Source organism: Rosa chinensis, chromosome 6 (assembly GCF_002994745.2).
Source record: "Rosa chinensis cultivar Old Blush chromosome 6, RchiOBHm-V2, whole genome shotgun sequence".
Classification (NCBI taxonomy): domain Eukaryota; kingdom Viridiplantae; phylum Streptophyta; class Magnoliopsida; order Rosales; family Rosaceae; genus Rosa; species Rosa chinensis.
In genome coordinates, this window is record NC_037093.1 from 51418272 (window position 1) to 51489364 (window position 71093).

Consider the following 71093-nt stretch of genomic DNA (forward strand, 5'->3'; position numbering starts at 1 on the left):
AGAAAAGATTTAGTTTCATTAACTATCTCAAGATTAGTTCCAAAAATAAGCATGTCATCAACATACAAGCATATAATCACATGTGAATCACCATCAGACTTGAAACATAAACATTTATCAGCATTGTTAATGACAAAACCATTTGAAAGCATAACTTTATCAAATTTATCATGCCATTGCTTAGGAGCTTGTTTCAAACCATACAAAGATCTAACAAGCTTACAAACTTTATGTTCTTTCCCTTTGACAACATAACCCTCAGGTTGATCCATGTATATTTCCTCATCCAATTCACCATTCAAAAAAGCGGTTTTAACATCCATTTGATGAATAACAAGATTATGAATAGATGCTAATGCAACCAAGACTCTAATAGAAGAAATTCTAGTCACAGGAGCAAAAGTATCAAAATAATCCACTTCCTTCTTTTGTTTGTAACCCTTAGCAACTAAGCATGCCTTATACTTATCAATTGACCCATCTGATTTGAGTTTCTTCTTAAAAACCCATTTACACCCTAAAGTTTTAGCCCCTGGAGGTAAATCTACAAGTTCCCAAACATGATTAGAGAGAATTGACGCTAATTCATTATTGATGGCTTCCTTCCAGAAAGGTGCATCAATTGACTTAATGGCTTCACTATAGGTTTGTGGGTCATTTTTAACTAAGAAGGTGTAAAAGTCATCTCCAAAGCTAGTTTCTTTTCTAACTCGTTTGCTCCTTTTTGGTTCTATTTCAAGATTCTCTCTAGGTTCTAGTGTAGAAATAGACGGACCAACAGATTTGTCTCTACCATGTTTCATAGGAAAAACATTTTCAAAGAATGTTGCATTCTTAGTTTCAACTATGGTATTGACCTCCATTAAATTATGGTCACTAATGATAACTAAGAACCTATAGGCTGCACTATGTTGAGCATATCCTATGAACATTGCATCAAAAGTTTTTGGTCCTAATTTTCTCTTTTTCGGCTCAGGTAAAAGGACTTTTGCTAAACACCCCCACACTTTAAGGTATTTTAAGCTAGGTGCATGACTTCTCCATAACTCATAAGAAGTTATTCCCGTTTTCTTGTAGGGTATTCTATTTTGTAAGTGACATGCCGATAAAATAGCTTCCCCCCCCCCCCCCCCCCCACAAATGCAGTGATGCTCCCGAACTTACTAACATGGCATTCATCATTTCTTTTAGTGTTCTATTTTTTCTTTCGGCTACTCCATTTGATTCTGGAGAATACGGCGGAGTAACCTCATGAATTATGCCATGTTCTTCACAAAAAGTGATAAAGGGATTTGAAACGTACTCCCCACCTCTATCGGTTCTCAATCGTTTTATTTTCTTGTTGAGTTGGTTTTCTACTTCAGTTTTGTATTTTAGAAACATTTCTCCAGCCTCATCTTTATTACTAAGTAGATAAACCTTAGTGTACCTAGAGTAATCATCTATAAAAGTAATGGAGTACCTTTTGCCTCCTCTAGTCATGGTTTGTTTCAAGTCCCCAAGGTCACTGTGAATTAAACTAAGTAATTCAGTTTCTCTTTCTACATAATTGCAAACCTTTTTGGTTGACTTGGATTCTACACAAACATCACATTTACCATTTGAGTTTGTAGAGAAAGAAAGCATGCCACTATCTTTCATTTTCTTAATATAAGAGGAATTCACATGACCAAGCCTACCATGCCATATATCAAAAGAATCAACCATATAAGCAGAAGAAGTAGTTGCATTCCCATTAATAGTCTCAGAGACATTCAATACAAACAAACCCTGATTGCAATACCCTTTCCCCACAAATTGACCATTTTTAGTTACAACAATCTTGTCAGATTCAAAAACTACCCTCACCCCCACTTTTCCAAGTAAAGCAACAGACACAAGATTATGGCGAATCTCTGGAACACAAAGCACATCACTAAGTGAAAGGGTTTTACCAGAGGTTAGTTTAAGGAGCACTTTTCCTTTACCCATAACTGCAGAGGGCCTTGAATCACCCATAAGGACAAAGTCTTCACCTTCTTTTATTGGAGTAAATGAAATGAACGCACTCCTATTTGCACAGATGTGCCTTGTAGCACCAGAGTCTACCACCCAATCTTTGGCGTTGGTCACCACATTGATTTTAGAAATGACCGCAGCAATGATATCATCTGTTTCTGCAAGGTTAGCACGACTAGGAAGGTTGTTTCTGTCACGCCCCTGATTTTTACACAAATAAAAATCTATATATATAACCCCATAATTATATATGCGTGAACGTTCAGTCATCAATACAAATACCTGGAACATCTTTCCCTTAAAACAAGTACATACTGATGCCATGAACCAATCCAAGTTAATATACACTCGCTCAACAGAGTTATATATTACATAAGTTTACGAATTAAATTGTCATCACAAAAAAAAACGTAAATACTCTTCAGAGTTCACTACAAAGCGGAAGTCATAACAATGGCAAAGCCAGATCAAATTTGCTTCCTACCAGTCCTGTTGCCAACTAGATACCTCAGCTTCAGCCACAATTTCCCTGACCTGCAAGATTAACCCCTACACCGTTTGAATAGTGCACCGGGTTGTCACACAACAAACCCGGTAAGCTTTTGCAAGCCCGTATGAGTAACTCAAAATAACTCACACCAAATTACGGGATAAAAGCCTGCACAACTCACGCCAACACGAGGAAAACCTTTCGGCCCGAGAATAAGGAAAACATACCATGCTTCCCAAAACAATACTCTTCCCCAAAAAAGAAATCACAAAAGCCACACCCTGACAAAATCATATAAATCGTTAACATCACAATTCAAATATGATTAATCGATCCAACCTGGATAAAACACATACGCACATCAATCATACCTATCGTTACCCAACAAATAGCATATGATTCTTAGTCCAACCTGGACAAAATACGTACCCAGGAGTCATAAGTAACCTACTTAGATCCATGAGGTACCATGGCAGACATACTAGCGCTCTAGCTTATCGTAACCACTCGCCCGGCTAACTGCGTGATTCCTTATTTCTTGCCTTGGACACTATCAGCGACCTGTCACCATCTGTGACATATGATCTTCAGACCCCATCCAATCTCGAAATCAACCATTGGTCACCATCTGCGACCTATCACCATCTGTGACATATGATCTTCAGACCCCATCTGGTCTCAGATCAACCATTAGTCACCATCTGTGACATATATAATATGATTCACAAGTCCTCCCAGGACATTTAAAAGAAAGAATCCCTGAAACTCTCTTTTAAAGAAACACGTACTCATGAGCATCAGATAGCTCCTTACTAACCCCATGATGTACCAACAACAAATCAGTACAACCTAGACACACAACACATCAACACAGATTCACCACGAAGCCACTAATACATGAATACGTATGTATATATATATATATATCCCATAATATATATATGTACACACATAGTCATTCACTTAGAAATGCCATCAATACATGAATACATATGTGTGTATATATATATCCCATAATATATATATATATATATATATATATATATATATATATATGTACACACATAATCATTCACTCAGAAATGCAACCAATACATGAATACATATGTATATATATATATATATCCCATAATATATATATATATATATATATATGTACACACATAATCATTCACTCAGAAATGCCACAATACATCTATGGTAACTAGGCTCATAACACAGATAAATCATTGGTCACCATCTGCAACCTATCACCGTCTGTGACTCTTGGTTTTCATACCCCGTCTGGTCTTAGAACCAACCGTTGGTCACCATCTGCGACCCATGCTTTTCAGACCCCATCTGGTCTCAAGTCAACGTTAAGTAAGTCACACCTGACCTAAAAACGTTACGACCATCTAGTTCCGGCTTTCCCTATCCCTGCTCACCATCTGTGACCTTTGGTACAAGGACCAATACATTTAAAATGAGTCACGCTTGACTCCAAAATGTAACCTCAAACTCAATACTTTTCAAACAATAGAAAACATCTTTTCCACAATATTGATTCTATGAAAAGTCTCATTCAACAATAATATGGACCCATCATGCATATTATTCATCACACATCAACCACAAGAATATATATATATATATATATATATATATTTCACGTAAATATATATATACGTAGTCATTCGCTCAGGAATGCCTACTAATACCAACTATAGTTTGCAGTTAAATAATTAACGCAAAAACGATAATGGTAATTCTGTTCATTGATGAACTTTATGAGATTACTCACCTCGAAACTCCCACTGCGTCTTCAATACTGAACAAGGCAGCCACATCACAAAACAACCGTCCAAGGATACCTCGTCAAGCACCTAATCACATACGGTTTGAACTTAGCAACAATCCACAACGATTTAAGTCCGAAACCCCCGTTTTGAACTAAAATCCCCAAAGTGACGCCAATCGAGGCGAAACCACATCCGAGACCACCCAATGTCTCCGGAATACTTCTACGATCGATATGCCAAAACCACAAGTCGACCGGAAGCTCGAATCCTCACGGATCGAAACATCAAACGGTCCGAAACCGTAAAAATCATAACATGCTCATACGATCTCCAAAAATTACAAACAATATATCGAAATGCTCGTATCGACGAGTAGATCGAACTCAAGAATAGAAACTATCCCTGAGGTGGCCGGAAACCGCCGGAAAACACCACCACAGTGGCGGCACCGCCGCCGGACCAAAGTCGGAATTTGACAAAACTCCCAACACCAAAGTTCTTCATCTCAACTCCAATTTAAACTTTCATAACTAACACAAAGTCTAAATCATAGCTGTTTGGCCGGAATTTACCTCGCAACATCTGAAATTTGATGAACCCTAGAATTTCAAAGCTTCGATTCGTCCTCCACAAGTGAAATCGTCCCAAGCCGCTTTGGGAGAAGCATCAACGTCTTATGGGCTTCAAAAGCCCTCAAGAAACACCGGCAAAGGTGGCCGGAATCTCCGACTCCGATCAAGGCGATTTGCAGCTCCACCGTGCGACTTCTCGGCCTTGTAGCGTCGTTCAAAGGTCTACCCACATAGTGAAACTTCACAGGGTGCTAGATGGGAGTGAGGCGAAGAGAGAGGAAGAAGAATCTCGTCGATTGGTGGCCGGAGGAGGGAGAACGAGCTCGGTGAAGATGGCTGCTCGGGAAAACTCGGGAGAGAGGAGAGAGAAAAAATCCTTCCCAAAATGGAAATCTGATTTTATGAATAATTTTCCTGAAAAATCTCATATATACTAAAATGGAAACTTTTTCTGACGGCCATAACTTCCTCATACGAACTCCGATTTCCACGTTCCACATATCCACGAACTCGTATCGACGCGCTCTACAACTTTTGTGAAGGAAGTTTTCGGAGAATCTCAACATATCAAAAGTCAACCTTGAATCCACCCTAAAGTCATACCTTTCAAATAATTAATTCGTCCGAAACACTTCCGCTCCGTCCACGAGCCACGAAACCGTCCGATATCCATAATTTAAATGCCGAAAAATCCTTGGAAAATAAATACGAATTTCTGGGGCATCACAGTTTCCCTTCCTTCTATTGCACTCATTTGCATGGTGCCCAGGTTTTCCACAAACAAAGCAACTTCCTTTCTTTTTAAAATTTGTGTTGAAAGGCTTCAGATTCTTAGCAAGCTTGTGGTGAGGTTTGTTCTACTTGGTGTGAGGTTTATGACCATAATTGAAATTTTTACCTTTGAGAGACTTACCTTCCTCGATGACATAATTAGCTTTGACTTCCATTTCCTTGGTTTGATCGGCTTCGTCTCGTAGGCGGTTTGTTTCCTCAATTCGGATATGGACAACCACATCTTCAAGACTCATTTGTTTCTTTTTGTGCTTCATGTTGTTCTTGTAGTCCTTCCATGATTCAGGCAGCTTTTCAATGAGACTTCCCGATAGAAATGCTTCAGGTAATTCAATGCCTTCAGTCTTCAAATCATTGACGACCTGGGGAAACTCATGAATTTGAAGTGAAACATTCTTGTCCTCAGTCATTTGAAATTTAAGAAAATTCCCAATTGCATATTTTTGGGTCCCAGCATCTTCAGTCACGTACTTTTTTGTGAGAATGTCCCAAATTTCAGTAGCAATCTTGTAGGCACAATATATATCAAAAAGCTCATTTGAAAGTGTGCTCAGAATAGTATGCCTACAAATTTTGTTACCTTTCAGCAGCAGTCTTGGCCTTCATGAGATAATCTGCTAGGTTCATGACATCAAGAGCAGAGAAGACTCTTTCTTGCCATCTTTTGAAGAACGAGCCATTGAAAACATCGATCTTGGAAACATCTGGGATCTTGGTGTTGGTCATAGCAGCATCCATGTGGTCTACTCTTAAGATTGTTGGAAATTATGGAGATGGATGATGCTTTGAGTAAGATTTGTAGGTTGAGGCGTGTGGTACACTGCCCTTAAGAGTAGATGTCCGCCCTTCGGAGATTATATCTCGGTGTAGCAAGTGTTGACGGCCTACCCTCCAGGGTACAACAACCTTGATCCTTATAGGTGTACACTCACAATACTTGGATCGTATCGAACAACTTGAAAACTTTCTTTTGGTGGAGTAGAATAATTAAAGGAAACACATGAGAAATTTTAGCTCGGAAAAGAAACAAAGGATTGAGTTTTCTTGTATGTTTCGATCTGGAAAGCTAGGGATTATATATATGGCAGGAATGATCAATGCAATGACAATTTAATAATAGCAATTAAGCTATGTAGCTCATGTAACCGAAAGGAATATTGGGACACTGATTAGGAAGAATCAAAACGTCTAATTAGGAATGATATTTATACTCTGTAACTTATGTAACAGAAAGGCAATATATATCTTGACATTGATGAGTAAATCAAAACGGAATAAAGCAAATAAGGAATGAACCACCATAATTGCAGATTTTGACCAAATAATGGGATATGAGTAAACTGATGAAATCTTGGTGTCAATCACAATCAAAGAGAGTTAATGACTATTACCATCTGCAATTAAAGGTCCAATGGAGATTTCAAATATAGCTGGTATTTTGAAATCTTCTAATTAAATTCCAACACATGGTGAGGTTTTGAATAAGGCAATGTTGATACTGGTGATTTTTATGCTGGAACTTTATTGGAGAAACTCTCAAGGACCCACCACATCGAAATTCAGATAAGGAAGTCCTAGGTTCTACAATGATTCCTTTGTCCCTGTTTTGTAATGGCTCATATCTTTGCGGCTTTGCACATAAAATTTTGCAGTACTTTTGTTTTGGGTTAAATACTGCTTACTCCCTATACTTATAGGGTTTCGTCGTTTCAGTCTCTGACCTTTGAATTTCACCTAAAAAATCCATGAACTCCCAATTTCCTCCCAATTGGTCCCTACCGTCAAACATCCGTCAAAAACTCCGTTATCTTCCCCTAAAAAGTCTATTATATCCTCATTTACTTAAAAAATATATATATTTCTCTTCCTCTTTTTTTTTATTTTTTTTTCTTTTTACCTCTTTTTCTTCCGGCTCTTTCGCCTCCTTCTGTTCATCTCCTTATCAAGATGGTTCCAATCCACAGACCTTCAAGATGTGAAATGAAAAAAAGAATTAAAACAGAGAAAAAATAAATAAATAAAAAAGTAAGTGAGGGCATAATAGACATTTTCGGCAACTTTAACAGAAAATTTTGACGGCATAGACCAATTGGGAGGAAATTGAGAGGTCAGAGACTTTTTAGGTGAAATTCAAAGGTCAGGGATTGAAACGATGAAACCCTATAAGTAGAGGAAGTAAACAGTATTTAATCATTTTGTTTTCAATGTATATATGTTTGCTTTAACTTTAGAAGACTAAGATTATAGCTTTATCTCAACATATCTTAAGGATCATGCTCTCATACCGTGATGTTTGTCATTAACACATTATTTGCATATCTAGAACATTACTTAGTTGCCACATTGAAATTCTTAAAATGAAATCCTAGGTTCTACATTGATTTCACTGTTCTTTTGATGGATCAATTTTTTGTCTGTAAATGATGTATTTGCAGTACTTGTATTTTTAATGTTTCTTGGCTTCTTTAATTTTAGAACTCAGTTATGGCTTTATTTGAAGGGACAATATCTGATGGATCATGCTCTGATAACTGATGTTTGGCTAGTTTTGAAGTACCCTTCCTACTGATGAAGTGATTACATGTTTGGCTAATTTTGAAGTACATATTCCAAGTAAAAGCGTAATGCTGTTTTGTTGGACACTAGAACCCACTTCTGATCTATACTTAGAGTTGTGCAAGTGCAATAGTTGTTTCTTCGCCTGTATCCGCATTGATGATCCTTATTTGACCACAAGCCCCATGTGTTCATATATACTTGCTTCTAGCTAGGACAGGTTTTGGGATCATAGAGTGACGACTGATCATTGGAATGATTGCATTTGAAGAAGCTCTTAACCAAGAATTTTTCGATTCTCATCCTTTGTCAAATCCATTTCTACCATCATGTAACACTGTCCTTGTCATTTTGCTTATCATGCATTATTTGTTGAGTTGTTGTTCCTTTTAAGGTCGAAGTTTCTTCTTCAAGCTTCATCTTGGTTCATATCTCTCAACAGTACGGGGTCATAGATATGAAGGTCCGTTCCGACGGTCTTGTTTTTTAATTATAGTGCAAACTCACAAGTTTCTATCTTTGCCATTTGATACATGCTCATGGGTTTTGCATGATTCTCTATGAGCATCAAGTCTTGCAAAGTCCATTAGAAACTAGCTCAACTCAAATTGAATCATAGTATTTCAAGAGGAAGAGAGAATTGATGTGCTTACACTTTTACCAAGTAAATGATTTAGTTTTAATGTTTTAGTGCGAAGGAAAGTTTTCAGCAGAGACGTGCACATATATCTTGTGGTGATCGAAATTGGGTTGTTAACAACTCGCAGACTCAGAGATGCTTTAAACTCTTTAATAAAGGCTCTCTATTGGAGTTCTAGAGAGATCGAAATCGATCAACTCTTTTCTTAGGGCTAAAGCAAAACGAACAGCACGTTTACTATTTGTTCTTAATTATAAAATTGTATGCACACTTTAAAAGGATAGTTTATCCAGGTTTACATTATAAAATTGGTGAGTTGATAAAATGATAACTCCAGATTTAATATGAAATCTACTGTAATAATGTAATCATGCTCTTAAGTGGACAGTGGAGCCAATAGCTAATGAGGCCTAACCCAAATTTTTCACGTTTTATGTTAGTTGGATGATACAATATAGTAGAAGAACTAGGTAACTAATGAGTAATCCGAACAATTTGTTATCATGGTGGTGTTAGGATAAGAAAATGGTGAAATACCTGAAATGCTTCTTTTTTGTTTTTATATTACAAATAAACAAAGTAACAAAGTAACAAACACGAGATGAAATTCCTAGCACATCCTTCCTCCAACTGATCAAACTGGAGAGCAGCCGAGACAGCAAGAGAAAATTACTGGTTCTAACTAGAGATATCAAGAAAATGGCCTGGTATGTAGCAGCGATGAAACCAGCAGCAAAGTTGACTTCTCCGAAAATGTGTTTGAAAGAGATTTGTTAGCTTCTCAAATGCTACTTCGAATATTATGGTTTAAACAATTTTGTACTTTAACAAAAAATGACAATTTGGTATGTGTATCTACTCAGTGTCTCAGTCGGACCACTTGGTAGTTATACTATTTTTGATCAATTATATATAAAAGCAATTGTCATTTCAGACTCATTTTCATACCTTCCACAGAAGATCTCCATCTCCCAAAGGATATCTTCACAAATCATAGAAAATTCACAAATCCGTAATTAATCATGTAGATCTCAAAGAGTAAAAGATACACACACACACATAGTTATAAAAGGTTTTCTTAGACTATGGTTGAAATCACCGAAAAATGGAGAAAACCAATCGAAACCACTAAGAGTTTCCAGGCTTTGATTTGCCGTCATGAATCACCAGTTAGACAAAAGTATACCATATCAATGTAAACTCTGCGAGACAAAGCTAAAGGCCACGCCAACCACTGTGGCCGGAATATGGAGATATTGTTGGGTCAAGTCAGGAAGGTGGTTTGGGTAGTCTGGTGGTGAGAATGGACATCCGAAAACAATAATTTTTACTCTTTTTTTCGTCAGATACCAAATTATCCAAACCATAACACTTTTATTAATATTATTTTTGGTCGAAATACTTCGATTAGCAGTTACCCTAACAAAATCAGGTACCTTGTAACCAATAACTAACAATATTTCTTTGGTCAGAAGAAGTCGATCCATTTCTCATTTATAAGATTGCAAGTGAAAGACTACGTACCAAACCCTTTATATTTAACTTCGCAAATTTTAATTTTGTTAGATGACCGTTTATTCAAACATATATATTATTAGTCAGCATCACTAGTATTGTCCGTATATACGTCACTGTTAAACAAGCATGGCCAAATTTTCATCTACTAGGCCATATATTGTTATCCAGAACATACCATTCTACCTCACTTGGGCCAATTGAGAATGTCTTTTGTGAATACACCATAAATGAAATTGAGAATGTCTTTTGTGAATGCACCATAAATGAAACTTGTCTTTGGTGCTGTTTGTTCAAGAATGATTGCTTTGATCGTTGAAAACTAAAAGTAAAAAGATTCATTCCGACAAGACCGAACTGTATATATACTAGTGCCGGGTTGAAACGCATATGCTCTCATTTTAAGGGTCAAAGAGTTAGGACTTACACGAGCAACTCAAATTCCATGTTCCCAACTCAATCAAACAACGCTACAAAACAGCATTCCTGATTGATCATATCAAATCTCTAGCAATTCTGAAATCTCCCCTGCTGTTGTGAAAACGTTGTACCAAAAATCCATGCAGTTATCGTCCATATTTGAGCCACTAAACCCAAAATCGACAGGAACTTCCACAGTTGCGTTCACTTGTAGATCTGCTGCTGCACCAATTGCCTGATCAAAATCGCAACTCACCGTCTCGTTGGAACAGTTCTGATCAGCTGATAGTACTTCTGACCAAAAGCTCTCGTCCGCTTGGGGTAAATTCATTTCGTAGTCGACTTTCATGCCCATATTAGCACTACAGTTATTGTTCTCACTGGTGGTGAATGAGGAGCTGTCATCAGCACTCGAAGTAGTACATTGAGGTGGCGAAACCGGCCCATACTCGAAGCTTTCGGATTTTGCATAACATGAAGTATTTTCAGGTTTGGGTTCGGGTTCGGATTCCTGACCTTGTGCTTCTGGTGTGGTAGAATTCTGCTTGATGCTGAGCTTCTTTTTCAAGTGGGTGTGCCAAACGTTTTTTATTTCATTGTCTGTGCGACCAGGCAATCTTGCTGCAATTGCTGACCATCTGAGGATTCGAGTAAGTAAAAATCAGATTAGGATAATGTTAAATATGTACATAAACAAATGACTATGAATTCAAATTGTTTTGTTCTGTCACATGAATGATTATGTGCACTGAGGAAATGTGATGGTGGATATGTACTAGTATTTTAAACGCTCGAGAGTTGAGAAACGTGTTCCTTTTGTTTTAGACCAAGTACTACATGAGAAAGTTATGCACAAGTGACAAGGAATCTGGCCAGTCCCACATGTCTCACAACTAGGCATGTACTAGGCCATCGCACGTCGGCAGCACAACGACTTCATGCGACTAATTATTTTTACTCAACTTTAACTAGCATTTCGATAAATGATAATACAATTTTCTCAAATGAAGTGTTGGTATAATGTCGGCAATACGTACAAGATTTACTTGCTAAGTAACTTCTTTTAATTTTATACAACATTTTGTTTAGCAATGAAGTGTCGGTATATGTATCCGAACTTTAACTTCTCAGTTCAAGAATTTTTCATCTTGTAAAATCGAAACAAAGTTCTCAAACACATTTGATAAGAAAAGATCGCTGTTTAATGTTGAGTAAAAATACTTCCATTCATAAAGGCTTGGAAATTATTAAAGAAATAAGCTCATAAAATACTCGATTGTTTGTACGAGATATTTTATCAAACAATTTACGTGATAAATCAAACAGACTAATCATCTATGGAGAACCATGAAAATGAAATCAAACCCCATAACAGATCCCCCATTAACCATCTTCATGAACTTAAGAAAAACAAAACAAAAGAAATTTGATCAATCATGAGAGATGGGTCAAGTTCATACCTATTCCCCAACATTTGATGCAAGTTGATGATGGCCTCCTCTTCCTCCCTGCTAAAATTCCCTCTCTTGATATCCGGCCTCAGGTAGTTCGTCCACCGCAGCCTGCAACTCTTCCCACACCTCAACAACCCTACAAAAAACCCCAACATTTAATCAACCAGTTCAAACACTACATATGATCAGATCTACAATAACAGTGGCGCAACTTATCAGCAAGCAACTCACCTGCCAGTTTGGGAAGCGCCCTCCAGTTTCCATGGCCGTACTGCTGAATGTAAGAGACGAGTACGTGATCCTCCTCCGGCGTCCATGGCCCTTTCTTCAACCCCATCTTCTCGCAGCACGGAGCTCTCACCATTCTCGAGGGTTGTAAAATGTTCTTTGAGTTTCGCTGAGGACACTGAGGAAAGTAGAAGGAAGGAAGCAAGCTAAGGGAAATGAGAGTCGGGAGGGGAATATATATAGATATGGCGAGCCGTGTGACGTCCCCAAAGTTGAAAGTGCCGTACGAAACGAACAGTCCAAATTTAAAGTAGGGCATTAGCTGAATCCTAAAGGAGGACCCGACCCGCTTCATACTTTCGTTCAGAAAATCTCATGTGGATGTCATTTGCCCCGGGGGGTGGGGGGTGAAATTACAACACGTGGGGAATATATGATCGATGTGAAAATTATGTGTGCTAGTCAATGGAGTCAGGAATATGCTACTCTTCTTTGCTCTTGAATATTCATCATTTCTGACGTTTAATCAAGAATATCTGTGCAGTTACGTGGTAAAAATGAGGTGAATGGCTTTGGAATGATGAAATGCTAAACTATTGAGTTTCAAATGTGTGTTTTATTTATATATCATATTCGATAATTATGTCATATTCAGTATATGTCATATTAGATATTTTCATTTCACCGTTTAATTTGGTGAAGAAGTGAGATTGATGCTTTGGACTGCAATCTTCACAGAGTTGTATTACATTTTCTTTTGAATAGTATTGAAGATTAATAAAAAGAAAAAAATAAAAGATTAAAAGGCGCATTCGTCATGAAAATCTAAAAGATAGGCATAATAAACATCGGTTAAAAGATAAAAATTAAAGCAGCATGACCTAAGATGTATTACATCAATAGGTTGTCTGATTACAATGAATCTCACATCTAAACATTTGAAGATCGAGACATCAAAAGAGTACAAACATTGCCAATAAAAATTAAAAATGGGCATCACAAGTAAATGTAAAATCTACAATATGCCATAGAATATTATGGTGGTGCATGCATATATGCAATCCAACTGTGAACCAGCAGTACGATGATCTTCAGACTTTGTGCTCCAAGATAGGGAGAGTAAGACTATAACTCTAACCGCCCTTGTGAACCATGTTTGTAATATGTCCCTAAATCAACAGATTTGATTCAAAGTTGTAGTAACTGAATCATGTGATGGTTCTTATTCATTACTACGAGTCATTGTATATCTTTCTTTTCAGAATCTATATATGGTTTATAACATACTCTTAAGTAACTTAAACAGTTAAAACATGAAATGATTACAAGAGACAAGCTAATCATTTATGCATACGAATGGTCCACAGCCGATTCTAAACGAATATTTACATGCTTTCACATTCAAAACTAGCCCTCCGACAACCTATTGATGCATCTCAATATCCATCTGTAAGTTCAATGTTGGAAGTCTATTGAAGCCAAAAGTTTATAGTGTAGACCAAGTTAACATGATTTGATTAGCTTGTTAATGTTAAGCAAAATGACAAACGTGTGTGGCGGCATACATAACTCTAAATCTTTGTGCTCCAAGATAGGGAGAATAAAACTATAACTCTAACCATGTTTGTAATATGTCCCTAAATCAACAGATTTGATTCAAAACCATTATCATTAATTGTAGTAACTACTGAATCATATGATGGCCGGTTCTTATTCATTACTACGAGTCATTGTATATATATGTCTCTTTTCAGAAACATACCCTAGCCTTAAGTAACTTAAACAGTAAAACATGAAATGATTTCAAGAGACTAGCTAATCATTTATGCATACGAATGGTCGACAGCCGATCCTAAACGAATATTTACATGCTTTCGCATTCAAAACTAGCCCTCTAATGTTTATAAGAGGTCGGTTAAACACTAGAGTCCACCTTGCACGGTTTAGGCAAAATTTCTTACTCTATGACGTCCACTTTGTAGCATTGAAAATGAAACTATTGATCATCTGTTTCATAAATGTCAGTTTGCTTCTTAGGTTTGGTCTTTTTCTTATCTAGTTAAGCCTACTCTTTGGCAAGGAAATCTTTTAGATTGGTTGATCAGTTTAAGTCAGAAGAAGCGCTTTACTTTTCTGTGGTCTATTTGGAATTCCAGGAATAAGTTTTCAACATAAACATATATCTCCTGCTGCAGCTTTCTCTTTTGGTTCCGCTTATCAGAAAGTTAATGGGAAGACCATAAAATACCCTGTTACTAGAGTTATTCAGAGAACTATTCGTTGGATACCCCCGGATACCAATCTTGTAAAGATTAATTTTGATGGCTCAGTGAGGAATGATACAACAACTATTGAGTTTCTTATTCGTAATTTTGATGGTAATCCTCTAGTAGCAGCTTGCAGGCCATTGGGTTCTACGACTACTATAGTGGTAGAAGTTACGGCATTACGTGAGGCTTTGCATACTGCTTTCCTTCAAGGGTTCAAAAATATTATTATCGAAGGAGGCTCTAAGCTAGTTATGGATTGTGTTTGAGGCTCAGCCACTGTTCCCTGGTGTATCAAGACTTTAATTCAAGATATCAGAGAGCTAGCGGCAAAAATTCAGTTTATCATCTTCCAACATATTTATCAGGAAGCTAATTTTGTAACAGATCATGTGGCTTTTTTAGCCTATAACTTTCATACTCCACATGTACGGTTTTCTTGCTTACCCCTTTCTGTGTTCCCAACATTCTATTTGGATCAGGTGGAAAGGGGTGTTTCTCGGAGTTTTGTTTTTTCATTGTAAACTTTTTTCTAATCTTCAAAAAAAAAAAAAAAAAACAAATGTTGTAGGAAAATATGATTCGAGAGAATTGTGAGACAAATTGTGTGTGTTCTATTATTGATAATAGGAGCCCTTTATATAGGGATTTACAAAATACATAATCTTGTCATACAAGGAAATAGAATCCGAATATAATTAGGAAATCTAAAACCTTCTCTCCTATTACAACTCTAGAACTAAACCCTAGTTTGAAGAGGCACACACAATGTCGATATCCTTCAACACTCCCCCTTGTGCCGCTCAAACTTGGTGATGACGCTTTGATCGTTGCCTCGTTAAAAACCTTGTCAGGTAACAAAAACCTAGTGGGATAAAAATAACCCTGGTCGAAGGACAAAAAGAGCACAACACGTCTTTTACTCTTCGAGATCGATCATGTAGACATAATAACATCTCCCCTTGATTGCTACAATCATAGGAGTTCGGATAATTTTCTCAATCCGAGTCTCTTCATATGTTTCTCGAAGGTGGATTTAGGTAACGACTTAGTGAATAAGTTCGCTACATTATCCTCTGATTGGATTTGATTCACTTCAATCTTTAGAAGTGATTAATATTGTTGCTGATTGTAAAAGAATTTAGGATATATATGCTTGGTGTTGTTGCCCTTGATGAAACCTAATGACATTTGCTCAATTCATAAATGCATTATCCTCATAAATGCATGTAGGTTTATCTGTGGTAGACTTCAAACCACAAGTTTCTCGAATATGTCTAATAACAAACCTTAACCATATGCATTCATGCACAGCTTTATGTAGAGTAATAGTCTCCTCGTGATTCGAGGAAGTAGCAACAAGGGTCTATTTTATAGACGTCCAAGATATCGCGGTGCTTCCCATGGTAAAGACATAACCCATTTGGGAGCGACCTTTGTGAGGGTCAGAGAGATACCCTGCATCAGCAAACATCACCATCATTTTGGTGTAAGGGAGGAGGAGGATGCCGGCCACCCTTGGCGGTGGCAGCTTTGCTAGTCATGGCGTCTTGGACAGTGTCTCTTGGGCTAATGAGATCCGTTCTCATTCTTCCGTCATTCTTTTCTCTCTGCAGGGATAGAACAAGCCCATATCTATCATACATTTTAAGTAATGAAAGATTGTCTTTATACCAGTCCAATGACGTTGCATTGGCGCAGGGCTACATCTAGCCAACAAGTTCATAACAAATGAGGTGTCTGGTCTTGTATTGTGTTAAGTACAATAATGCGCCTATTGCATTTAGATAAGACACTTCTGCCAATTAACACATCTTCGTCATCATCCCTGGGACGAAACGTATCCCTCTTAGGGTCAAGACTACGGACGACCATGGGAGTGTATCAGTGACTTTATCGAAATGCAAAGAATTTATTGACAGGGTATACAAGTTCTAAATCTAGACAAAACCGTATTCTTCCAAGGTCCTTCATCTCAAAATTGGATTTCAGGTGTTCAGTGATTTCCCTTAACTCTCAAAGGTTCCAATTATGTTTATCAACATAAACCATGATAATTGCAAATCCATAACTTGTCATGAAAACGCAGGGGCATAGTTCATCATATCCCTTCCCAATCAAGTAGTCACTTTAGTGAGCATTTCACCCTTATTGCAAACTCGCTCCTTGGTCAAGAGCCACTTGATTTGGGTAAATGAAGTACACAAGACCCTTCATTATATTCCATATCTAGATCCTCATAGAGATACGTAGTGACCACATTCGTAAGATGCATGTTCAGTTATTCGGAAACTACTAAACTGACAAGGTAGTGGAGTGCAATGACATCCATTACGAGAGAATATGTCTTCTCATAGTCGATTTCAGGGCGTTTTGTGAGAAGCCTTGTGCCATAAGGCGAGATTATCATCTCTTTTTCTCATCATGCTATCTAACAAAGACCTATTAATGTCAACAGGTTTTATGTTAGGAGGTGTTGGCATCTCAGGCCCGAAATCCTTCCTCTTTGTTAGTGAATCCAATTCAACCTGGATCACATCTTTCCATTTAGGCCAATTTTCTCTACATTGGCATTCTTCAACGGAGTAAGGTTTGATGTCATTGGTCTCAATAATTCCACGTCTTCATGTACACTAGTGTAATTCGTAAAGATCTCTATATTCTTAGGAATTTGTTCTAACATTAAGGCGTCCCCTAACGATGTCTCTTGGACATAACCACAATCCAGAATATTCTCATGAGACTGATTTTGAGTATTAATGATCAATGGATCAAGTTGTGCCAAACTCGCTATCTTCCTAGGGCGAGAATCCATCGAACCTATGGGTCTTCTACGCTCTCTAGCGGAACCCATGGCCTATGACGCCATTATGCCATATTTGTCGTGTCACCATACCACTATCCGTGGTAGTGGTGTCGTACCCATCTCATCTGGGTGGCACCATGTCCTCTTGTGGGGACATCAATCCTTGCAAACATGTTTGCAGCAGGTATATGTGATCTCGTCACTTTTAGGGGATCAAGATGAGACATAGTGGGGACAGACCACGACAATTCCTGTCGTTCCTGTTGAACATTGACGTTCTAATCTCCCCCTAACGATGGGAAGACTGTCTCATCAAAGTGACAATTTGCAAATCCAGTGAAAAAGAGATCGCCTGTCAAGGGTTCTACATAGCGGACTTGTGGTTGGAGACTTATGTCCAACACAAATATATATATATATATATATATATATGCATTCGTTGCAATGACTTATATTGATGCGCTGTGGCGGCGCAATTGGCACATAAACTGCACAATCAAATATGCATAATTACGAGATATTAGACTCGAACCCAGTCACTAGCTGTAACGCAAATAAAAGTTGAGTGGCTACTATGAATCGTAGATGAATTAGCATAGCTGCATGCGATATTGCATAACCCAAGCGGAAATATTGGTGCACATTATCAAAGTCCTGGCTACCATCGTAGTCTTTTAATGGTGGCTTTTCCGAGAGACCAATTGGGTGTGTACATAAGAATATGATATTTGATATCAATACCCAATGATATGCAATAGTCATCAAAAATTTTCGATGTAAACTCTCTAACATTATCAAGTCAAATTGACTGAATGAGATGATCTGGGTAGTGAGCCTGTAGCCATATGTTATGGGCTAGGAGTTCATTATAAGCAGCATTACGAGTGGATGATAGCGCGACACATGACCAGCGTGTCCACACATTAACCAACACCATAAAACATCTAAGCAGTTCGCAAGTTGGTTGAATCGATCCACAAAATTGGATTCTATGTAAGAATTGAGTTATTTCTTTAGTGTCCTTTGCCTAGGATGGTCTTGATCCTAAGAAAACAGGCTTTACAGAACGAAAGATTGGTCTTATAATCAACCAATGAAGGTTTTGGTTGAGCCACAATGTCACAATTTACTTTAAGAAGTAGAGAAAGGAGCCAAGTCTCTATACATGGCGTCAAAGCCATGATTTTGCCGCAGGGGGATCACGGGGCCGGCGTTGGCCAGCATGTGGTGCATGGCGGCGGCGCCCCAAGGCTCGGCGGTGGTGCAATGCTCTCTTTGAATCGACTTTTGATTCTCACTTCTCTTCGTTCTGAAAAAGAGATGTTCGTGTGAAGTCTATAGTATCACAGATCATCATATCATGACCTGCGTGTCCCAAACGGTCGTGTCAAAGCCTATATGTGTCAGAATTCCATAAGTCATCTTTCATGACATGGTTGGATTCAATGACTCGAATAGTGGTTGCATACAACCCACTAGAGCGACTCATAAGTTTCTCCAATACTCGTTTATGTCCGTAGTCATTAGAGGTGATGCAAATGAACTCTTGTCCATTCTCACAATGTGTTTCCACATGAAAACCATTAGATTTTATATCTTTCAAATAAAGTTTGAATTAAGGTATGTCCAAGACATTAAGTAAAAGAATCGACACTTTATTAATAGCCAATGATTACATCAAAGTTTCTTAACCAAAGTCTAATTCAAAATAAAAATTCAAACTTAGACAAATCGTAGTCACTCAATCCATTTGGTAACTCCAATCAAATATGACCAGGGAAGTAGAGAGAGATGTCAGTGGAGCGAGGCTCTCTTAAGTACCACTAATCTCAATCACTTTCCTAGACATCATACTCCATTGGATGCGCCACTTGAGAAAGAGTTAATACAAAATTGTCATTTATTGATTAAGGCATAATTGTTATTACATAATTCTTGGGAAAAAAAAAAATTAAAAGACTACTCGAAATAAAAATATGCTGCATTTTGTCTTCATCGCCAGATTTAAAGTCTTTTGAACTCGATGTCTTGATCACCATTGATCAAGTACTCCATAAAACATAATGTAGAGGATGCTCTCTTGATTGAGGCATATTGACGCAATATAAATTGTCCCTAGGACCATTGGCGTTGGAATAGTGTTACCATGGCCAAAAGTGGCGCCATGGTGTCCAACCCCCAACCCTCAATGTCATGACTCCTTTGGTCATGTATTTGCCAACTTTGGCGATTACCTTCATGAGCATGTTGATCATATCATCCATGGTGACTTCTTCTAGCCATTGAATAGTGCTCATGGTAGCCATCCTTGAGGCCTACCATATTTTCCATTCACAAAGTTCGTGGCTGTGCCTTTCAACACATGCCATAGCTTCAATTAGCTGATGGAAATTTGTGATCCGTCTTGCGTTTACATGAGTCCGAAATAAATTAGAGGACCTCATAGCATAGACAGGGAAGGTATTGAGGGTTTTCTCAATCAATTGTTCTTTTGTGATAGTTTTTCACAGGCATGCATCAATGTCTGATGCGGAGAGCTTCCGAACAATATTCCATAACTTTGTCAAAGTTAGAGAAGCAGAGATAATTCCATCATTCTTCTAAGTTCAAAAAATTGTGAATGACATTCACGAAGCGCTACCCAAAGGTTTCTAGCGCTATCCTCATTCATGTACTCAAACTGGAGTGCCATCTCCATGTGGCGCTTTATCAGGGTAAGTGTCCTGGAATTATCTATCTCAGTTTGTGAGTCTTGAGCGGTTCCTTTAGAACATGGCTCTTGGATTATAGGCAATAAATATCTCGTGCCCGTAGAATCCAATGAAGTAAAATCGAGCTCGTTCAAGTTTGATATCCAAAAAGGAGAAACAAGAACGGATTAGTTTCGGAGTCAATGCTTCCATGAAAACTAATATTAAGATTTCCGAGCCTTAATGCTACCAAAAAATCGATTTCCAAGAAATTTGGATTAGACCGAAACAGTGATGTTTAATATGGTCAAAAATAGATGCTTGCAAACACTCTTAGTCCGAAGATTATGAACACTCTTAGTTCATTGATTACGAACGCTTTTAGTTCGTTTAGTGTGAATCCCCACAATTCCGCTTATTAAATAATCAAACCCATGTTCGTATATTGCAAATCCTGCAGCAAATAAAGAAATTTAAAAGACAAGAAAGCAGGAACTTTAATCACAAAAACTTACTTGATGATTCGGGGCTTGAGAACACGCGCGCGTTGATGTAGGCGTGTTAGGGCAGCAGTAGCAACGAGGGGCAGCAAGTGGCAGCAAGCTGTGTTGGATGCACGGGGCAGCATGGGCTGCAGATACGTAGGGCTGCAAGTGCGTTGTGGGGGTGCTGCTGCGAGGTCGTTGCGCAAGGGCTGCAGGGTTGTTGGGCTGCGCGACTACAGGGCTACGGGCAGGCTGGTGCGCGGGTTGCTGGGGACAGACGCTAGCGTGGGCTAGCTGTGTGCGGTGGTTGCGGAGGCAGCGGGCGAGTGTATGGCTGCGGGGTGCGTACTCGGAGAGCAGCAAGCGCATGAGCGAGTGGGAGCTGCGGGGGCAGCTAGCGCAGGGGCGAGTAGGAGCTTCGGGGGCAACAAGCACGGGGTTGCAAGGCTGGGGCATGCGGCAGATTTTGTGAGAAGAGTTTTAGGATTTTGATTTTTAGGGCTAGGGTTAGGGCTCGTGCTGATAACGTGTTGTAGGAAAATATGATTCGAGAGAATTGTGAGAGAAATTGTGTGTGTTCTATTATTGATAATAGGAGCCCTTTATATAGGGATTTACAAAGTACATAATCTTGTCATACAAGGAAATAGAATCCGAATATAATTAGGAAATCTAGAACCTTCTCTCTTATTACAACTCTAGAACTGAACCCTAGTTTGAATGGCACACACAATGTCAATATCCTTCAAAAAAAAAAAAAAGCTATCCCTCCATCTGTAAATATCCATCTGCGAGTTCAATGTTGGATGTCTATTGAAGACAAAAGTTTATAGTGTAGACCAAGTTAACATGATTTGATTAGCTTGTTAATGTTAAGCAAAGTGACAAACGTATGTGGCGGCATATATATAGACTATATATATAGTAGAGTGTAGAATTAGCTTAATTGGTTAACTTAATTAGCTACATTTTCATTTGTTAGAATGTCAAGAAAATGACATAAACTGTAGAATCAATCAAGGATTTAAAGTTATCCGAAATTGATTATTACTTGTTAATATTGCCGGTGTTTCAGCCGATGTTCAAATTTCATTAATTTCTATAAATTCAGAAAACAGAAAAATTTCGAAACTGAAATTGCAAATTTTGAAACTAACAAACCGTAAAACCTGTAAAACTTACTAGCATGACAGAAAATACCACCGATTAAAACATCCGGGAAATATAACTTAACATGCCACTACCTTTTACTAGGTTGGATTTCTATCTTATGTGCATGATTTTCAAAGAGGATGAGGTAGAATATATATATATATATATATATATATATATATATATATATATAATTAAAACCCTAATGCCGTCTTTGAACATGGGACCAATGCCCGTATTTGACAATTACCAGAAATTTCAAAGATGGGATCACCGGCCAAGTTGAACTAAAATAGACCGGGCGAGAAGTCATTTAGCTAGTGTAGATTTTCCGTCAACATGGACTAATTTTAAGTAGTAGTGGTAGCTGATGATAATTATGTGCGAGTAGTGGAACTAATTGATTAGTCAAATTAGAATTGAAAATAATGTACAAAAGCAAGTCCTGATTACTACGTGATGTCACTAACACCTTCAAAGTTACACCAACTTTTGTTCAATTCCCAGCTTCTTCCACCTTACAGAAACATTGCAAAAGTGTTTGGGTTCAATCTTTTAGGAGAGTTGACTGATGTTTTGTTGAAATCCATCGCTCCGTCGGTTTAGACTTCTAACTAAACTAAAAACACATAATCTGTATTCTGCAAATTCTAAGATGTACATACATATAATATAGGTTTGAACATAAATACAATTCTAATCTCTGATATTTAAATATGTCTTTTGATATCAGGTCATTCACAAGTTTTGATAATCAAGCTAATAATGATGTATTACTAGATCAAGTTACGAACCGATTATCGGTCATATCAGTCTATTAGAACTCTCGAAGTGCAAAAAACTGTCACATTTCAAATTAAAACCAATTGATGTACTATTTGGATCAAGCAAAAACCTTTAAATTAGTATATATCACCATGTCGATCACAATATCCGGGAACTAAATTAGATATATAAATCATCATCACATACTCCAAATTAAAGCAGTCCATGCATCCTAATTAAGTAATTAACTCAGTAGATGCTCACTCTGAAATCAAGGAGGAAGATGAATATTTCTTTGATCGATCTTTATATTTGTGCCTCTTTGATAAGGTAGATAGGTATGACTGATATGATTAATTAATTTACGAACATTAATCAACTCGAGCATATCGATCTTCCTCAGAGAAATTAACTTTAGCCTGACTCGATCTGAAGGAATAATAAAGTAGCTACCGAGTTTCAAACTTTCAAATCTCTTATCTTCGTCTTCTTCCATATTAGTTGCGTATAATATCCTCACGAGCACCATATTAAAATAAGATTTCATGTGTTAAAAACTTTCGCTACTCTCTCCTCCTGGTTAAATGTATTGAGACCTAAATCTACTTGATTAAACATATCATAGCCAAAATCTTGAGTTCTTGACTCTAGTGACTGGTGTATGTCATCACTTTCCTTATACATTAGCTTTTGAATTTAGGGAGCTTATGTGCCCTAAACTAACTACGCTCATCATAAAATAGTTTTAAGACATGCACGCCCTCTCAAATCAAAGCTAGTCAATTGTGATATATCAAAATATTTCATGACGTACTTTTCTACCAAACGATTGGCATTGTCATATTGAATATGGTGTTGAACTTAATACTTATGCGTTGGTGATTTTCAGCATATTGTAACTATTCTGAGAGAGAGAGAGAGAGAGAGAGAGAGAGAGATGATCCAAAGTCAAGGACAATTCAGAACTAATAGGCGTTCTATTGTTATAAATTCTAAATACCTGCTCTCTTTGATTAGTGTGCAACTGTGCATGATTCTGTTCGATTTCAAAGAATTTAATATAAGATCGATGATCTCATTGATATATGTAATGTTACACGTGCACGTGTGTTTATGAATGGACAACTTCAACTATTGACCAAAACCAAGAGACAAAATCAAACAATTTCAAGAATTATAATGCATACATGAAGAAAAGCTACTTGTGTCTTCCATTTTTCTTGTTTTTTTGTTTTTTGTTTTGATTTTTGTTTTTTGGAGAGATTCAAACTTTGAATGTACTACAGTTGAAAAAAAATTAATACGAGTACGTAAGAACTAATATCTTATATATTTCATTCTTTTTCATAGTGGATTGACTCGAACGATATAATATATATAGAAAAATGTAGACAGAAATTTAGATACTCATTCACACTTTTGTGCATCAAATATTTTACTCCACATTCTAATAAATGTATTGAGCTTCTCAAAGCATACTTCAACTCAACTAGCTAGATATTGAGAGTACACATTAATTTATATTTAAGGGACTGTTGAATCTTAGAGACCGGACGGCAGACGGCCAGACGCCATGACCCTATTGCACTGGTTCAAGCAACCCGTTGGTGCAAAAGTCTATTTCAAAGATAACTTGGTACTATGCTTGAGCGAAATTGATAAGCTGTCCTAAACTCCTAATTCATAATTCCTCTTACTCCATTTCTTTCAATGTTGTATCCTCTATTTGTAGATTTGTATTTTCTTACATGTTCAACTCGTTTTCAGGGAGGCTCTATTTGTAATATTATTGTAATGTTTATATTGCAAATTCCAACAGGGTTTCCCTAATTCAAAACTCTCCTATTTCTATATTTTTTAGTTTCTGGCTTCCTTATATATACATGAACTCAGTCTCCCCTCATATGTAGGATAGTCTTTGTTACCGAAGTGGATTAGTTGACCGTTATTGAGCTTGTTAACTCATTCAAAGGCTCAAAGCTGAAGAAGACAAAATCCTTCAAGTAGAAATTAAGAGGTGGTGGTGGAAATATCCATCCATGTATCAGCAGCCAAAGCCAACCTGCTTACTGATAAATTCTTCAGGGCGGCTGCCATGCTAGTGGCACAGTACACCCACCAATCACAATCCACTCAATTTCTAAAATTACTCCCCACACTCTACCACACGCACGTGCAATGGCGGCCCTACTGAGAAACTGCTCCTGCTTACTACTAGCTAGTATTGTTCATATGGGGTCCTTGTTCAAAACATGATCCGAAAGAATTGTGGTTTGGTTTTCTTTTCAAAGGTTGCCTTTACCTGAAAGTTTCAAACTTTCAATTGCATTCTATATTAGACGTCGGCTGGTACCAAAAGACATGTCGTGCAAAACCAAGGACACGTTTAAAGAAGAATGAACAGCTTTAGCTTTAGTTTAATCAAAGTGATCGAGCATCTGCAGGGGCCTGAAAAAGATTGCTATCTTCTGCAATAATAATGAGCATGCCGTTGCTGCCTTCAACTCGCACTTGATTTATAATTCTAAACAAAAAGCTTCAACTTTTTGATTAGGAGCATGACAATTTCTGAGATGCGAGTTCTCCAATCACTGATCTTACGTTTGAAATTGTGACTGATGACATAGTATTTTATAATAGTTAGATCATAGAATAGTGTAGAGAGAATGATGGGATGCTGATCATGATAGTACGTCTCTAGGTTAAACCCTAAATACAACTGAAACCAAAGGGTCATCAAGTACAAAATGTCATAATAAGTTGCAGAAGTTTTCTGCTTTTCTAAACAATTGTCTGATTTGTCTCCGAGTTCCTGTATTTGGATCCTAACTGTATCAATGAATTTCTATATCTTGAAGAAGAATCATCTGCAATTACGTAACTACCAAGCAAAACGACTTCCTGTTCCGTCAAGAAAACGATCGGTGTGCCACCCCTTGGCCTGAAGTTCAGAAACAAATGGACCAAATACATCATTCATCTTCTCGTAAGCCTCTTCGAGTGCAGTTGAAGTTGGAACATGAGAAGACTTCTCCATGTCAGCTGCAAATCCGGCAACAAGCCACCCCCTCAAGGCATCTTCACCGGTAGCACTGTGCTCCAATACCATGTCAACCGATTTTTTTCCAGGATTCAGAAGAAACTTCTCGTCTGGGAATATTTGTTTCAATTCATCAAGTTTTGAAGGCTTAAAAACCTTGCGGAAGGACTTTCCCACTTTTACATTTCCAGCATCTTCTATGAGTCGCCCAGGAAAGAGAAGATCTTCTTTATACCTTAGGTCAGCTGGGCTTGATACTTTTCCCGTCTAGAATGGATTTAAAAGCAGGTTTAAGAGATAATATAGAGATATACACAAATACGCCCCCAGATAGAGAGTTTAAACAAACCTTGATGAAATCAGCCACAAGCATTGCGGTCCTCTGAGGATTCAGAGTGTTCACAGGAGTTGCCCGCATTTCTTCAATGACACAATATACATGTACGATTGAAAGAAGAGGCCCAACTACCATCTGCAATCAATAATTAGAAGCTTTTTCTTTAGCAATCATAGTAGAAACTCATGAGCACCCAATGAAATGAATTCTATTTTCTTTTCTACAGATCTTGAAGCATTCAAATTGTAGATAAGATTACAAAAGAAATTTAACTGCAAAATTATATCATATACCTTTCCTTGAATTGATGAACAGATAGTAGATGCTAACTGGATTCCTAACCCTATTCCAAGAACATTGAACACAGTTGAGATTGCCTCCCCTTTTGCAAACAGGTCACTAAGATTGCCTTCTTTTGCAAAGGAGGAATAAATTGGTAATCTTGTTGCTCTTGCTGCAACAACTGCCATCCCCTGTTAAAGGTAACAAGTTTCAACACTGAGGAATCTACACAATGATATTTTGGAAGTCTAGAAGTGACTCAATTTATTAATTGCAAAGGAATAGAGAAACAATAAATTACATGACAAGTTTATCTACTTCACATAGTTAACACAAACAAAATGGAAATATAACGCCTACAAGCAGCAAAATGATAATAAAATGAAATTTGAGAGTGAGAATACATGAATCTAATGCCTATAAGCTTGAAGGACCACATAAATGCATAAGTACAAAAACTGATACCTTTGCAAAATTGCCTAGGCCTGCAACTTCAAGAAAAAATTGTGGACATAAAGGAGAAAGAACTTCTAAGCCAGTGCCCAAGTCATAGAGTACATCAGCTGCAAAATGGAGGCTTGATTCAATCAGAAGCAGCTTCTAAAGCATTCAATATCACTTCCCAACACAATATCCAACTGCAGCTCTTATCAAGGAAATATAACAGATTGTGTGGCAAACACATAATAAATCAAAAGATGGAGAACCATAGTACAAACCCAAAATTCTCCAGCGTTTAGGCTCTGAATCCATTCTTGCACCCAAATTACTACATATGAGCTTACCCATGTGCTGCATCCCATCCTTTAGGACCTGCATGTTGAGAATGTATGGTATTTAGAGTCATGCTTTGGTTGCAACCTATATGATATTCTCCAAACATCGACAACTTACCCAACTAACAACAGTTGCTTGTGCAGGGGTAGGTCGCAAGCCTGCAGCAAACAGGAGTGACTGCAAAGGAGTAAGAACGCAGACAATGATTTATAGCACAGAAGTCATAAAGATTGCATATACTGAGGGAGAGAGGAATAGAGGCGGGGAGAGAGTGAAAGAAAGAGTACAAGCATAATAGCAGTTTTTTGATGAATTACCACACATGAATTCTAATAATAAGATAGTGTATATGCATGCATTATATGTATACAAACACAAAACTCAGTATATTAAATATCCTATATTGCTATTTTTATACCACAAGTTTAGATAATATTTCAAACAAGCACTATAAACTTTATTAGAAGTTTCAATCAGTAAACCTGAGGGAAAAAGAAAAAAAAAAAACTCTGCCATTTACTCATCAATTGCTTTGCAGGTGTCAGAAAAAACCTGAGTTGAAAGCACCGAAAGCGCTGCACTGGTGAAGTGTTGCAGTGCCCGAAATTGTGTGTACCTGAGATATCCCTCATTGACACTGCACAGGCAAAACTTGAAAGGCTAAATAACTGATACAATCGTTTCTATGTGCTGTTCAGTAAGAATCAATCATGAAGTTACCTATATGGATATCCTGAGGGGAAAAACTTATTGACGAAGGAATCTGCAACCCTACGGATTACCGGCCTCGAGTCATCAAGAATTTTCACCTGCAGAGAACCTAATGCAGTTAAAGTAATTTAAACAGAGCAATACTAAAATCCAACCTAAAACACACAAAGCCACATACTTTGTCCAGCTAGTTCAAGTAAGCAGCTTTCCAATCCCCAGACCCCGAATTTTGCACAGATGACATATAGCATTTTATCAGGCATTCTAAAACCGCGATGAATCAAAAGCTTCCTCATTTACATCCCACACACTATACCATTGTTTCTGCCAAATAAGCCTGGAAAACTATTTTAAGGCCATTCTTTGAATTTCAAACAGAACTAAACACCAGAAAGAACACGTCTTTCATTACCATTAGTTAAAACAGAAAGCCGCAACCTAACACTGAGTCACTAACTCACTCTGGCCTCAAACTACAACATCCCCAAACACTCAGGCAATAAAAAAGAAGAAGCCAAATTTAAGTGAAACCCATCTTGGGGGTTTAAGCTACACCAATTAAACCCAGAACCCAGAAATGAATACACACTCTATATACACATAAGTGGTGAAGAACAGGTAAACTTACAGAGAGGTGACCGTGGGGTTCAAATTCACAGCGGTACGAGACTGCTTCAGAGGTTTCGATCCAGTACACCGGCAGCTCAGGCGGCGGCGGCGCTTTATCTGGCTCCTTCTTCTGCATCTTTATCCTCTCCTAACCAATCAAATGAACGGCAACAATTGACTGTCGAGTAAGCAACAACGTAGGAAAGGAGACCGAGTTGCATATGCATGTGTTTATGTGAAACAGTGATGTAAATACTAAATACATAGAAACATACCAGTAAGTTCATAAGAGGACTAAACCAACAAGCAAAAGTAGGGGAGAAGAAATTCGGCGGCAGAATCGGAGGGGCCTCACCGCCTGCGCAATTGAGAAATATGGAACCAAAATGCAACAATGGGAAACGGTGTCGTACTCCATTTGACCAATTTTGCTTTTGCATAGGTCTTAGTGCAAAACGACGTCGTCACACTTGAGGTAGTTCATAAGACCGGTGACAATGGTGTTGATTTTTTTTTTTTTTTGAGAAGGATCATCATGTTTATTGCGCATTACCCAGTAAAATAAAGTTGGCAAATGACAATTTCAAATGATTTTATACCACCGTAACGGAAAAGTGATTCTACAGCCATGCTGCTTGCATATCCAAAGTGCTTACAGAGCATATAGATCTATTCTTGAACATAACTTGAGCAGAAACAACTAATTTTAATCGAGGAGAAATCATTTACAGCCTGACATAGGGTTAAATTACACGAGTGAAAGGGGGGGCTATGCTTTACTGAGAAGTTCTGCCACAACAAAACTTTGAAACAAAAGCTATATCTCTGTTTAAAACTCTAGCTAACTAGCTGCCCCGTGCAGAGCTCGTAGGGAAACGCCACCAGGCATTTCCTCGGTCACATCATATCAGGATCATCTTCATAGTCATAATCTTGTTCACTCGACGGCCTGATTCTCTTTGCATCTCTTGGAGTAGGTCTTCCTTTCTTCGGTTTTCCTCTGCAAAGCCATACAAATAATTAAAACTCAGAATACTGCTGCCTGGGGTAAAACCTCAAAAATATGCTACTTTTGAGCCTTTTATACAAGGCGAGCAGAGTATAGAGAAAACTAGAGGAGTACTTACTGCCCATTCGCGTATATACCCCCTTTAGAACGGCCGGGACCAAAGTCTGATCTCCCATCTACAGTAAACATGAAGGGAGATGAAATAAATATTGGGCACTTTTTCTATATATTTGTTAGTATGGGCTTACCATCTCGTCCAGCTGTAAGCTCTTCAGCCTGAAAAGAGGAAAAAGAGAATTCAGTATCCAGTACAACTAGAACCGTATGCTATGAATGAGAGAAAATACTATTTATCAGTATCTAGCCGCCTGCGAGTCTGTATTATACAAGTGCAAGTTTCTTTGAGCTATCTTTAGCAAAGTGTTTTAAACTGTTTGCTTCCACAACTGAACCCATAATTTGGAAAACACATTCATATATGAAGAAGACAAGAAAGGCCACCAAATCAAGACATCAGGGTTGAGAATACTTACTGCTGGTGATGTCACGGAAGATAATGAGAAGAGCCTGTCTTCAGGTTGAAATTTCCTAGATCGCTTCAGGCTGCAACCAGAGTGTTGAAAAATGCCTTGGCATTAATACATATGCATACCATAAATTTGGACAGGAGAAACTTTCAACACACACATATGTGTAAAATGCACAATACATCGATTTACATATAGATTATGGTAACTCACATGACGATTCTTGTATGCCAAAAGATAACAGACAAAGAAAAAAGAGAGAGATTATTTGGAGGAAAATTATTGTGTAACAACCATCTATTTTCAAGTTGGAAGTGCTCTGACATAAAGTAGCCCTGCCTAGTTATAAATCAAGAACTAAATTATTCCAAAACTACTAATATCATATATAGAAGCAACGTTCCCAAATGGGGATTCAACTCTGCAACCATAAATCCTTTGCCCTGGCTTTGGGTTATTCAAGGCTAGTAGGAATCACTAGGTGAGCTAAAACCTAACAATGACGGTTTAAGCTGCGAAAGTGTTCAGCAAATGAAATGACCTTGTTGTAGATGACAAAATTTAACTAATTCAAGTTAAGCAAATGGTGTCTTGCAAGAATCAAAAGTCGACAATGAAAATCAGAACAGAACAGTATATTTGTTCTGGCATATATAGCTAGAGTACTTAAACAGTAGTTCTTCATAGGAAACAGAATAAATTTGTTTTGAATGATCAGAGTTCAACTGGCAAAATACATTACGCCAGCTTTGTAGTCAAACATTAACAGGAAACAAAAGTCCTACACATTCAGGCTAAGGAAGGAAGCTAATCTGATAATAAGAATCGAAGGAAGGCTTACAAGGCAGTGCTCTTTGATGAAGATAGAAACCCTTCAAACCCTTTTAATACATTGCCACATTGACTCGGGTCCTGCAGATACGTAGTCTCTAGATCATAGACCTGCAGTGAAACAAAGCATTAGTTCCAGAAGCAGAGATTCGACTAGTAATGCAGCTCCGCTGAAACTACAGAAGGAGATAAAATCCATGGCTCCTCCTGCTGCATTTCGCTTCTAAACTATTGGGCATCTTTTTGTAAAAATAAAAACTACTTAACAAAGAGTTACTAATTCTTCGAAAGGAAAACACAATTAGTTTTAAAAGAAATATAAAAAGTTTTCCATTAAGAAGAAGTAATCAACCCAGAAACCCAAATGCATGCCTCGGATAATTGAAGAAGGCAAAAAGAAGAAGAAGAAGGAAACACCTGTTTCTCAATTCCTCTGAGTTCGTCTTGAAGCTTGGTTCTCTTGCTGAGCAGTGTAGCAAGCACTTGCGATGGATTTTGCGCTGCCAAAAATATATAACAAAAGTACAAAGATCAAACCTTTAATTCAGAAAGAAAGAAAGAAAGAAAGAAAAAAAATCAAGATCCAATTTTTATTTTTTTCTTTTTCTCCTGAAAACCACCACGTACCTTCCGAATCCATTTTCACACCCGAATCGCTTGACAGCTGCCCCCAAAAAACCCAATTTCAAGCACAACCCAGAAAAAAGCCCCAAATTCAGCCAAAAAGAAACCCTACAATTTTCAATCGAAACAATTATGAATAGAAGAGGGAAACGACGTGTCGTAGGAAGAGGGACGTGGCGAACAGATAACGCAGATGCCGACGTCACCGTGGTCCAATCTGACGACATCGAAATCCGTCCCCGAGTCAACGTCCGGGTTTGAATACAGAAAGGGGAAAAAGGAGCGTTAGTCCTACGCACCGTCGGACCTGTAACAAGAGCTGTAGGCACACTCCGCCTTCTTTACTATCCGAATCTCCCCTTCTTTCTTTTTCTCTTTCTCACCTCACAAATAAAGATTCCTGCTTTTCTTCCCCCCATTCCCATCTACCATTTTAGCTTGCAACTCTTTTGCTCTAGTTTTCAATTAGCACCAGTTCTGTTTTCGAGGTTAAGATCTTTTGTGCTGCAGTGGCAATGTCTTTCAGAGGGCTCAGTCGGGTGTGTCTCTCTGATCTGATTTGCTTTTCTCTCTCTCTCTCTCTCTCTCTCTCTCTTTGCTTGTTTGATCTTTGTTGGTTTGGTGAAGAGTTCAAGATTTTGTGTCGAAGCCCATGTTTCTCCAAGTACCCAGCTGAGTTTTTCAGTATTTATCTGGTTACTGTAGAATAAAGCTTGAAGCTTTTTCGTTTTTGTTCTTTGAGCTGACATTAAAGCTTAAAACTTTAGGATCTATTGTTTTTCTGGCTATATTTGCATGATCCAAATTGTGGCTAAACAGATAATAGATGTCTTAAGGCTAAGTAACTATATAGGTTTGATTTTCTCAAAAAAAAAAAAAAAAAAACTATTTAGGTTTGATTGGTGTTTGGTGAAAGGAGTTTAGATGGTGCTGTGTTTGTATGACAGAGTTGGGTTTTGTTTGCAGCCGAATGCTTCGTGTGCCATGGCTGCGGCTGAGCACAGCAAGAACACTTTTATGGAACTGCAGAGGAAGAAGGTTCACCGCTATGTGATATTTAGGGTGGATGAGAAGAAAAAGGAGGTTGTGGTTGAGAAGATTGGTGGTCCGGCTGAGAGTTATGATGATTTTGTGGCGGCTTTGCCGGAGAATGATTGCCGATATGCAGTATATGACTTTGATTTTGTAACCTCTGATAACTGTCAAAAGAGCAAGATCTTCTTCATTGCTTGGTTAGTTTTGGTCTATATAATCCCCTCACCACTGATATTGCCTTGTTATATATATGCACTGTGATCCCTGTTGCAATTTTTTGAAAACTTCAGCCATCTTTTGTTTAAAAACCCCTTTTCTTTTAGTAAGGCGGATTTTGATACCAATTCCTTAATCGTGGATAATTTGCATTTGTACATAGATAACATATTCAATATTCATGTTTGAGAAGCTCTTATATGAAAGGAATGATGCAAAATGGTTTGGTCCTGATTTCATGAATTATTGTTCAGTGAAACGTGTCTTGCAAATCAAGTTGCTATTGGAACTACAAATTATAAAGCAACTTTCTCAATTTTGTTTATCATGCTTAACTGCATTACCCTTGCATTCCCTCATTTCCAGTTATTTTAACGTCTTGTATTTCAAACACTTGTTATATCATGTATTGGTGATGATTATTTGCATTATAATGATCAGGTCCCCTTCAACCTCCCGGATCCGTGCCAAGATGCTGTATGCCACATCGAAAGACCAATTTAGGCGGGAGCTGGATGGTATCCACTACGAGATTCAAGCTACTGACCCAACAGAGATGGATCTTGAGGTGATCAAAGAGCGTGCGCACTGAACATTGTCTGCAGTAAAACATATGTATCTCCCTTGGTCAGTCAAAATCCCAGTGGTTCTGTAAGGTTGTTCTCCTAGCATCATCATGTGCAGAATCCATTACTGGCACAAGACTACTACTTCGCTGAATAAACTAGCATATTTGCTATGAAAAGTATGGTCTAATGTTATCTGTTTGATGTGGAATTCAGTTTCCTACCAGTAAGCTTACTTCCTAGATGAAAACGAATTTGTCACTTGGTAATGTTGTAAAACCCTGAAATGTCTTCCTATATAAGTTTCGTTGCTAGTTGGATCTATTATGTTTGAGGACCAGAAGTGTAACCCATGTCTTTTTAATTAGTTCTTGTTAGATTCTATTGATATCTGCAACAATTTGATTCATGAGGAGAAAATAGTGATGCAAATGAAATAGGGTTCAAGAGACTGAGAGAGGTTTCCTAAACCAGCATAGACAAGAAAAATTACAACTTATAAGACATACTTCACTACAATAGATTAACTACAAATCAATAAGCAAAGAATCCTGCTACTACTTGAAAAACAACAGGAAAACAAAAGATAAAAGTTAAGAGGAATGACAACAATACCCAAAAGCCTACTACGTTTTAGAAGAAGAACACAAGCTCTCTTGGCTGCTCATACGCTTCTACTTCCCTAATTGCTTTCTTCATTGCCCTCACCTGACATTTCCTCCAAAGACTTCCCTTTCGATTCAGGAACAAAGAATGTGAATAGCATACCCAATAAGTTGACCACACCCAAAACAATAAGTGAATTCTTGACGCCTATACCGGCCGGGAACCCTGCTTCTGCTTTAGTCTTGTCCTGAGGTTGAGCCAAATACAAAAACCCAAAGGCACCTACTATTGCCCCTAACTTTCCTGCTGCTGCCGATACGCCATGGCAAGTAGACCTCAGCCTAGCTGGGAAAATCTCAGCCGGTACCACAAATGTAGTAGCATTGGGTCCAAAATTTGCAAAGAAGAAAGTCAGTGCATACAGTATCACAAACCCAATCACATGATCCTTATCGGACCAGTAATCGTATGGAATTGCCAATGCAAACATGAACACTGTCATGAAGAAGAACCCCATCAATTGGATTTTAAATCTTCCCATTCTGTCTATGAAGGCCACAGTGAACCAGTAACCAGGCACAGTGCTGCATAGAGCAATAAGAGTTTGCGCCCTTGCAATTTTATAAACTTCTCCAATGGCATTCATAGTCTTGGCATTAGGAATCCATCCAATGGCACTGAAAATGTCCTTCTGGAACAGATTTTGACTGTAAAATGCAATGTCAAGCAAGAACCATGTGCTTGTAGTTCCGAGCAAGTGCAGTCCATGGCGGCGCAGGAACTCCTTGGAGAACAAACCAAAAGAGACGGTGGGTTGCTGAACCCTGGCCGGTTCAGATTCAATGTCAACCTGCATAACTTTTGACATATCAGCTGCTGCCTGGGAAACATTGTTGGCAACGAGCGCTGTGTAGCGAGCAGTTTCAGGCATCTTCAACCGCCAGTAGTAGGTTAGTGCTGCCGGAAATGCACCAACAATCAGAATAATTCTCCAAAGGTAGTCTGCTTGTGGGACAGTTGAACCAATTGGATCAACTTCATAGGCTGGAGCCTTGAACTTGGCCTCAAATATGAATGCTGCAAACATTGCAAATAACCCTCCTGCTAAAATCCCAAAACCCTGCATGGCAAAGACCGCGGCAATGAAGGCACCACGAGTCTTCTTGTTGGCGTATTCAGACATGATGGTGGCTGAAAGAGGGTAGTCACCACCAATACCAAACCCAAGCCAGAACCGGAAGAAGCAAAGGGTTGCAATCACAGCTTTCGGGTCATGGCTGAAGGAGAGACCTGAACCAATGGAGCAAATGACCATGATCATCAGAGTCATGCCATACACCTTCTTTCGCCCCATTTTGTCACCGAGCCAGCCAAAGAAGATCTGCCCGGACAAGGTTCCACAAAATGCAACACCATTGACAGCAGCAGACACATTCGGGGGCAATGTTCCAGGCTTGGCTGCACCATCAACATGATAGTATATGCGGCCGAGCAATTTGGTGACAAGGGAAATGCAGAAGAGATCATACGCGTCGGTAAAGAATCCCATTCCAGCAATGATGATTGCAGTGAAATGATACCATTGTGTTTTTGCAGTGTCAAGTGCATTGAGCACCTCCAATTGTTCCTTGGCCATGTCTAGCTTGCTTTGTCGGATCTCTTTTTTCTGCCCAAAAGGAACACAACTGGTAAGGTTACACATACATATATATACCAAAGTTAAACAATAAATCACATTCAAACAGTAGAGAATAGGAAATCGAACGAAAATCTATGAGACTTAATGAACAAGAAACAAGAACATGAAGTATATGATTCTAACCTGGATGTGATCTCTCAACCTTAATGAGAGATATGAAGAGAGAGATCAGTATATGAGAGTTTAATGGTGTGTGTATGAGATGCACAATTTATATGGGAGTCTCTGAAATGAACCGGAATATTATAACGGATTAACAGTATATTCCTACCTCCATTTGCGCTAGGCAATGCCTACTCTAAACCAAAAACCAAAATCTGTTCAACAGATTAAGTGAGATCTTCACTGGGATATTCCCATGCCTAAATCTTTGTAGTAGCAGCTAGCAGTAACCAATTATACCAAAAAAGCTTTCATTCCATGTATTGCCACCACAAATAATTCCATGTATGAGTGAAGGTATGTGCTATATATGGAATAGGGTTTGTTTTAATTTTCGAAATAACTTTGGTAGTAGTTAACTGACATTCAGAGTATTTATGCTATAATAACGGCAAGAATATCTGATATGTGTACTAGCTGGCTGTGATGAATTTGTGTGGAGGAGTACACTTTCTATACTTAACTCAATTTTGATTTGGGAGAATTTTTTGCAATTAAGGTGAAATTAATGGATATATGTGTTTCCATACATATTTAACGCACTGAACACATGATATTTTCTCCGTAACGTAATTTAGGATAAGATCTCAGTTGAGCTTTGAATTTTTACCCTTCTAGAATAAAAATAGTTACATGTTAGCACGTCAGGTTAGTACATCTTTGTTATTGTGACAGTAAAATTGCATCACTATACAAATTGCCTTGTTTGTAAACATGTGGCCATATGGGAAGCTCGATCCAAGGTAAATGGTATATTCACGTTTATTGAGTTTTGTAAGTTTGTGACTTTTTTAGTCTTGCCGATCTAAGCAAAGCATGATAGGAATGGAACCAGGAAGTCAGGAACATAAGTTGAGGGGGGCTAAATTACCCAAATGTTGCCAAGTTCTTCTTCAAGTTCATTTTTTATTGTTTTGTTGTGCATGTATAATACGAATATTGCTCTGAACTAGCCATTTGGTGGTGGAATTAAAGGAAGAGGAGCCAATTCTCCGGGGGGGGGGGGGGGGGGGGCGCCATAGCAAAAAATGAATGATATCGAGTCGTTGATTAGATTTTTAAGATTCTAATACCATAAACATATATTATATTAGATGTAATTTGGATGAATTGTCATTTCACTTGTGAGGGTTATCAATATCGATCATTACTAGAGTTATAAAGGCACAATAAAACTTAAAAGATAACCTCGCTAAACAGAAGCTCAGTTGCATATATCTTCATGTAGAATGTGCAACGCTTATCACTTATTAACAAAACTTATCAAGATTGTAATGGAGAAAATTGGCTTGGATAATTGTTCATTATCTATTAAATAAATAAATAAAAATTGGAGGTGCTAGGATGTACAAAACACCCTTGGTTCCGTGCCATAAGGCCATCTCCAACCCACAAGGCTAAAAATAGTCCTGGGGCTAAATTTCAGCCCTGATTTCTTTACTATTCATCGATGTGACATCAACCGTCTGCAATCCGTCAAAGTTAAATTATAGCACTCAAATATATTTTAAAATTTTGAATATGTTATATATATATATATATATATATATGTAATATATTATAATATGTTCTTCCCTTTTATCAAATTCTTATTTATATTAATTGAAATCATTTTTATGATAAAAAATATTTTTTCGATTGTACTTTATTATAAAAACAAATATTGAAAATATGACACATTGTTTACTGCTTATATGTAATATATTATAATATGTTCTTCCCTTTTATCAAATTCTTATTTATATTAATTGAAATCATTTTTATGATAAAAAATATTTTTTCGATTGTACTTTATTATAAAAACAAATATTGAAAATATGACACATTGTTTACTGCATCTATCAAACATTTATTTCATAATAACTTAAAGTTACAAGGAAAATTGAATAAATAAAATTATATGAAACAATCATAAAGCATATTAGATTATAACAATTTATTTGGGCAACTTGCACTTTAACTTTAAAGGGCTATAGGGCTAAATTAAGGGGGTATATTTAGCCCTTTAACTTGCACTTTAGCCCTTAAAAATAGCCCTTTAACCCTTAACTATTTGGGTTGAAGATGAAAATTGTTAAATTTTAGTCATTTGGCCCTTTAACCCTTTGGGTTGGAGATGGCCTAACTACGTACAAATATAAGGGGGGTGTATTGTATATGGAATTACTGGCACTTTTAAAGAAATCCATGGAATTTAAAAGTCTGGGTGTATTCAATAGAGACTTTTAACAGTCCATAAAAGTCTGGGTGTATTCAATTAGGATTTTAAAAAATCTTTATGAATTCCACCAAAGTCTAGGGGTATTCAATTAGGACTTTTAAAAATGAATAGAAGTTTAGGGGTATTCAAAATATCATTCATACATACGGAATTAGAAAATCATGGAAAATCATGGACTTTGTAGTGTTAAGTATAAATACCAAATTCCAATATTTTTCCAGCCACCAGAGCAAAGATTTTGAGCGTGGAAAAGTCTGTCAAAGTTCTTCTCTCTGCGCGTTCAAGGTTGGTCCTCCATCATCTCTCTTTCATGATTTCTTTTTTCTTTTCTCTATTATTTTGTGATATCAACCTCTAATACCTAACATGTTCATTGTTGTTGTTGAATTTGATTTTTTTTTTTTTCAATTGTGATGCTTGGAACCCTAATATTATCATCAACTCCTAAAACAAAGCCAAATAATGTATATGCCTAATGCTTTTACGGTTCGATCATAGTCCTGCATACTATTGCGGTTATTGCTATTGTCGTCGCTTGTTTGCTACGTATGTTTCTTCTTCTTTGTTTTTCTCGCTAGGTTTTCTGTTTCTTTTGTATTTGTTGTTGTCCTATATGGCATGGTTCTCTTTTTTTTTGCTACTGCTTTGCCCTTGTGGCTCTTAAGTTCGGGTAGATTAGCCAAACGGTGGGTGGTTTTTTTTTTTTTTTCCTTCATGCCAGAACTTCTTTTCTATACCTAATAGTGTGTGTGATTTTACCCTGCATTGAGATGGGACTTATGTTGACAATCTCATGTCAACTTTCTTAAAATGATAGTAATGTCAGAGGTGCAATTTGGTTCAAGCTTTGGGTGAATCTATACAGAGTTATTAATTTTCATTCAAATTTTGCTTTAACCCTTCAATTTGAAGCCAATGTTGGCCACCACTAAAGTCGGCAATGGCTGATAAAATTATGTCAGGTTATTTATTTTCTTTTTCTAAAATTTTAGTGTTCTTTTTTATGCTTTGAGAATATTATGTGTATGTTGAGCAGAGCTTTAATGTTAGAAATTTTACTTTGGGATTACAGAGTAGTAGGTTGAGTAAATAGGATCACTGAATCTTCAAAGAGTTAATTCAGCTAAGTTTGTAGTCAGCTGAGAGATAGGAATATTGTTCTGGAGTTTTGATTCATGTTGGTTGGGCAAATTGCCATGATGATAGTTGTCTGGTACCTTGATTCAGTTTTGTCATCTTTATGGACCTCAATTTCTTTAGGATTCAGATTCTTTTTATTTTCTCCTTCAAATTCCCATGGAAACAGATCGTGATCAAGTTTTGGGGTTATGAGAGTCTGATTTGTGCAATTTATGAGTACTGTTTATAATCATATTGTATGGCATGCTATAAAAAACAAACAAGTGTGGATCAAAATGTAATTGAATGAATTATGAAACAAAGAAAAATTAATCAAAGAGAAGTTGGCTAGGTAATAATCAATATGAACAATGTATCAAAATTTGCTATTTTTGTCTCTGCACCCAATTGTCTGAGTTGGTTCCTTTTGTATGCTTAATGCATGTTTAAAGAAAAGAAGAAAAAAAAAAAAACCTTGCATACGTTTTGAAGTAATGCTTCTTACCAGAATGATTCCTTATCCCTAGTAGCCAAAATCATTGCTCTTAATATGAATAGATTCAAGCTGATGAAGGATACCAGCAACTCTTCTTTACTTTATTATTTTGTTGTGTCAGAAAGCAATTTAGGAGAGTATGAAAACAGGATATTGGTGCATGTTTATATTGATATACACACCTGATAGTTGTGCGTCTTGATAACAGAAGGGTTGTCATTTGGGGTCTAATATCTTTCTTGTTTCTTTGTGGAGCCATGTACCTTGGACTTCTAATTTTTTTTTTTTCCAGTCTATACTTCCCTTATGTTTATATTGTTCTGAATTATAATGTTTTGATTGATAAAAGTTGCATGTATGATTACTTTTACGCAATCGTATAGATGGGAGATTCACAAGGGAATGGTAAAAGAAAAGATTACAAAACTTGGAATGCTGAAGAGAGCAATGTTTTGCTTCAACTTATGGTTGAAGGCGCCAAACTTGGATTGCGTGATATTAATGGTGTGATAAGCAAACAAACAGTAGAGGCGAAGCTACTTCCTAAACTGAAGGAAAAACTTGGTTGTGAAATAAGTTTTAGTCATTACCAAAGTAGAGTGAAATGGTTTAAGAAACAATACACCAATTACTCTCAACTTATGCGTCATAGTTCTGGATTTGGGTGGGATCCGATCACAAAGAGATTCACTGCTGATGATGAAGTATGGGCAGATTATTTGAAGGTGAGCTTATTGCTTTTTCATTTTATTCTAATTTAGATTTATAGTTATTTCAAATGGTTATCATCATATTGACACGTGTATTTTTTTTTCCCTACTAGTCACATCCAACGCATGGGCACTTTCGGTCAGAAACTTTTCCAGACTATGAGGACTTGAAAATTGCAGTTGGAAATGGAACTGCAACTGGAATGGGCTCAATCAGTTTAGGTGATGATACAGATGCCTCTACATTTGGAGCGGAAGAAAACGGACCTTGGGGAATTGATGGATTAGTTTTTGATCGAAATACTAACATGTTCGTGCAAAGTGAAAATGAGTCATCACACCAAGAAAACTCGCCATCTCTTTCACAACAACCCTTCCAAGGTACCAATGTAGATGCTCCACCACATAGCAGGACTCAAGGAAAACGGAGTAGGACTGACTATGAAAATAATAGCGGCTCAAAGGGGGCAACTAGTCAGGCTGAGGTTTTAGAAAACTTATCAAGTGGCATTGGTAAAATTGTCACAAGTTTTGATAAAATTTGTGGCTTAATGGAGAAGAGAGAATCAAGAGAGAGTGATCTTTTGGATGCTATGAACGAGACCCCAGGATTAACTGATGAGGCTTGCTTTATGGCTCTTGATTTGCTTAATACTAAAGCAAAGCAAGATTTCTTCTTGAAGATGACTCCTGAACAACGACATAATTGGATCACCTATAAACAAATGCAATAGGTGTGGGTCAATCTCCACTAGCGACACCTAATAAGCAATAGGCTATGTTCTATTATTAATTTTAAGTTATGGAGTTTGATTTTATTTTGTTTGAATTGCAGCTTGTTTTGAATGATTTTAAACTGGTATGTTATGAATTACAATTTGATTTTTTGTTTGAATATTTATGATTTTTGATTTGCTTTTGAATGAATGTTAATATGAATAGTGATATATTTTTTTTATAAATATGTTTAGGTGCTTTCTCTATTAGCAATGTCTGAAATGGACATGTATGGAGCTGATGAAGAGGAAGAGCAGTTTTACGAGGCTGTTAAGATATTATTAATGGCAATACAAGCAGTGATTTATGTGTTATACGAACTTGTGTTCAGCATACGTGGTGAACATATTAGACGTCCGCTGACTCGTCGACCAGTGACATCAAGTGGATACATATATATGCACAACATATTGGACAGAGACCCTCAAATCTTTAGAGATGTGTATAGAATGTATCCTGACGTGTTTCGAAAATTATGTAGCATCCTAAAAGCAAAAACACCTTTACGGGATACAAGACACATTTGTGTTGAAGAAATGCTTGCAACCTTTTTACTAGTTGTCGGCCAAAATAATCGATACAGTGAAGCCCGGCTGATATTTGAGCGATCTCATTTTGCTGTTAGCAGAAGTTTCAACAAAGTCTTGAAGGCCTTGAATACAATAGCACCACAGTTTATGGCTAAACCTGAATCCATACCACCTAACATAAGAGAAAGTACAAGGTTCTATCCTTACTTTAAGGTAAGCAATGCAACTTTTATGGATGGTTAATTATTTATTTTATTGTACAGTAATGAAGATATTATTTCATTTTTTCTTTTCAGCTATTGATATCTTTTTTCATTATTTTAGGATTGTGTCGGAGCTATAGATGGCACGCATATTCCTGCAACGGTAGTTGGACGTGAGGTAAGCAAATATCGAAATCGCCATGGGAAGATATCACAAAATGTATTAGCAGCTTGTAACTTTGATTTACAGTTCATATATGTGATTAGTGGATGGGAGGGTTCCGCTCATGATTCAAAAGTGTTGAATGATGCGATTTCTAGACAAAATGGACTCAAAGTGCCACCAGGTATAGTTTTACGTGCATAAAAAAAATTCAGAGTACTTATTACAATTTATGTCATATAACATATATATAACATACTAATTGCACATGTTTTTTATTATTAGGTAAATATTACTTAGGGGACTGCGGATTCCCAAATCGACGTCGGTTCCTAGCTCCATTTCGAGGTACTCGATATCACCTCAAAGATTTTGGTGGTGAAGGAAATCATCCTGTCAATGCAATTGAGTTATTCAATCTTCGCCATGCTTCCTTGAGGAACGTAATTGAGAGAATATTTGGAATATTTAAGTCGCGTTTCACAATCTTCAAATCAGCACCACCATTTTTATATAAGACACAAGCAGAACTAGTTTTGGCTTGTGCAGGACTGCACAATTTTCTTCGACAGGAATGTCGTTCAGATGAATTTCCTCCTGAACCAGAAGAAGATCCGATAGACAATCACGAAGATAATTTTGAATGGGATGATTTTCAAACCCAAGATCAGCAAAGAGAGAATGCTAATGAATGGAGAATGAGTATTGCTACTCATATGTGGACAGATGCCCAACCAAATGCCAACAATGAAAACAATGACAATCAAGAAAGTGAAAATGAGGGAGAAGAATAAATCATATCATTATTTCAAAGACGTCTGCTTATTTGGCATGAAACTTCATCAATGTGTTTTTTTTTTTCCTTCTCTTTTTTGGATATCTTTTGGTTTGGTTGATTATATTTGGAGGCTTTTCCTTTATTTTCTTATATGTTTGTTTCATGACATTATTTGAGCTTCTCTGATTCCTACGCTAATGGTCATTAGTTAACATAGCTATGGCATCGTATTTTATTCTCTGACTAATAAACTAGCTTGGTTTTTCTTTTTTATAAGTATTGTGAAATCTACATAAGTCATTCATATAAAGTCTGTAGATTTTTACAAATCAGTAAAAATCTGTGCTAAAAATCAATAAAAGTTAATGGTTTTTAAAAAATCAATAAAAGTCTATGAACTTTTTATAGAATCAATGGACTTTTGAAAAAGTCTATCATTTAAAAAAACTCCACACAAATTCAAATACAATACACCCCCCTAAGATTGTATGGAACAGAACTAGGAGATTGTAAAATAATTTCAACGACCCCTTGAGAAGTGGACTAGCCATGATCTGTTTCTTCACGGAGACACAATGGATTATACAATTCTAGAAGTAACCACCTCTTCAACATTCTTAGCTTATTCTCTTTGAGATTCCATTTCTTTGGTTGCAGTGGCATTGCGGAACCTTGCAATGACAGTCCAACTAGAACTTATTAAAATACATGAAGACAGAGAAAGTGAATTGGGTGAAGCACATTTCAAACCCAGAAGTCAAATATGTAGAAAACATATCCAAAATTAGTACTTTAGGTACTCCAGGTTCAAACCATAAATTGGATTCACACTGAGAACTTGAGAAGCATGAGATGGTAGAAAGTAACAATGACAATGGATTATAAACTTGTATCACAGGACAAGAAAAATGAACAACCAGGAACTTCTCCATAATATTTGGCTCAAGTTAAATATAGAGATAGAACAGAAACAGATTGAAAACTACAGCTTCCCCCAACCAAATGACCAAAATTAACTAAAGGCTTACAGCATTATTTTTTTAACACTTGCTTGCACAGTTACACATAACCTAAACTGGAACTGTCCTGTTGTTGCCATAACCTGATTGCTGCTCCAACTCCAACGCAGATTCAGGTTCCTCTTCATTCTCGCCTGACATCTCCTCCAATGACTTGCCATTCGATTCAGGCACCAAGAAAGTGAACAATATCCCGAAAAAGTTAACAACACCCAACACAATGAGTGCGTTTTTAACTCCAATGCCAGCAGGGTACCCTGCATCAGCCTTTGCCTTGTCCTGGTTCTGAGCCAAATACAAGAATCCAAATGCACCAATTATAGCACCGAGCTTCCCTGCTGCTGCTGAGATTCCGTGACATGTAGACCGGAACCTAGCAGGGAAAATCTCAGCCGGCACAACAAATGTGGTGGCATTGGGACCAAAGTTGGCAAAGAAGAATGTCAATGAGTACATCACCACAAATCCAATATGGTTATCCTTGTGAGTCCAGTGGTCATAGGGAATGGCCAGTGCAAACATAAATACTGTCATGAAGAAGAATCCCATCAATTGAATCGCAAACCTTCCAATCCTGTCGATGAAAGCAACTGTAAACCAGTAGCCTGGGACAGTACTGCACATAGCAATAAGCGTCTGTGCTCTTGCAATTTTGTAAACCTCCTCGATAGCATTCATAGTCTTAGCAGCAGGAATCCATCCAATCGCGCTGAAGATATCCTTTTGGAACAGATTTGAGCTGTAGTATGCAATGTCAAGCAAGAACCATGTGCTTGTTGTTCCAAGCAAGTGAAGTCCATGGCGGCGCATAAACTCCTTAGAGAACAGAGCAAAGGCATTAGTCGACTGCTGATCCTCAACCTTGGCTGTTTCTTCAATCTCAACCTGCAGAACCTTTGACATGTCTGATGCAGCCTGCTTTGCATTCTTGGCAACAAGGGCAGTGTAACGAGCAGTCTCAGGCATCTTCATTCGCCAGTAGTAAGTCATTGCTGCGGGGATTGCGCCTACCATCAGTATAATTCGCCAGAGATAGTCTGCTTGTGGAACAGTTGAGGCAGCTCCACTGACCTCATATGCTGGAACATCAAACTTGGCATTAAACGCAGCTGAACAAATGATTGCAAATATCCCACCAGCCAAAATTCCAAACCCTTGCATGGCAAACACCGCAGCAATGAAGGCGCCGCGAGTCTTCTTGTTAGCATACTCAGACATGATGGTGGCCGAAAGAGGGTAGTCACCACCAATACCGAAACCAAGCCAGAACCGAAAGAAGCAAAGAGTAGACATCACAGTCTTGGGGTCGTGCCCAAACGAGAGACCTGAAGCAATAGAACATATGACCATGAGCATAAGAGTCATGCCATACACCTTCTTCCTTCCCATTTTGTCACCAAGCCAGCCAAAGAAGAGTTGGCCAGTTAATGTTCCACAGAAGGCTACACCATTCACCGCAGCGGAGACATTGGGAGGCAATGTCCCAGGTTTTTCGGCCCCTTCAACATGGTAGTATATGCGGCCAAGCAATTTGGTGACAAGGGATATGCAGAAGAGATCATATGCATCTGTGAAGAATCCCATTCCAGCAATGATGATTGCAGTGAAATGGTACCATTGTGTTTTTGCAACATCAAGTGCGTTGAGCACCTGTAATTGTTCTCTAGCCATGGCTTAGCTAGCTTGCAGCTGCCCCTTTCTCTGCTCTCAGCTCCACACAAAAGCTTTCTATCTGCAAATTATGAACAGGACAAAAATAAGAACATGAACAAAAGACAAGAATGAGCACATGAACTGCTACAGATAGAAATGAGAGTATTACTAAAGTATTGATGAGTCAATCTTCAACAAAACAAATTAAACAAAGGAAGAAGTCAAAGAATTGTGCCTAGAGACCAAAGGGCTATACAGACTTGACTTCATATGTGACAGGAGGTGTGAACTCCCTGTCTTATACGCAATTGATCTTCCTCCATAATTGGTCATATTGAATTATTATTTTTCTTTAATAGCCTCACCTATAATTCCAGGACCACCAAAGTATGTTCTCATTTTTAAATGAAAATGAAGACTAAAACTTTTCAACATATGAGGGTATTTTTGGCAAACCAAGAAATCAAAAGATCCAATAGTCAACTATTCAACTTTTTATTATTTCTGACTTTTTGGACAATAGGAGGGTCAATTAGCTCACAAGTGCGTAGCAGCTTCAAAAAATCTCACATACAGAATGAACAAATATATATTTGCTGGCCAAGAAAGGAAGAACAAATTATATTTGGGTATGAAAAGGTGAAATATTTTTTCTGGAAGCTGAAAACGCAAACAATCTCCGTGACTAGAGGAAAAGAAGAAAAGAAAAGACAAATACAATGAACAAGGACAATCACAGGCTAACTACTACCCCCACACAACCAGACAAAACATATACCATCGATGTAGGATCCTTCTAATCAAGTCTAACAAAGACAGATTTGTTTATTCAAACCAAACAAATACAGAAGAAAGCTAAAGCTTTACTGGAAAAACTGCTCAAAGTCTCAAACTTTACAACCTCTACCCTCTTAAATTAATAAAGAAATATGAACTTTTGGCGGAAATTACATGAGAAAAGATTTGAAAGCCACAATCTATGAAACCCCAACAAGGAACAGAGTTGAATGTCAAAATGATAATAATAATAATAATTACATGGGTGAAAGTACCTCCAAGAAAATTATGATTTGTAAATAATCGACTCTTCAAAAACAGTGTTCTGGGCGAAGAAAAGTTTCCTGGTTTGTTGAACCAGATATCTCTCCCACCGAAAAAACAAGCACCAGTTTATTCCAAAAAAAAAAAAAAACACCAGATTTCTTTAGCTTAAATTCAGGGTTGAAATCACAATAGTACTTAATTGGCTCCAATCAATATTAACTCTCTTGCTGTCTACAGATGTAGATGATAATGCAATTATAAAAACAGCTCAAATAACATAATTATTATTAATAGGTTCATTCAGTGCAATATATTATAACACCCAAGAGATGCGAGCAAAATCTCTAAAAATCAGATATAAAAACAATTTTAACTAAATTACTAAAAATAAAAAAAAGCTAATCCCAAATCAAATTCTTCCCCATAGGCGTTAGCTGAGTCAAAACTTTCCAACTGATGTTCATCTAATCCCCAATCCCCAAAGGGTTTCCCAAGTTCTGAACTTTCTAACTCAAATCTTGCTCAGGACCCAGAAAAGGTAATAATGAAAGAAATGAAAAGCAGGGTGCTTTAAGGTTAAATCACAAAACTAAATTCATATAGGGAAGCTAATCTAATCATAAGACCCATGTAGAAGAAAAGCTCTAAATTGTTTTGTTCCCACTGAAAAGTCGCAAGCAAAACACCCCTTTACACTTTTTACACTTTATACTTTCCAATGCATGCATGAGAGAGTACATATATAAACCAAGAGCAATCGCAACATACAAAGAGCAAATAGCAACAATGAGAGAGATAACTAGGCATAATTTGAGAAGATTGATTACAAACACTAACCTTGTTGGGCCTTGCTGAAAAGCAAGAAGGAGAGTGAGGGAGAAAGAAATGGGTGTGTGGAAAGGAATGAGGGGGCAGATGGATATTTAAAGAGAAATGCAGCTTGAAGTGGTTCAAATGCTGCCGGCGTATTCGTTCGGAGGTCTCCCTCTTTTAGTCAACCACAAACACCCTTTACGACACCACTTTGGGTGTGGGGTTCTCTACACGTGTCTTTCATGGACGATTGTTTTTCCTTAATCTTAATATTTTGTTTCTACTTTCTAATTAAGAACTAAAATATCGTCATTAATTAAGAATAATTGTTGTTTGTATCTAATTACGCGGCATGACGTCGTTTAGGATTTGTGGAAAGCGTGGGAAACGAATCGGTTGGGTAAGGAAGGTCATCCGGTAAGTTACCGCTGTCCGATCTCAGGTGAGGCCCAGGAGGAAAATGGCCGTCGATTTCATTTGAAAGAAAACTTGTGGCTTTCACATAGATAAGAGAAGGACAATAAGTGAGAACATAAAAGTCAAAGAAATGGTTAAGAAATGTTTGTTTTTTGTTATCTATATAGGTATAGCCAACATAACCAAAGCATCAGTAACACATTACAAGTAGAGAGGAAATTTCCAATCAGATTGAAACAAAAATAATTTGCAATTACAATGTGATTGTGAACCTTGAATAATTACATAAATTTAATGGTGGAAGTTAGCCTACATTTCTTTTCCAAAACTGCAAAAAATCTTGTCATAGAAGAAAACTACTAGAGTCCAAAAACTTACATTTCTTTAAGCTTAACCACAAATGTCTGAATCAAAAATCTATCAACAAAATAATAGAGCTGGGCGTTTTCACTCGAGAGACCGAGACACCGACTCTATCAGGACCGAAACCGACCATTCGGGTCAATTCCTCGGTTCGGGCTAAACAAAACCGATTACATTGTCCGGCGGGTCGGGCTCGGTTTCAATATTCGTCGGACCGATAATTTGTACTTGTATACGTGTCGAGTTTTAATTGGTTCTCAGACAAGTATATAGAGGATACCCTAAGCTCACTTGCAGGCGATCACTCAATTTCATTTCGAGTCTTCGACCTAAAAACCGCATTCCAAGCCGTCCTCTTCATTTAGAGAAAACGATCATCTTCTGTTCTTCACTTCTTCTTCACTCTTGAGTGTCGATCACTCTGTTTATCAATCAATTACCCATGGATTCCTCCAATGCAAACACACCACAAACCCAATTCCAATCCCAATCTCAATCCCAAAGCCATTCCAAACCCAATTCAAATTCCTATTTGAGTAATGCAAACTCCAATTCCAAGTCCGATCCTAACACAGAAATTGCCGAGAATGCTGTTGTCCCTGCAACAGCAAGTACTGGTACTCGATCTTCTGCTGGAACCCCATCTACGATGACATCGTCACGGCCACCAAAACCCAGAAAGAGAGCGAGGAAGAGTACATCCACAGAGTCGAGGGAGCGTTTAATGGTATGGGAGCACTATGAGAAAATTGACAAGCCACTATATAGTTCAAATATGGAAAGAAGATCCAGGTTGGGACTACCAACAGGCCAAATGCAGGTATTGCTCTACAGACCTTGCTTGTAATCCATACAATAATGGTACAAGCAGCTTAAAGAGGCATATAGAGGTTATGTGTAAAAAATACCCTGGTAGGATAGATCTGGAAGAGTTTCAGCAAGTGTTTGTAGCTGGTGGGAAGTTGAATGAACCTTCTTTAACTATGAGGGCATTTATTCAAGATGCATGCGTAAGAGCTTCTGTTGAGATGATAGTAATAGACGAGCTGCCATTTAGTCACCCAGAGAAGGAAGGGCTTCAAAGGTTCTGTAAAGTTGCATAGTTTGCTACTTTCAATCTTTCATATTTTGCAACTTTGCATAGTCTGCTTAATCCATTGTGGGACCTGAATTAGTCATTTCTGTTGTACTGAGGCTGAAGATGTCATCATTGTCATGTGGCATTATGAAAATTGGAAGCAGGTTACCAAAACAGGGAAATCTGGAAAAATAGGTGTCTTGGCCCGAAAAACCGAACCGATTGTGTTCAAATCAGTTTCCCATCGATTTTAACTTGCTTAAAAGACCGAACCGACAGTGCCGGTTTCGGTCCCGATTTTAACTTTTTCAGACCGAACCGATCTGAACCCAGCCCTACAAAATAATAATAATATCACTAATGATGTTCAAGAAGTATAACATTAGTTGGGACATTCTTAGAAATTAGAATGTGCTAAACCAATTTTAGGGTTTACCTCAATGGCACCTACAAGTTAAGTGTTCATGGTGGACTCTTGGTTGTAATGTTCTCCTGGCTATTTTGAGATTAGCTAGCAAATTGGCCTAAAGCCAAGACAACTTGCACATTATTTAAGTAAGGGTGTATTAGTGAGCTGAGAGATTCATCCTTATGTCTATATTATTAGCTAAACAAGAATACGTACATATGAAACTGCCAAAAGCTCTATTCCAAAAAAAGTCATAATATAATTTGAAGGGTACTCTTTAGGTAGTATTGTTTCAACAAAATATCATTCCAAAAAAATCAAGCACATAAAGACCGATTGCATCCAAAAAAGAACTCATGTGCCTTGGAGAATTCAGTTGCTCGTTAATGATATTCATACGTTAGCTTCGACCTTCCAGTCTATTATCTTCCGACATGTTTACAGAAGGACGAATTTTGCAGTGGATCGTCTGGCAGAATTGGCTCATCATAATTCTAATCCATCTGTTTGATTTTTTTTGTCTTCCCCTTCCTGTATCCCCAGCATTCCATTTGGATCAGCTGGGAGGGGGTGTCAGTCGAGGGTTTGTGTTGTATTTTTTGTTCTTTTTTTTTTTTTAGTCATCGAAAAAAAAAAAGCACATAAAAACGTATTTAATCATTTGATTGCTCCGGGCCACAATCATTTCTTTTCTCTATGAAAATTTCTATTTGGACCTCCTAATCTACTTACTAGACCTCCCCCTTTTTTTAATTATTAAATGACCTATACGTCCTTATATGAAAAGACTGTTACAGACAACAAAATATTAAGAACAAATATATTTTTTTGTTCTCTCTCCAAAGCTTTATAATAAAAGAAACACAATTTCATTTCCATTTTCAAATCTCATTTATGATTTTCTTTGTTAATGAAAGATTTTGAAGAAAAAAAAGATTCAAAAGATAATGCATTCAAAATTAGTTGGTGAATTATACAAGAACAAAACTATGATGCAATAGAAAAAATATTAGATAAATGTTCTTCTCATTAGTATAAAACTGAGTGTAAACTAAACCAAATAAGCTTGTGAAGCGACATATAAGATGATGTTATATAAAAATAATTAAATGAGCAAATTTAATTTTTGTAACCATAAAACATGAAAAATTAGGTTTGAAAATAATTATGGTAATATTTTTTAATTAGTTATTGTTCAAGTAAATCCCTATTTGTGTATCTGGCCCAAACTCTAGGTTACTTGACCTAGTGGTAATAGGGTTTTAATTAGAGAGAATCTCGGAGAATATCTTAGAGATATTAATAGGGTTTTAATTAGAGAGAATCTCGGAGAATATCTTAGAGATATTCATTCATTGTATGATTATCTTTCCTTGTACAATTCAGATTCTATGCATTGTAATCTTCTATATAAAGAAGCCCCTATTATCAATGAGAACACACAGCAATTCTCTCTCAAATATCGTTTTCCCTGAAACACGTTATCAGCACAAGACCCTAACCCTGAAACAAATAATCAAACCCTGATTCAAGAAGCTAAAACCTTAAATCCGAATACAGAACCATGAACCCTTTTCTGCCTCCGCCACACAACCTGAAGGGCTCTACCCCAGGAACCCAGAACTGGAGGCGAAACCGCCAGAACCTGTCGGAAACCTACCAAACCGGCCACCGAAAGCTCCATACAACCCGCATCAAATATTCCACTGGTTCACCATCTTCCGGACCTCCAATTTCCACCAAAATTTTGTAACAGAAGCCCCTTGATCTGAAGATTCAGGAACAGGAAGAAAAAGTCCAAAAACTAGCCTAAATCTTGCTGAACCAGCCGCTTGATCATCCAACAGAAAAAAAAAAAAAAAAAAAAATGGCAGAAGAAAGGAAAAAAAAAAAGGAAAAGGAAAGGAGGCCCATAAGCCCAAGAAGCCCAAGCCCAAGGCAGAGGCCCACAGTCACATTAGCACCAGACCCCACAGCCACGTCAGCAGAACAGTCAGCCGCCACTTCAGCATCCAGGGGACCCACTGCCACGTCAGCTCTTGGTCAACAGTCAACGCCGGTCAACGACTGCCGGGCGACTTTTCGGGCACTTTTCCGGTCATTTTTTCCAACCAAATTTTCCGGCAACCTATTTCAAGGTAATTTTTACTAAAAGTTCCCGTTTTTGAGTTTTTATTCAATTTCTCTTCTTTTTCTCGGGGACTTGCAAACTCCCTTCTTCTACCCATCTTTCTTCATCATAGGGGAGACCTAATTAAGCCGAACGGTGGGGGTTCGTTCACACTCCAAGCTTGGAGCTTGTTGAGATCTCCAAACTTAGAGTGTGTAGAGAATTTATGATCGACCACTTACGTCATAGTTTCTATCTAATCCAATACCTCTTGGAATTGAATTTCTTGGAAGCAATTATGCTCAGAAATTTCTAATTTCTTGGAAGCGACTACGCTCATAAATTTTATATGTTTTCGTGGTAGCTTTTTCCGCTCCAAAACTAACCCATATTCTTGTTCTCTTTCAGGATGAGTAACCTGAACAAATTGGACTTTGCTCCATTGGGAACAACTGGCTCTGAATATCATAGGTGGGTTCGTGATGTCCGCCAGCATCTCAAGGCTGATGGAATCCTGGATACGATTCTCGAGCCTAGCCAGGACGTGTTAACTGTTAAGCAACCTCAAGCTTTGGAAGCAAATAGAGCAGCCTTAGAGGCAATTAAGGCGAAAGCCATCATCCTAATGACTCGTCATATGGATGATTCACTCCATTACGAGTGTATGAATGAAGAAGACTCACTCCAGTACGAGTGTATGAATGAAGAAGACCCTAGAAGGCTATGGGTCACACTCGAAGAAAGATTTGGCAACGTCCGTGACTCCCAGCTTCCTGACCTAGAAGTGAGATGGCATAGCCTCCACTTATGTGATTTCAAGTCAGTTCTTGACTACAACTCGGAAACACTTCGCATTAAATCCTTAATGGAATTTTGTGGTAAAGAGACCACAGATGCGGTATTGATTGAGAAGACTCTCTCTACCTTCCCCGTCTCTGCATTGATGGTTGCTAAGAACTATCAAATCAATGTTACTGCAGGAAGGATCACAAGGTTTCATGAGCTCATTAGAGCTATAAATGTCTCTGAAAAGCATTACAACAACCTTGTGAAAAACTATAATTTGAGATCCATGGAAACAAAGCATATTCCGAATCCAATTATAGTCGCGCCCCTAAGAGAGGGTGCCAAGAGCGAAACCCTAATCTTAGGGATACTTCTGGACGTTCTGGTCTATATAATTGCTCTACTTGGGAAGGTAACCGCCAAAATAGGAGAACACAAAACCGAAGAGGTACACGTGGAAAGAGAGAGGGAGGCAATGCCTCTGGCCATGTTGGAGGCGCCACCACACTAAGAGCCATCTAAATGACGCTTTCAAAGTACCTCAATCAATGGAGTCTGAGCAAAGAAATGTATGTTCTCGATGTGGAGTATCTGGTCATTGGGCACACATTTGTAGAGCTCGTGAAGAAATTGTCACCGCCTACAAAGCATATTGTGAAGCAAGAGAAGCTCATGATGTGGAACAAGAAGATCAAGAAGATGATCTAGAGTGAAAGGTTGAAGACTACAAATCTGGCTGGGATCAATAGATCGTCAATTCTGTTTAAGTCTTTATTTTTCCAAGAGATGTAATAGGCAATTGCCATATATTTTTTGTAGTAAATACCAATGGTTTAGTTTTTCTTCAAAGTAGGCTCACCCAAAGTAAGTGTGATGTCTAGGAAGGTTCTGAGATTAGTGGTACTTAAGCGAGCCTTACTCCACCAACATCTCTCTACTCACCTGGCCACATTTATTTTGGAATTACCAAAAGAAGTTAGACGACTACCATTGTTTTGCATTAGCTAGGATTTTGGATTAGATATTCTTTGGTCAAAAGAGACAATGATGTAACTCTGTTGGCTTATGAATAAAGTTTCGAGTTCTTTTCATTATGACTCAATTTTGATTCTAAGCATATTACTTTGTGACTACGATGTCTGGGCCATCAGTATTAATTCAAGGACATGGAATAGCCCATGTTCCACTTGCCAAATGGCACTTTGATTACTGTCACAGAAACTCTCTACGATCTTAGGGAAAATCGTACCTATGAATAGCCAATGGATTCTATTCGAAAACGTATGTAGAGAACGGAAATGAGTTCCTTTGCAATACCTCTAATGATTGCGAACAAAGGCGCATCTTAGAGAAGTTTATGTGTCTCTCTAGTGCACTCTATGTCACTATTCGAGCTATTAATCCAATAAAATTTATGAGAGAAGACCTCTTGGATTTAGACACATATTGGCTTTGTCATGACAGGATAGATCATCCTAGTCATGATATGATAATTCGTATACAAAAGACTTCACACGGACATCCATTCTCTCAAGTGAAATGAAGCACGAATCAAAGGTTGATTCCTGGACTAAGTGTGACCGACGCTGCTGCCTAGGGTACCGCCTCAGTCCACCACCAACCTAGGGCTGGTGTAGTCCTTATCCATGACGCCATGGATGGCGTCCATCATGGTGATGCCGCCCCTGGTGATGCTACAATCACCAACTTACTTCAAATAGTGTTTCAGACGCTCAAGCCTAACTAAAATTCTCATTGGTTGCTTCTAAATCCTCTCGCTAGTTTTACAAAGCCGTTCCGTAGGGAAATTAAGACTAAGACCTTCCTATGCAAAGGATATGAAAATACTCATTTTGTTCTTACATAGAATCCGTGAGGATTCTGTGGACTGATTCAACCAACTTGCGGACGTTTAAATATCTCATGATGTTGGTTGACACACAAACACGCTGGTCACGTGTTGTGCCATTGTCCACTTGTAATGTTGCTTATGCTACACTCCTAGCACATACCATATGACAACGGGCTCACTCCCCGGATTATCATATTCAGTCAATTGGATTTGACATTGCTAGAGAGTTTACATCGAAAACTTTCGATGGTTATTGCATTGGGACTGATGTTGGACGTCATATTCCCATGAACACACCCAAATGGTCTCGCGGAAATGACTACGATGGTAGTCCGGACATTGGTAATGCGCACCAATCTCCTTATATCCGCTTGGGGTGATGTAATATCGCATGCAGTTATGCTAATTCGTTTACGACCTACCGTCACTCAATGTATATCTGCGTTACAGCTAGTGACTGGGGACAAGTATTTTGCACTTACGCACATTTGAGTGAGCCCTTTATGTGGCCATTGCACAGCCACAGCGCTCTATAATGGGTCCTTATAGACGAATGGGCAACTCAGTTGGATTTGAGACTCCAACAATCGTTCGCCACTTAATGCCCTTACATGGCGATCTCCTTACCGCTAAATTTGCGAATGTCACTTTGATGAGACAGTCTTCCCCGTCGTTAGGAGGAGATAAGAACACAAATGTTCAACAGGAACGATAGGAATTGTCATAGTCTGTCCCCACTATGTCTCATCTCGATCCCCGTTAAAGTGACGAGATCACACAAATATGCTGCAAACAAGCCTGCAAGGAAGGACATCCCTACGAGAGGATGTAGCACCACACTACACGGAGATAGGCATGGCGCCAATGCCAAAGAGAGTGGCACTCTGGCCTTACAGGCCATGGCCCTAACTAGGATGCGTGGGAGGCCCGTGGGTTCGAATGATACTTTGGCACATTTCAATCCTTTGATCATCGACACTCAAAATCTGTCTCATGAGTATCTTCACGATTAAGGTTACCGTTGGGGGACACCTTAACGTCAGAACCTATTTCTGAGAATATAGAGCTGTATGAAAATTACACTAGTGTACATGAGACGTGGGATAGCAACTCCATCATAATTGATTATGTAGTTGCGCATTTCGTTGCGCATGAGTTTGTTGAGTCTGATGATATCGAACCACGCTCCGTTGATGAATGAATGCCAACGTAGAGAAATTTGGCCTAAATGAAAAGATGCGATCCAGGTTAAGTTGGATTTTCTAACGAAGAGGAGGGTTTTTGAGCCAATGATGCCAACACCTCCTAACATAAAACATGTTGACTAATGGGTCTTCGTTAGAAAGCGTAGTGAGAAAAAGAGATGATAATCTCGTCTTATGGCGCAAGGCTTCTCATAAAACTCCCTAGAATCGACTACGATGAGACATATTCTCTCGTAATGGATGTCATTGCACTCCACTACCCTGTTAGTTTGATAGTTTCCGAATAACTGATCATGCAGCTTACAAATGTGTTCACTACGTATCTCTATGGGGATCTAGATACGGAATATGTATGAAGGTTCATGGTGAACTTCATTTAATCAAGTCAAGTGGCTCTAGACCACTGAGCGCGTTTGCAATAAGTTTGAAATGCTCACTAAGATGACTACTTCATTAGGAAGGGATATGCCCACACGTTTCCATAACAAGTTTCAGATTCTATTGTGGTTCATGTTGTACATGATCTTCATTAGAAGCCCTTAAAGAGTTAAGGGAAACCGCTGAACACTTGAAATCCGAGTTTGAGATGAAGGATTTTGGGAGAACACGATATGTCTCGGTTGGAACTTGAGCATCGTGTTGATAGATGCTTAGGCATTTTGATAAGGTCAAACCTTCAAGCACCCCCATGATCGTCTGTGGTCTTGATCCTGAAAAGGATTTTCTTCGTTCAAAGGATGATGTCGAAGATGTGCTAGAGGCAATATTGCCTTACTTAAGTACAATAGGCGCATTATTGTACTTAGCTAAATGTACAAGACCGGACATCTCATTTGCAATGAACTTGTTAGCTAGATATACCTTTGCGCCAACGCGACGCCATTGGATTGGTGTAAAAGATATCTTTCGGTACTTGAGATGTACGATTGATATGGACTTGTTCTATCTCTATAGAGAGATGATGGATTCAGATCCATCACACATCAGGATCGCCGCCAACACTGGCCTGCGCCCAATATCCCCATCCCAAAACGACATGTGGTTTTGCTGATATTGGGTATCTCTCTGACTCATACAAAGGTCATTCCCAAACTGGTTAAGTGTTCACCAGGGGTAAAGACCATGATATCTTGAAGGTCTACAGAAATAGACCCTAGTCACTATATTTTCGAACAATGCAGAGATTATTGCTCCTCACGAAGTGATTCATGAATGTATTTAGATTGGATTCATAGTTACGCATGTTCGAACAATTGTGGTTTGAAGTCTACCACAGATGAGCCTACGAGCATATAGGATAATGTTACTTGTTTTGAAGCAAGACTACATCAAAAGCGACCACACCAAGTATAATCAGCAATAACAAACTCTCCTCAAGATCAAAGTGAACTAGGTTCGATCTGAGGATAGTATGGCAGACTTGCTCACTAAGTCATTGCCTAAATTCCACTTTCGAGAAACATGTTGGTAGCATCGTTTGCCGAAGTTATCCGAATTCCAATGACCGTAGTTGTCAGGGGGAAATGCAAACATCAGGAGGAGGTGTCTACATGTATGGTCTCGAAACGTGAAGGGTTTGTTGTGCTCTTTTTCCCCTTCGACAGAGGTTATTTTTGTCCCACTGGGTTTTTGTTACTCGGTAAGGTTTTTAATGAGGCAACGAGATGAGCACCACATTTGGGCGACACAAGGGGGAGTGTTCAAGTAAATCTCTATTTGTGTGTCTGACTCAAACTCTAGGTTACTTGACCTAGTGGTAATAGGGTTTTAATTATAGAGAATCTCGGAGAATATCTTAGAGATATCCATTCATTGTATGATTACCTTTCCTTGTACAATTCAGATTCTATGTATTGTAATCCTCTATATAAAGAGACCCCTATTATCATTGAGAACACACAGCAATTCTCTCTCAAAGTTTTCCCTAAAACAGTTATCAATCTATGATTTTTTTTAAAATATTTATTTCAATTTTTCTTTTTTTGGCAAACAAACAATTATGGGAGCAATAAAACTCATATTTAATGCTGGGAACATTCCATTTATAAGTAAGGTTAAATTAGGTATTTGAAAGAGGTTTAGATAGCAAATTTTACTTTTTAAAAAGTAAATAAGAGATGTAAAGAGCATGGGAGGTCAAATGAGCAAATATGAAGGTTCCAGTAAAAAAACACTCTTTCTCTATTAAATACTATATATTTATTTACTAATGACAATAGAGATTACATAATAAATCGGTTTTAATCGGTTTTTGCTTATAAGCTAACTAGGTGGCTCCAAAGCAAGCAGATGCATATGATAGATAACACTAAGAAGAAGAGAATCATATTTCGTTGTCACTTAACAGAAAATCAAGGATCACATACGAAAATCTCACCTTATTGACCAAGATAATATCGTACCGACCTTGAACAGTTTGGAAGGCTGATTTTAATGTCAATTGCAGTCCTTGTCCTATAGGTACGTACTCGGATAAGCCTTCTATATATCTTCATGGAAACCCCGTTTTCATGCTTTCCGTTGATTCTTTTCTCTAGAAGGCTGAAAATGTTGCCTAGCAAGTACCAAATGCCATACATTCAAAACTTGACTCACTGGTGTCCCTTTTTTTTTCCTTTTTTTTTTCTGGCACCTTTTAGTTGGTGTGGTTCTTGATTTTCCTGGACCATCGATCCATATAAACCATTGTCAATATATGTGAACTCCCTCTGTTTTTACTTGCTTGTACCACATCGAAAATATAGAATGATCGAATATTGCTACTGCTTACCATTGGTGTTGATGCTCGCCCATATATCTCATGCTTGGAAAAATTGGGTCATTGACTCTCTTTTGAGTCTGTGGACTGACTGTGACCGTCTACTTGCTCGTAAATTTAGGGTTTGATCTAGATTGATGATGGTGACCATTGACTGGGAAACTCCATGTGGACACCCCAGCCGCTTAGCTGGGTTTGTTTCAGTTGACTTCAGCCATTATATATATGTTTCTTAAGCCATGATCTCTCACGTCTCCGCACGCAACGCATCTCTTACGCACGGGTGATGGAATTTCTAGCCTTTTGTTTCAAGAATAACGGTTGTAGTTTCCAACTTAACACCTGTAGGATCAACGTTCAAAATAATTATAATTTAAGTCAATGAATAAAAAAAAAGTAAAAAAAGAAAGAGTGATTCGAAGTCTTAACTTTGATGTATAGGTGCATATGTACACAATCATGCATGCTATGTATATCTCCGCAGTATTATTGGGGAGCTGTTCCTTTTATGCTTCAAAGTAACCCTTTCCACATGGAATCAAATTACACACACATATATAGAACATTTCTAGTGAGAGATTCTCTTTTTTGATCATTTTATGGGATTGCTTATTGGAGCTTATTAGCCTAACTTTTTTTATAATGTATCGGCATCTAAACTGTTCAGTTTTTAGGTTTATATAAGTATATCACTTCGACAAATTTTCAGCCAAATTGATAGTCGTTAAGATGTTTATAATTGTGATTGAACGGTTCAAATTGGACATATTTCGTTCGTCCATTGATTTAATCTAGTTTGATACCTTAATGATCATCAATTTTGCTGAAAATTTACACAAAGTGATTTATTAATAGATTCTTAAAAACTGAACAATTGAGATGCAGATATGTGATTGAAAAGTGGGCCCCACAAATAATCTCTTAAAATGACCAAAAAAAGATCTATTAGTGGAATGGCCCTATATATTATATATATAATATATTATTGTATGTTATATATTATAATATATATATATATATAGGCACTCGACCATGTAGTTTTTATAATGTATAGATCACTTTTGTAAATTTTCAGTCAAATTGATGAGCGTGAAGGTATCGAACTAGATTAAATCAATGGACGAATGAAATCTATCTAATTTGAACCGTTTATGTTTATAATTGTAAATCGCAGTTATAAATGCCTTAATGATTATCAATTTGGTTGAAAATTTACAGAAGTTGATCTACTCATATAGATCAATAAACTAAACGGTTGAGATGTGGAAATGTAATCGAAAAGTAAGTCTAATAAGTGATCCCTTAAAATGGCCTAAAAAAAATGATCCCTCACTAGAAATGCCATGTATATATAATGAGATTGGGCTTCTAATGAGAACTTTATGAAGAATTTCTAATTAAAGTTTGTGAGATCCACTTTTCGATCACATTTTGGCAAATTAACGGTTAGATATTTAAACCCTATCTAACAAGTGCAATCCACATTACTTGGACAAACAAGCTTAACACAAACTCTATCTGCCACCCACATTGCTGTTGGTCCCCATTTTTTTAACAAACCCTAGCTAATGTAATAGACTACTCATGTATAGCTGAACAGCTAGTATTCCATGCTTTATAAAACGATGTAGTGCGTAAAGTAAAATACAAATCATTCAGGAATAGCTAGTTACTTTAGAAGCTAATTAAAAGCTATATTGATGGTTTAGGACTCATTAGCTAAAACAAATATATTCTATGGTTATGCGAAGGAAACTACGATGGTACCAAAACACGTTTATTTCTAGCTTTTTCCGGCCGATTAATCCTTATTCCCTAATGGGAGCTTCTATTCATACCTCTAAATTTAGTATTTAGACCTCCCCACTTAATAGACCTCCAACATACTTTTAGAAATAACCAATATGCTATCTACACCACTCAAATTTCCTCACAATGTCCCTCCCTAATTTTCTTAGTTGGTCTTTGAGATATGTACCTGAATGCTCTTCTTCTCATGATTTCCCTGGGCTACCATCCATGGCCTTACGCTTGTGCAAATAATATATGAATTTTAGGGTATATGTTAGATGTTAGGTTATAACTGTGCGCGTTGCAATTTTGGTGTTGTAAAACTCAATGATATGAGTTTGGAGACTGTTGTTCAGCTTATTTAGATTGTGACTTGTTCAGAGTTTTGGGGTTAGAATTGTGTCTTGGAATTAATTGAGAGAGACAATTCAAAGTAGAGAACTCTGAAATTTTGAATTCACGGGGATATCTATATATATATATATATATATATATATAAGAAGGAGATTCACGTCATACTTGCAGCGGTCGATGTGGTCTAGGGTTGACTGTCCATCCAATTTGACCAAGATCTCCTGCCACAACAAAAATAATTGGAAATTGAGCTAGTTCTTAATCTGAAACTCATAACCTTATCCTCACAAAGTAATTTGTATCATGTTTAACAGGGTTTTGGGTTCCACTGGAACTAGAGGACTTTGCGAGGCTAAGGCTGGACATACTCGGCTGCGATGAGTATGAAGGTTACCAAGATTAAGAACAAAAATGATAAAATGAGTTTGGATTCCATTATCTTTCCTGAATATTGGAGATTTTTCCCCCTCTTTTGTGTTTTATTAGTAATTTGACAAGAGTTGACAAAATCAACTGTTACTTGGAAAAAAGAAGATGTCCAAATACGGGGAAATGATTATTTACCCAATATTAGCTTAAAAATTGCCCACTTACCCAAACATTCTAAGAGATTATTTCCCTAATATCTAATTAAATATATATTTTTTATTCTTTTAATTTATTTTTGGGACAATTTTGCCCTCTCCTTCTTTGTCACTTAGTGAGAGAAGTCATCGGAGACCTTGCCGGACTCCAGTGACCAGCGGCATGCCAGGGACTCTGGCGACCGGTCACCGGAATCCCGAATCCGGTCGCCGGACTAGTGACCGAATTCCGGCGTCTGAATTTATTGCCCCCTAATAATATCCAATAACCATATTATTGCCCCCCAATAACCATATTATTGCCCCCCAATAATCATATTATTGCCTCCCAATACTCTTTTTATTGCCTTCCAATAATCATATTATTGCCCTCCAATAATCATATTATTGCCCTAAAGTGAATTGCATAAACTCCCAAAACCAAAATGAATACACTAGAGACACAATTGATCAATTTATATATTCAATTGTACACGTAATTTTTTTTCCCTTCCTCATTCTCGAAGCTCACAGTATACAAAAAAAAAAAAAGTGCTCTGGGCACCCACCGGAGGGTGAGGCCAGCTAGTTTTTTCGCCGGTGCTTCCTCGGCAGTGGTTTGGGGGTAGTGACCGGATTGGGCGGCGGAAGATGCAACTGATTCGGTTGGAGGACTAGTCGGTGATTGGCTTATCTCAGGTATGGCTCCGGGCAATGGAGAAACCAGAGTGGTGGCTGTGCAGAATTCTAGTTTTGGATTGACCCGGTGGCGAGATTCTCTTTGTTTTGGGTTTTCACGGAGGCGGTGGCTTCCTTGATATGCTGCCTGTGCTCGCTAGGTTCTTGCCTCCGAAAATGGCTGTACTTATAGATCGATCGGAGTCCTATTCGAAGCAACAAGGTGATCGAAGCGTCTGGTTCTACAGGATCCGATTTGGATCCTCTCGGTTCGAATCCGATCACTGCCGGGGGTTGAACTTCTCCAAAAGTCACCAAACAATTGTGGCCTCACCGCTTCGTCATCACTGCCAACCCCACTGTGATGTTGCTGGCGCCTGCGGAAGTCGAAATCAGAGTGGAATTTGAGAGAGAGAGAGAGAGAGAGAGAGAGAGAGAGAGAGAGAGAGAGAGAGAGAGAGAGAGAGAGAGAGAGAGAGAGAGAGAGAGAATAGATCGAAGAGGGGATAGGGGAGAGAGAGAGAGAGATGAGTGTAATTTATTAATTAAAATGAGGGCAATACTGTCAATAGATGTTAGATTGGGTAAATAGGAGTAAAAAACTCTTAGTAGAGTCTAAAATTGGGTAATTGGTCACGACCCCATCCGAATACTAATTTTGAATGTATGAATAGAAACTCCCTTCCCTAATTAGGGTTTTTAAGTAATAACAAAAGGACAAGAGCACCATGCCAACGAGCTGCATTTGTTTGGGTGAAGAAGTTGAGGACATTCATATAGAGACAACAATCCCTTAGAGACAAAAATGTTCACCTGGTCAGTTATTGACCAAGAAAATAATGCTCAACCACCCTTAAATGTAAATCCAATAGCAGAGAGAATTATTATTAAGTTTAGGTGTTTTGTTTTCCACCCTTGAATGTAAATCTAAGGATTATTGAGTATAAATTCTTTGGTCAGCAACTGACCAGGTGAACACTACTACCCTCGGAGAATAGGTGCAGACTGCAGACAAATCACTAATGGGAGTCAACAACGCATTAGCATTAGTGATCATGTTTAACTAGTTAGGGCTAGTCTAAAATCTGCCAGGTGTTCCGACGTCCCTAATTATATAGATATAGTCCTCTAATCACGCAACCAATAAATATTATGCTTTCACATGACACTACATATGTATGGAGCATATATAATATAGTTGGGTAGAGATTAATTAGAGGGCAATAATAGAGGAGGTTAGTGACAAAAACTATTAATAATATCAGAGATAGGCCTAATGAAGAATCAAACCATATATTAAACTAGCCTTAATTTTTGAACCATCATAATTAGCCTAATTTTTTATACATTGCTGATATAGTTATCCTCTGTACAATGTCCTCTTGTAATGTCCCTTCAATATTTCATCCGATAGTTTAATGTCATTGCATATGAATGATACTTGAAATAAAAGTTTTAAGGAACCTATATTTTCAATGATAGAATGTTATTTAATTGTATTAGTTTACCATATGTATATCATTCACGATAAGAATTTGACTCTAAAATATTCGACATCTTTTATTTTTTTAATTATTAAGTTTTGTTCAAATTAGAAACGGGTGTCTCAAGCATGCCAATTGCATTTACATGGTTTTCAATGGGGTTTGAGTGTCTCACAATTCCACAAGCAAGGGTGGCCCTGGGGGTGTTCAAATGGAGCAGCCGCACAAGGCCTCCGGTTTTTTAAGGCCTCTGAATTCAATTTTGTAATGGCTTTAGATAAATATATAGGTCAAGAATGTTGAGAGTTATTGAATTGTTGTTCAGTTCAGTTGTCCACTTTACCTTAAGTTGTTAGGCTTGATTGGTCTTGGGTTCAAAACCCATGGGGTACTTAGCTCTGTTTAATTTTTTCTTTGCCTATTTTGTGATCTTCTCTCTTCTTTTAATATATTTTTTTTCTTTTCATTCCTAAGGCCTCTCTACTTTCTTCTTCGATCTTCTGCTATGTTTCTTGATTTTTTTTTTTCCCCTATTTTTCCTTCCTTGTTGATGTTTTTAGGCGTCCACTATTTTTTTCTTCTATTTCTACCAAACATTTTTTCTTAATTCTTCTAATTGAGATCGTGATTAATAAGACATCATTTAAATTTTCGCACTAGGCCTCTTAATTTTTAGGACCGGCCCTGTCCACAAGCTACTCTCTTTTTTTATGGCAATATCCCAGATTATTCTCAAGTTACGACAAAATTATCAATGACAATTGTTGTAAATAATCATGGGTTGGTATCAAAATGATGGATCAAGCTGAACAAAAGTAAGAGATACTTTGAGGACAAGTTACAACACATTTTTAGTACAAATGTTGTGAGGCTGATGTGAAGTACTTTAGGCTTAATTTCGAAAAACAGCCTAACCAAAAAGAAGCAAAATTGATCCCAAGCAGGATATTGGACCTATTCGAAGTATGCAAATTGCAAAGTGATGATGGCTTTTAAAGTGGGAATAGGCTACTTTTGGGGAATGAGAATTCTTGTTTTGCTGGTGCTTTTTCAGTTTTTTGAGTTCTTCTCTTCATCAACATCAAACACCCATTTTTATCGAGTCGCAGCGTCTCAGAGATGCAAAACTGCAAAAGTAAGGAGGGAATAATTTCTGATGGGCCAAAGCAAGAATTTAATCAAATGTACAATCAAGACGGTCCGTCAGTATTGATTAATCTCTTTATGACAGTATTTTCCTTATTTTATGTTTCCGTTTCTTTTCTGGTTAGGCCTACATTGTTGAATTGTCAATATGAAGTCCTTCAAAAAAAAAAAAAAGTAATGATTTATATTAGCAATCTAATAACGAAACATGTTTCCAATGATCATTTGATAGCATAAATCTTATCTCTACTACTATAAAGCGAATCCATCAAAAGTTTCACTAAATTTTAAACTACCTTAATTACTCTTATTGTGTTAATATTGAAAATTAAAAATAAATAAATATAAGAGTTATTATAGTAATAACAAAAAGAAATAAACAAAGAGATAAAAATGGAAAAGAGACGTGGGGAGTGAGAGGAGTATAGAATAAATAACTGCATATATTCATTTTAAATTCTCACATCTACAAGCAAGTGAATAAACGGATAAATCAAAATTAATTACTACTTTATTTTTTTACGTGACTTTGTGAGTCCATGTATTTGCATGCGTATGAGGCTAGTATTACTGAGTTAGACTCTTATAAGAGCATCTCCAACCATTTAGTCAAAAGCCAAAGTCATATGCAAAATATGACTCCCCTAATGTCATCACTATTCATTCAATTTTTGCATCTCCAACCATTTTTAGTCAGCCATTTAATAAATTAATCATTTTTTAGAATTAATTAACTACAATTGCAGCACATGTAGCGGGGCCCACTATTTTTTAGCCAAAGAAATTTGGCTTTCCTTCTACAAACTTGAGTCAAAATGACTCAGTTATGGCTCAAGAGTCAAAATAGCTAAAGGAAGAGCATGGTTGGAGATCTCTCTACCAAAAAGCCAAAGTCAAAATGACTTATAGCTAAATGGTTGGAGATGCTCTAACCGTCTACTAATTAATTGATCAGCTTTTACTCAACAAGTGATTGACAGTAGATTCTAGACAATTATGAGATATGTTGGTATATGGAAATGTGAAATATTTTTCAAATCTCACCAAAATGGAGATCTATGAAGTTGATGACTTGGTGTAGAGCTATGCTTGTCATCTTGCGTTGGTTTTTGTTAGATACAATTGGTTTTTATGGAAGCACACGCCGTAATGACATTGCATATACATATTCCATATATAAAAGTTCATTTTCAAACACACCAACCAATGTCCGCAGGACAAACAAATAATTAAGATTTAAATATTAAATTGAGATTACTTATTGTTTAGAATCTTTAGATAGTCCCAAACTTCAAACATTGCAGTGGTAATCAGAGGCCAAGGTTCCATCTCATATCGCAATCAAAATGGACAGGCGCGCATCTTTGCCTATTTGAAACCCTAATTAATTTGTAAGTTGTGACCATGATGATCATATATATTCCCAATTTCGAAAAGCAAAAAAAAAAGGTAAATAATAATATATAACCTTAGTTGGTACTTGGTGTGACCTATACCTAATGGAGTATATGGTATAAGAATGATTAAATTTGTCAATACAAAGTAAAAGAGAAGAGCTAGCAATTAGTATGATTCAAAGGAGGAAATTATAACTTTTTATGTGAGTGCCATGAAAAACTTTTTAATTTCTAAGAGGAACTAAATATCATGACCTTCCCGCCCCCACGATTCCTGTTGCGTTCCACTTGGTTGTCAAACAATCTGGGCACCCATGAAAGTCATTCTGGGAGGCCATGGTTTAAAGTAGAGCGCAGCTTCCTGCATCTTTCTCAACTTTGATCATTCTTCATCTCATATTGACTCAAAAACCCTACTACAGTGAAAAAGTAGTTTTGCCACTTTCACCTTGAAGAATTCAATACCTTTATTCAGAGAACTATAGGCTTCCTTCTTTGAAAAGTTTCCTTCACTGTATGTAGTGTCAAGGTATATACCCCAAGATTCATGGGTTTAGCGGGGAGCATAATCAAAATTCAAAAGCAAAACCCAACACTGTCACACCACTACCAATATGCAAAAAAAAATTCCAGAATTCCTACCATAGCCTTCACTAAATTTGCCCTTTTAACAAACCTAGTGGACACGCACTGGAAAAATCTGAGAGCGTCGGGGTTCCTCGAAAGTCCCTGAACGTGCATTAGATGATAACGATGATTTGCTCAGTGGATTGTGCTTGGTTTATAAATGTTCCACATGGGTTGGCTAATGTTTTCAGGTTTGGTTTGTGAAAGATGTGCGCTGAATTATGATCCAAAAGTTGCGAGAAGATGTAAACCAAACCACTAGTTATTGTCTGTTCCAGAATCTAAGCAACAGATCAATTTGATAACCTTATGTACTAATTAAGGAGGAGTCCATTCCCAATTCATTTCACTCAAAGTTAACTGAAATCACTGAAAATGGGAGAACAAAATTATCGTCATCTAACAACAAATAAAATGTACCCTTGCTAATTATAATGGGATGAATTCTAATAGAGTTTATTGAGAGTAGTATATGCAAGATTGGAATATGAAGTCTTGTTTTGAAATACTCTAATTTCAAGATTGAATATGAAGTTGTTTAATTTAAAATTCATGATATTTTGGCTTCTTCATCTACTCACAAAAGTTGCTTTTGAGTTGGATGTTTTAATTTTAACTTGATTTGGATATTAGGTCTAATGAGCTATTGAAGTGTCTTGGGAGAGTGTTGTTATCTTGATCGGAAGATACCTACCAACCGTTTGTAATAGAGGAAATTTATTATAGACACCTAACATATTAATGATTCAAAACTAAAGTACCGATAACAAGATTTATACTTTGCTAGATATAGTGGAACACTTTGAGTTGAACGAGCGTTTAGCAAGTAATGGATTTGTGTCAATCCAAATGTCACTAACGTCATTCTATAAAATTGATTCACGTGTTTGATTAACTAAATCTGACCACATGAGGATGTGGTCAGAAAATCAATGAGTCAAAGTTACCGGTTCTAATATTGGTTATCAATATATATGACTTGAGTCACGCTAAATGCAGTATCATTTTTTTTTTTTTTATCGGAAACAAATATTACAATGAGAATAGTGGTTTTCGATCATCTCCCAACAAGGATAAATAGAAAAACCCTGCCCACTAGACTTTAAGACTCAAAGTCCATACTAACACATTAATGGAGCCAAAGAGACCCCGACTCCAAACAAAGAAAAGTTTGACTAACTTTTAAGACTTCTTTTGCTAGGCGATGTGCAACTTTATTGCATATCATTGAAAAACCAAAATTTTTCCTTACAACTTATAAGAATTTCTACACACGTACACCTATTTCTATATAATTAATTTTTGGATAAAATACTTTAATTATTGTGTGTATCTTTCTATTATTATTATTTTTTTAAAATTTAAATTTTTTTTTTGTGACAACCTAATGTAACGTCTGGTATTACTTTACAATTTCTACACTTCTGTGATTAAACGAATATAACATGCAATTTAGAGAAAGAAAAGTCCTCGAAAGATGAGAGTACATATATACTCGATAAGTCGATATTGGCAAGAACAGTTCAACAACTTGATATTCGGCTGAAGGTATATATAGGCTCCAGTTTTGTACCTTGCCTTACCTTATAGCTCCAGGCCTCCAGTTACATATGGCCTTGTAGGATTTAGATTACTTGTTCTCTCAATATATTTGTGGAAGAATCCTCACCGACTTAGACTCTACAAGGCTGTTCCCATGCATGTTGACTTTTGCCAAAGACACATTGTAAGCCCGAGCCTCACAGTTATATCGAAAATGCGCGCAGGTAGTCTTTATTTATTTGATAAGGTAGGATTAGATTATATGGGTCTGTTTCTGAAACAGAAAGGTCCATGATCAGAGATGACGATTGGTGGCACTAATAAGATTAGATTTGTCTAAGGATTATAGCTAGAAAGCCCAAGTGTTCTGAAGCACCGAGGTTGATGAACATGATCGAACAGTATTGAACTATTGTTAATGGATGGGATGGCATGATTAGGCAAAAGACAGCAAGTAGCACTAGACATACCGGGGCCAACATCCATATGAAGGGCGCGTTTCGTACATATGACAATATTGGATTGTTTAACATGTCTGAATATGATTGGATTTCAATAGGCAAGATTGGATAACAAAGTGGATAGTGATAAAATTTAAAAAAATTAAAATTAGATAGAGATCGGCCACAGACATCACCGCCGGCAGTCCTAGTCGCCACTGCTCTCTCATCGTCGATCAACAACCCTACAACTCTCTCTCTCTCTCTCTCTCTCTCTCTCTCTCTCTCTCTGTTCTTAGAGAACATGCCCGCCACCGCACTTGCCCTCCACAGCTCGCCGGTGCCTAACCATCGCTGGCCATCTCCATTCCACTTCCAAGTCCGAGAAATTGAAGATCTATCCAGCGAGCACGACCCATCAGATAGATCAATATGAAGCTTCGACGGAATTGGATCTAGAGCAACAATTCACGTAACTCTCAGCTGCACAAATTCGATGATTCCGATGATCGGAAAAAGTTGCATAACGGCGGTGGAATGCATTGGAGACTGGATAAATCGGTGGAGAGCTACTAGAGCAGAAGAAGAAGAATTGGAAGCCGTGGTTCAGTTTATCGTGGTTGATGCTAGAGATGCAGATTTGGAAGCTTTCTGGTTGGATAAATTATATATCACCTTTCTAATAGGATTGGTTATCCATACTTGATAAGATTTGAAAAATCTAGCTGCAAATTATCTCTGCTTCCAAACATGATTAGTTCCCAGATTAGAATCCAACCTCTATATCCGATGAAAGAAACGCGGCTGAAAAGTAGGAATAGTTCATAAATGATTGCTCCGCCACAAATGGTCAACAAGACTACAAGGTTGGGCCTTGGGCTTACTTAACCCTAGACTTGGGCTCCACTTTTTGTAGGATTTACATATATATATGGTTTGGTTTTTATAGTTCAAAAGTTTAAAATCGAATTGATACTTCTGGATTTATCATCCAGACGACATACAACATCCCAATAAATGTAGTTTCCCCCCCGCCTGTCCCGGGTTTCCGGGATTAGGGTTGATATCCAAGCACTTTACATCTACAAGCAATACTGGTTATCATAACAAATGATATTAATTAATGCAAATTAATGTAATAACGAAAATTTCACTAATTGTTGTGACACAGTGATAAAACACAAGTTCTTCTAAACACTAGAGGCAAATAAGAAATTATGCATGATAGTAATAAAAGAAAATTCAATCATTTAGGACTCCGGTATTCTAAGAAAACTAGGCCATCGAAGCCTACAATTGGAAGTCTCATCCGAAGATCAAAGTGAATATGTTAGCTATCGTTAATGACGCCAATTTAAAGCCATTAATTACAGAGGACAATGAATGCAGCACACGCTCAGGTTAATTTGCCCTCTCAAGCTGTCCCCATCATTTTCCCATTCTCCTTTCAGTTCTGAAATATGAGAATCACTGTTCCTTTATTTTCTTTTCTTCTTGTAGGTAACTGCATTTGGTCATTCATTTTATCTGTAATAGACAGAGCTATATCTTCAGTTATTTCTCACTATTCCACTTGTCTTGGACTCTTGGCTATGGCGATTCGTAATTGTACACCTTCCTACATGTTTACTCGATCATGCTTGTTGACTCCTCATAAGAAGAGAGTGCACAGAGCCATAGAGCACTGATTTCATTATCGAGGAGGACCCAAATATTGATTACACCACCAATGAGCCCGGAAGAGGAAGATATTTGCCGGAACCAATTCTTGGGTTGCCCACTAGCTTGGGCATTGGAGTTGTTTGGGCTTAGACCTGTCTTCATTTGTGGTCCATGTTTAACCTAAGCAATACGTAAGACGAAGTCTTCGTCTTTGTCTTTAGGTATAGAAACGAGTATGCTCTCAGAGTCTCGGCTAGCTCTATCAATCAATAAGTTAGTTGTTAGAAAGGCAAAAGAACTAGCTAGTGGGAGTGAGTAGTGAGTGAGTGCATCACAGCATCATACATGGTCATCTTTTGCCCCAAAATATGTGGATCGATCAAGAATGACAACACAAGTTGTTTGAATACTAGTGGAGGATATATAACTTCCAAGGTTCAATTGCTGTCATAAGCGTGTGTGTAGGCCTTCTATGCTAAGGAGGTCCTTAATTTAGCTTAAGGAACAAATTTCCATATTTTGACCACTTTTCGATCGTATATTCACATATTAACTGTTCAGTTTTTATGTATATATAAGTAGATCACTTATGCAAATTTTCAGCCAAATTGATGATCGTTACGGCATCCAAAACTGCAATTTACACGAATGGTTAAGGTTGGACAGATTTGGTTCGTTGTGTAAATTGCAGTTTTGGATGCCTTAACGATCATCAATTTGACTGAAAATTTGCAGAGATGATCTACTCATATATTCCTAAAAACTGAACGGTTAAGATGTGATCAAAAAGTTGTCAAAATATGAAAATCCGTTCCTTAAGCTAATTTAAGGACCTCCTTATAGAGCAAGATTCTACACACACACACACACACACACACACACACACACATACATGCATACAATGCTTCTCTTCTAAGGACCTCCTCATATATTAAAATATGCAAATTTCCTTGATATACTCACTTTTCGATCGCATATCCACATCTTGACCATTCAGTTTTTAGGTCCTAATCTATAGATTACTTCCACAGGCCGGATTAGAAGTGGACGTCCGCATAGATGCAAAAGTGCGGACGTCCATCCTTAGGCCTCGATCAAGCGTCGATGGTGGCATTGCTGTTGCTGGACGAAGACTCTGGACATCCCTGAAGGCGTCGCCATCAATGTGAAGGCTCAGGTGATCGAATTCGAAGGCATGCGCGGCGAGCTAGCTGAAACCATAGAAGCACCATCAAGGTCGACTTCAAACTCTTCATCGATGAG

The 71093-nt window shown here is 37.6% G+C and overlaps 8 protein-coding genes across 10 annotated transcripts; 3 read left to right on the forward strand and 5 right to left on the reverse strand.

The window, feature by feature from the left end:
• Positions 1 to 10607: 10607 nt before the first annotated feature.
• On the reverse strand, positions 10608 to 12668 carry LOC112172309 (transcription factor MYB4). Its single transcript, XM_024309596.2, has 3 exons — positions 12450 to 12668; positions 12225 to 12354; positions 10608 to 11402 (listed from the first exon to the last, which is right to left on the reverse strand). The coding sequence occupies exons 1-3, from the start codon at positions 12580 to 12582 to the stop codon at positions 10844 to 10846; spliced, it is 822 nt and encodes a 273-aa protein (XP_024165364.1). The 5' UTR covers positions 12583 to 12668; the 3' UTR covers positions 10608 to 10843.
• Positions 12669 to 25286: 12618 nt separating this feature from the next.
• LOC112170082 (protein root UVB sensitive 2, chloroplastic) lies at positions 25287 to 28822 on the reverse strand. Its single transcript, XM_024307228.2, has 10 exons — positions 28643 to 28822; positions 28387 to 28515; positions 27768 to 27856; positions 27600 to 27684; positions 27165 to 27224; positions 26990 to 27083; positions 26736 to 26833; positions 26282 to 26461; positions 26001 to 26123; positions 25287 to 25918 (listed from the first exon to the last, which is right to left on the reverse strand). Exons 1-10 carry the CDS (start codon positions 28805 to 28807, stop codon positions 25493 to 25495), a joined length of 1449 nt encoding a protein of 482 aa, XP_024162996.1. The 5' UTR covers positions 28808 to 28822; the 3' UTR covers positions 25287 to 25492.
• Positions 28823 to 28971: 149 nt separating this feature from the next.
• LOC112170083 (chromatin modification-related protein eaf6) lies at positions 28972 to 31520 on the reverse strand. The gene is made up of 7 exons (XM_024307229.2): positions 31362 to 31520; positions 31152 to 31234; positions 30745 to 30845; positions 29910 to 29979; positions 29625 to 29652; positions 29495 to 29552; positions 28972 to 29367 (listed from the first exon to the last, which is right to left on the reverse strand). Exons 1-7 carry the CDS (start codon positions 31372 to 31374, stop codon positions 29265 to 29267), a joined length of 456 nt encoding a protein of 151 aa, XP_024162997.1. The 5' UTR covers positions 31375 to 31520; the 3' UTR covers positions 28972 to 29264.
• Positions 31521 to 31658: 138 nt separating this feature from the next.
• Positions 31659 to 33515, forward strand: LOC112170084 (actin-depolymerizing factor). The gene is made up of 3 exons (XM_024307230.2): positions 31659 to 31897; positions 32325 to 32590; positions 33051 to 33515. The coding sequence occupies exons 1-3, from the start codon at positions 31874 to 31876 to the stop codon at positions 33199 to 33201; spliced, it is 441 nt and encodes a 146-aa protein (XP_024162998.1). The 5' UTR covers positions 31659 to 31873; the 3' UTR covers positions 33202 to 33515.
• Positions 33516 to 33612: 97 nt separating this feature from the next.
• Positions 33613 to 35889, reverse strand: LOC112170081 (probable inorganic phosphate transporter 1-7). 2 transcript variants are annotated; one of them, XM_040508340.1, is made up of 2 exons: positions 35752 to 35889; positions 33613 to 35447 (listed from the first exon to the last, which is right to left on the reverse strand). In XM_040508340.1, the coding sequence occupies exons 1-2, from the start codon at positions 35755 to 35757 to the stop codon at positions 33858 to 33860; spliced, it is 1596 nt and encodes a 531-aa protein (XP_040364274.1). In that variant the 5' UTR covers positions 35758 to 35889; the 3' UTR covers positions 33613 to 33857. The 2 variants fall into 2 exon arrangements, with proteins under 2 accessions (XP_040364274.1, XP_024162994.1); XM_024307226.2 differs by lacking the exon at positions 35752 to 35889 and adding an exon at positions 35604 to 35739.
• A 3798-nt stretch (positions 35890 to 39687) lies between these two features.
• Positions 39688 to 41412, forward strand: LOC121049738 (uncharacterized protein At2g29880-like). The gene is made up of 4 exons (XM_040507770.1): positions 39688 to 40203; positions 40302 to 40922; positions 41024 to 41047; positions 41160 to 41412. The coding sequence occupies exons 1-2, from the start codon at positions 39862 to 39864 to the stop codon at positions 40920 to 40922; spliced, it is 963 nt and encodes a 320-aa protein (XP_040363704.1). The 5' UTR covers positions 39688 to 39861; the 3' UTR covers positions 41024 to 41047; positions 41160 to 41412.
• A 149-nt stretch (positions 41413 to 41561) lies between these two features.
• On the forward strand, positions 41562 to 42674 carry LOC112169199. Its single transcript, XM_024306189.2, has 3 exons — positions 41562 to 41708; positions 41820 to 42045; positions 42447 to 42674. Exons 1-3 carry the CDS (start codon positions 41643 to 41645, stop codon positions 42653 to 42655), a joined length of 501 nt encoding a protein of 166 aa, XP_024161957.1. The 5' UTR covers positions 41562 to 41642; the 3' UTR covers positions 42656 to 42674.
• Positions 42675 to 43492: 818 nt separating this feature from the next.
• Positions 43493 to 47350, reverse strand: LOC112169197 (inorganic phosphate transporter 1-4). Of its 2 annotated transcripts, none has more exons than XM_024306187.2 (2): positions 47193 to 47350; positions 43493 to 45390 (listed from the first exon to the last, which is right to left on the reverse strand). In XM_024306187.2, the coding sequence occupies exon 2, from the start codon at positions 45327 to 45329 to the stop codon at positions 43710 to 43712; it is 1620 nt and encodes a 539-aa protein (XP_024161955.1). In that variant the 5' UTR covers positions 45330 to 45390; positions 47193 to 47350; the 3' UTR covers positions 43493 to 43709. The 2 variants fall into 2 exon arrangements, with proteins under 2 accessions (XP_024161955.1, XP_040364097.1); XM_040508163.1 differs by lacking the exon at positions 47193 to 47350 and adding an exon at positions 45481 to 45503.
• Positions 47351 to 71093: the final 23743 nt, after the last annotated feature.

Coding starts and splice junctions, on each gene's coding strand:
- LOC112170083 (XM_024307229.2), bottom strand. Junction 29,553..29,624: donor GCTTACAGCTGGACGAGATG/GTAAGCCCATAC, acceptor TGTTTACTGTAG/ATGGGAGATCAGACTTTGGT. Junction 29,368..29,494: donor GGTATATACGCGAATGGGCA/GTAAGTACTCCT, acceptor ATGGCTTTGCAG/AGGAAAACCGAAGAAAGGAA.
- LOC112169199 (XM_024306189.2), top strand. CDS start 41,643: ATGGCTAAACCTGAATCCATACCACCTAACATAAGAGAAAGTACAAGG. Junction 41,709..41,819: donor GGTTCTATCCTTACTTTAAG/GTAAGCAATGCA, acceptor TCATTATTTTAG/GATTGTGTCGGAGCTATAGA. Junction 42,046..42,446: donor TGGACTCAAAGTGCCACCAG/GTATAGTTTTAC, acceptor AATGTCGTTCAG/ATGAATTTCCTCCTGAACCA.
- LOC121049738 (XM_040507770.1), top strand. CDS start 39,862: ATGGGAGATTCACAAGGGAATGGTAAAAGAAAAGATTACAAAACTTGG. Junction 40,204..40,301: donor TATGGGCAGATTATTTGAAG/GTGAGCTTATTG, acceptor TTTCCCTACTAG/TCACATCCAACGCATGGGCA.
- LOC112170082 (XM_024307228.2), bottom strand. CDS start 28,807: ATGCAAAAGCAAAATTGGTCAAATGGAGTACGACACCGTTTCCCATTG. Junction 28,516..28,642: donor GTCCTCTTATGAACTTACTG/GTATGTTTCTAT, acceptor TTGATTGGTTAG/GAGAGGATAAAGATGCAGAA. Junction 27,084..27,164: donor AAGCAACTGTTGTTAGTTGG/GTAAGTTGTCGA, acceptor CTCAACATGCAG/GTCCTAAAGGATGGGATGCA.
- LOC112172309 (XM_024309596.2), bottom strand. CDS start 12,582: ATGGTGAGAGCTCCGTGCTGCGAGAAGATGGGGTTGAAGAAAGGGCCA. Junction 12,355..12,449: donor GGCGCTTCCCAAACTGGCAG/GTGAGTTGCTTG, acceptor GGTTTTTTGTAG/GGTTGTTGAGGTGTGGGAAG. Junction 11,403..12,224: donor CATCAAATGTTGGGGAATAG/GTATGAACTTGA, acceptor TCGAATCCTCAG/ATGGTCAGCAATTGCAGCAA.
- LOC112170084 (XM_024307230.2), top strand. CDS start 31,874: ATGTCTTTCAGAGGGCTCAGTCGG. Junction 31,898..32,324: donor CTTTCAGAGGGCTCAGTCGG/GTGTGTCTCTCT, acceptor TTTTGTTTGCAG/CCGAATGCTTCGTGTGCCAT. Junction 32,591..33,050: donor AAGATCTTCTTCATTGCTTG/GTTAGTTTTGGT, acceptor TATAATGATCAG/GTCCCCTTCAACCTCCCGGA.
- LOC112169197 (XM_024306187.2), bottom strand. CDS start 45,329: ATGGCTAGAGAACAATTACAGGTGCTCAACGCACTTGATGTTGCAAAA.